The sequence below is a fragment of the Pinus tabuliformis genome, chromosome 5_2 (assembly GCF_031772625.1).
Source record: "Pinus tabuliformis cultivar Carrire ecotype Pingquan chromosome 5_2, CPIR1, whole genome shotgun sequence".
In the NCBI taxonomy this organism is placed as follows: domain Eukaryota; kingdom Viridiplantae; phylum Streptophyta; class Pinopsida; order Pinales; family Pinaceae; genus Pinus; species Pinus tabuliformis.
The window spans coordinates 95,484,251-95,556,339 of record NC_142306.1 but is presented as its reverse complement, the minus strand read 5'-3'; the positions used below and the strand labels follow the sequence as shown (position 1 = coordinate 95,556,339).

The 72,089-nt window shown below is 40.7% G+C and overlaps 2 protein-coding genes across 2 annotated transcripts; one reads left to right on the top strand and one right to left on the bottom strand.

Moving 5' to 3' along the window:
* The first annotated feature begins 45,411 nt into the window (after nucleotides 1-45,411).
* On the top strand, nucleotides 45,412-45,939 carry LOC149157686 (RING-H2 finger protein ATL11-like). Its single transcript, XM_089433763.1, has one exon. It carries the CDS (start codon nucleotides 45,412-45,414, stop codon nucleotides 45,937-45,939), a length of 528 nt encoding a protein of 175 aa, XP_089289889.1.
* A 2,390-nt stretch (nucleotides 45,940-48,329) lies between these two features.
* On the bottom strand, nucleotides 48,330-49,789 carry LOC149157685 (disease resistance protein Roq1-like). Its single transcript, XM_089433762.1, has 3 exons — nucleotides 49,665-49,789; nucleotides 49,009-49,248; nucleotides 48,330-48,891 (listed from the first exon to the last, which is right to left on the bottom strand). Exons 1-3 carry the CDS (start codon nucleotides 49,787-49,789, stop codon nucleotides 48,330-48,332), a joined length of 927 nt encoding a protein of 308 aa, XP_089289888.1.
* Between the last annotated feature and the right edge of the window lie 22,300 nt (nucleotides 49,790-72,089).

Genomic DNA, 72,089 nt, shown 5'->3' with positions numbered 1-72,089 from the left:
TTTCTTGGCCTGCTGGCTCAACTTCCGTTCTTCCTTATCCCACGGCAGACCCATTAGAAGTTCAGTGATTCGACTGATATATTGCGGGGTGAGCTTGAGGCTTAGGCCCCTGAAATTCACTGTGGCCAGTGTCTTGGATTTCGGCCTCAGAGCCTGCAAGAATTCTTCGGCCACTTCATCATCGTAACCCTGCAGCTTATCACAAAAAGACATCCATTGTGCTCGTGTGAAGAGCTCTACCACTTCCTAGTTTTCCCTTAATTTGGCTGAATCAGAGGGTTCTCGTCTAATAAACCCACCCGGCATGATAACACAGTTTTGTTAACCAGAGGTGGTGATTGTGGAATAGGTTTTGGTTTACTGAGACAGAGCGTAGGATATCATGCACATAACCCACAAACTTATCCCTGAGGAACTTTGACACAATTTAATTACTCGACATCCTGTAGAATGACAGTATAGGCACAGCAGACAACAATTTCACCGTTTTTCTATGACCGGATTGTGGACGACAATCTTGCCACCTTTAATAACCAGTTGCATGAAGAGTTCAGGGTTACCTCTTTAATTGGCCACCTTTTTACGTGAGGCACCCGCTTTCCTGTAGAAAACTGCGTTCCTGTAGGATGACAGCGTTCCTGTAGAATGCAGCGTTCCTGTAGAATGCAGCGCGCAGATTTTGCGAGAGATTGCAGTCGGTCTGCGCCTTGGCCGTGCTTCTCAATCGCTCTGATAGCCAAAGGCTCGGCGTATCACACTGCAGAAGGAGCAGGATAGCCGCTCGAGTTCAAACCGGCGGGTGATAAATGCATGAATGCGATCGAGCCGATTAGATTTCAAATTCGGCGGAATCCGTGGCGCGGGGGGTGAGCTGTCCCCGCCGGACCGTTGGGTGACGTCACCCCATCATTCAACTGTGTGTTCACTTGCTACCGCATCAATTCCCGCAGATCTGCCGCTGCCTCTCCTGTTGAACTCGTTTCCTCGACGGGATCGTTCTCACGTGCATGCTGCCCATTCTCTTTGTCATGGCCGCCACCGACACATCCAACTAGACCATTAACTGGCCGACGTGGCCGGCCAAATGGCCACACAGTCGCTCAACCAATTCACCTTTACACTTAGCAATCAATCAAAGTAACATTCATGCAGTCTGATGGAAGGAAGGGTCGAGACACTTACCTGCGTGGCTGTACACGTTGTTTCGGCTATTTGGACGCTGATGAGTCGATTTACCTGCTGCTGGCGAACATACATAGGCCCGGAGGTCTATGTTCACGAGCTGCCGTCGATGGATGGGATGCTTCAGTTGCATGCGCCCACGTTTCCCTTCAGATGGCCTGTGCGGTGAATGGTATCCACTCTAGCAGGTTTAATTGTTACAGGACTCCCGCGGGATGTCTTGGAACAGTTCTTCCTCCTTGGGTGCATGCTGCACGACTATGGATGGCCTCACGATCATGCTCTCGGAGCCTCGGGCTGACTGTGATGAATATGGTGTAAGATCTCTAGTGCTTTTTCCATTTACAGGTTGCTTTTTTTCCTCGAGACTCATCGATCTGCTTTGCTGGTGCAGGTACTTGGTTGCATGTTGACAAGGATGGTGGAGCAAGATAACAGCAATGTGCATGGTTGACAATCGTGGCATGCATGCGTCCAAACCGATCCTTAGCCGTTAGATCGCCTCATGAAATGAATTCTAGCCCGTTCTGAGCTTCTACAGGAAGATTCCTGTAGAAATACAGCGTTTCCTGTAGAAAGGATGCGTTCCTGTAGAGAGTCTGCACCTTCCTGTAGAAGATCTGCATCTTCCTGTAGAAACTCTGCATTTTCCTGTAGAAAATCTACGTCTTCCTGTAGAAGACTCAAGCTGGAATAAAATTGCACATACCTTGGAGAAAATGAGGATTCTTGGAGGAGGTGCTGGTAAGGTGTCCTTGCTGCATGATGAGTACCCTTGGCTTTGAGTTGAGAGGCTTCCTCTCCTCCATAGAACACCTGCATGCAATTTGACATAATGAATCTGCTAACTTTGTTTTTCTTTTGTTTTTTTTCTTTTTTCTCTTTTTTTTGAAAGATAACAGGGGCGCCTCATTGAGGTTTTCACCCTTGCCATCTGCCTTGAGCGCCTCAAAGAGGTTTTCACTCAAGGATCTTTTTCCAATCTCCTCTTTTTTTTTTTTTGAAAAGACAATAGGGGCGCCTCAATGAGGTTTTCACCCCTATTACCTGCCTTGGGCGCCTCAGAAAGGTTTTCACCCAAGGATCTTTATTATTATTATTATTATTATTATTATTTTTAGATTCTTCAGGGTATGCCCAAAGCAGAGGCAGAACCCTTCTCTATGACCAACACTGCCTTCTCCATAGTTTTGATGAACTCTTGTCTTGAGGGAGGCTTCCCGTAGATCTTCAATCGATGCCCATTGACAAGCATGGGGATGGCTTCCTCATCAATGGTCCTAATAAGCACAGATCCATTGTCATGACATTTTTCCACTGAATATGGCCCTAGCCATCTGGTTCTCAGCTTCCCTTTGAAATCTTTGTATCTGGATTCATACAACAAAGCCCAATCTCCCGGCTGAAATTGCTTGTCATGGAGATGTTGGTCATGCCACACCTTTCTCTGAAGTTGAACCACTTCTGAGTGAAGGAGGGCCTGCATTCGGTGCTCATCCAGGCCATTCAGCTGCAATAGCCTTTCTTGTTGTGCATGGTTGAGATCTAGGTCCAGCTGAGCTGCCATCCTCAAAGTGTTGTATTCAAACTCAATGGACAGCAAATCTTTCTTCCCATAGACCAGCTCATAAGGTGTGAAGCCGGTGGTGGTCTTCCAAGTGGTGTTGTAAGCCCATGTGGCTTCAACCAGGCGATCTGCCCAGTCCTTTCTGCTGCTGCTCAACACCTTAGTCAAGATCCCTTCTAATGCTCTATTGGTGACTTCCACCTGCCCATTTGCTTGAGGGTGATAGGGGGTGGAAGTCTTATGCTTGATCTTGTGATGAGCTAGTAGATCTTCAACCAGGTTGGATGTGAACCGGCTCCCTTGATCGGTGACCAGCTCTCTTGGATAGCCAAACTTATAGAAGATGTTTTCTCTTAGGAACTCGGCCACCTTTTCTTCTATTGCTGCTTTGATTGCTTTAGTCTCTGCCCACTTTGTCAAATATTCAGTACACACAATGATGTAAGACCTTTGCCTCGAAGAAGGGTTGATTGGGCCCACAAAGTCCATGCCCCACTTCTCAAATGGCTCAAGAGTCACTTGAGGTTGGAGAGGCATCTCATCCCTTTGGGTCGGTTTCCCCATTCTTTGGCATTGGTCACACTGGCTGACATATCTTCTGACATCTTGATGAAGTGTGGGCCAATAGTAGCCTGCCTGCAGGATTTTGAAGGCAGTTCTCTTTGCTGCAAAATGTCCTCCACAAGGCCCATCATGACAAGTGAGGAGGATATCAAAGACTTCCTCCTCCCTTACTAAACGCCTTAAGATCTGATCGGGGCCAAGCTTGAACAGATTGCCCCCGATCCAAGTAAATGAGGCACTTTTTCTGATGATTCTACTCTTCTCTCTGGAAGATAGGTGCGAAGGGAACTGTGCTGAAACAAGGTAGTTTGCTATATCAGCAAACCATGGAGAGAGTACTGAAATAGCAAACAGATGTTCATCGGGCATCTGGTCATCCACTGTTCCATCCTCATCTGCAGACAAATCCAATCTAGATAAAAAGTCAGCAACAACATTTTCTCTACCTGGTTTGTCAACAATGGTCAAATCAAACTGCTGCAATAAAAGTAACCATCTAATAATACGAGCATTCACATCTGGTTTATTCATTAAATATCTAATTGCAGCATGGTCTGTATGTACAAAGGTCTGGTAACCAGTAATATAATGTCGGAACTTGTTCAGTGCATGGACCACAGCCAAGAATTCTTTCTCGGTTACAGTGTAATTCAGCTCAGCTTTGGACAAGTTTTTGCTAACAAAGTAAATGGCATATGGAAGTTTTTGCTCAACCTGTCCTAAAGCTGCACCTATGGCTCTGTTCGAGGCATCAGTGTGGATGTGGAAAGGTAGGGCCCAGTTTGGACCTCTCAGGATTGGAGCTGACACCAACTTGTCCTTCAATTCATTTGAAGCCCTCTGACAATCATCAGTCCATTTAAACTCCACATCTTTTGCCAACAGGCCAAATAATGGTGAGGCTAGCTTGCTGAAATATTTAATGAATCTCCGGTAATATCCTGCTAATCCCAAGAAACTCCGGACATCCCTTACCTTTTGAGGACGTGGAACCTTCTTGATGAGAGCAATTTTGTTAGGATCCACTTGTAACCCTTGGCAAGAAATGGTATGGCCTAGAACGGTCCCTTCAGTCATTAGGAATTCACATTTTTCAAGACTAAGGGACAAGTTCATCTCGATGCATTTGGTTAGGACTTTTCCCAGATTGGACAATGCTTCCTGGAAGTTGGCCCCATAAGGAGTAAAGTCATCCATATAGATTTCCACTGCATCATGGACCAGCTCCGAGAAGATGCTCAAGACAGCTCTCTGGAAGGTAGCAGGAGCATTGCATAGCCCAAAGGGAAGAACTCGGTAGGCAAAGGTACCCCAAGGACAAGTGAAGGTGGTCTTATCTTGGTCTTCCGGGTTGATTTGGATTTGGTTGTACCCGCTAAACCCATCCAGGAAAGAGAAGAACTTCTTTCCTGCCAGTCCATCCAACACTTGATCTATGAAAGGTAGAGGGAAATGGTCTTTCTTGGTAGCTTTGTTCATTTCTCGGTAGTCCACACAGATTCTCCATTTTCCATTTTTCTTGGGAACCAACACCAGAGGGGACACCCATTCGCTATCTGAGATGGGGTAGATGAATCCTGCATCCAACAGTTTTTGCAATTCTTCCTTGACAATGTCCTTAAGAGCTGGATTCATTCTCCTCTGGGGTTGCCTAACCGGTTTACAATCCTCTTTGATGTATATATGATGGGTACAGACCGAAGGATGGACTCCTTTCATTTCCTTATAGCTCCAAGCAAAAGCATCTAGGTGGTTGGCCAACAGACTACATAGCTCCTTTTCCTGGGAAGGAGATAGGGAGGAGCTGATCTTCAATGCTTTCTCAGGGCCGAACTCCACATTCTTGATTCTGGAAGTAACAGGGTTGGTTGTACAAAGATCCACTAAGGTGCTAGCTTGGGCATCCTCCACCAATTTCTCTAAGGGTAGTGCACTGGAAGGTGGATTCTGGATCAAGGTCTCGATCAAGTCATCCTCGGTTGGGGGGTCTCTTCTAGTGGTATCTAAGGTGCACAGAGGTGCTGAGTACACCTCGTCTTCCTCTCCTTCTTCCAACCAGAGTGGTAAGTCATGCTCTAAGGAGGGTTGGGCAGGAGGGTAAAGGACTAGCTGCTTGGACATGGGACCATTTTTGATGGTCATGTTTCCTGCACGACAACTTACGTAAGCATCTGCAGTAGCTAACCAAGGCCTTCCCAAAATGAGAGGATATCCAGTAAGCTTTGCCTTTGGTTGCAGAACCAGGAAGTCTGCAGGGTATTCCCAAGAGTCAATAGAGACCAAGACATCCTCCACAATCCCTTCGGGAGTCATGGTGGAGCGATCTGCTAATTGCAGTACTGTCGAGGTCTTCCTCAAGGAACCCTGAAGATTGAGTTTGAGCATGGTATCCCTGGTCATCACATTAATGGCAGCCCCCAGATCAATCAAGGTGTGAGGTATGATGGTGCCATTGATGTGGACATCTACTACAGGACTTCCAGGATCTAGGTACTTTGGGCAGATGACTTGTCCTAGCATCAGGTCAGACAGTTGTCCTATGACATTAATGGTTGAAGCATCTTTCTTCCACCTGCCTGGGTGTTTGAAGCACTTTTCCTTAACCAGTTTGTTGTATATTGGCACATCCTTGATGGCTTGGAGAAGTGGTATTTTTACACACAACTGCTTGAGCTCACCCAGAAGCTCATCCTCCTCTGGGTTGGGTTGTGTGGTGGCTGTTAGTCTCTCAGGAAAGGGCGGAATAGCCTTTGGTTCACTTTCCTATTTATCTTCCTCATCCTCTGGGGGAGGAGGTTGGCGATCTGGTAGAGTCTTTCCAGATCGAAGATTGATCTCCTGGATCTCCACAGCATAGGTAGGGCATGAGGTTTCCCCAGTGTATACCTGCTGGGTCTGTCTATTGTTGGGGTTCGGGTTCGATTGAGCAGGCATTTGAGATTGCCTTGGAGGAGCAGGAGGTAATGGCTGAGGTTGAACTGGTGGTGGAGGCAAGATGGCAGGAGGAGTGTTGTATTGGGGCCTCCACCCCGACTGAGGTGCATTCCATTGAGGCTGTGGCTGGGCATGTGAATGATATGAATGAGAAGTAGGTTGAGTGGGGTACTGAGGTGGATAACACCATGGAGGAGGCATGGACCATGAAGGATGAGCAGGGGGACCCCAGGAAGGCATAGGAGTCGATTGGTTGGGGCTATAATAAGCTTGAGGTGCCCCTTGCATCCCCTGCTGATAAGGTCTAGATCCTTGTGGCCTCCTTTGGTTGAGGTAATAGAGAGGTTCAGTGGGAGCTTCTGTCCCTTGGTACATGGCTTTAAACCCAGGTAAGGTTGGACACTAATTTGTGGGATGTTCCTCCTCACAAACGAAACATACTTCAACCGAATGCAATGGGCATTCGTTCTTAGGGTGTCTCCTTGTGCACCTAGGGCAGAAGACAGCCAAGGCTCTCTCAGCTTCTTCTTTCTTCTGCTGGATTCTGAATGTGTCCAGCTGCATGGCAATGGTCTGTCTCACCTCACTCTTGAGATCTTCTAATTGATTTGCAAGCTCATGTTTGGAGAAAGGGACACTAGTTGAGGGGAGGTTTCCTCTACCTCGTTTCCGAGCTGCCCTGGAGTGGTTTCTAAACACAGTTTTGATGTCCTCATAAGGCAGTTGGTAAATGTCCCCCCCAGCTAACATGTGAAGGGTATCTAAGAGGTCTTTAGGGACTCCTCGGAGCAGGACCAACTTGAGGGATTCAGGGTCAAGTGTGCACCTGGCCCGCTTATAACTTAGTTGGAACCTCTCCTCATAATCCTCTAAGGACTCATCATTTCCCATGGTCATCCTAAAGATTTCTCCCTTGGTTTCCTTAGACCTACAATAATCCCTGTACTTGGTATTGAAAGCTTGCTGCATCTGAGCCCAAGTGGTGATACTATTCCCAGGCAAGCCCATGAACCAGCGTAATGCTGCATCCTTAAGAGTTGAAGGGAAGAGTTTTAGCTTTTGCTCATCTTCAGTATAGTCATAGGTTCTACAAAGGACAGCAAACTCAAACAGGAAGGTATCAGGATCTTCAGTAGTCAGTCCATGGAAGTGAGGTAAGGCGGAGGGGCTAATGTTCTTCATTTTCATTTCTCCATTGGTCTCTCGGATGGGGAAGGCACCTTCTATTCTCTCATCTTCTCTTCTATTGTCAGCCATAGCTTCAGATGGAGTGGTCTCTAACTCTTCTTCTGTTGGAAATAATACTGAGAGGGGGGGTGAATCAGTATTATCTAATTCTTTTAATAAATCTTCCTTATTTGTTCTTTGAATTATTTTTGCATGTCAGTACCATAAAATAATGAGCATGAACAAAAGAAAACAGATAGTCACACCAAAGAACACAAGATGTAAGGTGGAAACCCAATGTGGGTGAAAACCACCTGTTGCAATATGTCTCTATCTTCTTTCAAATTAGAAACTCCTTTTCCAATGCTTTTGTACTGGTGCAGTCCTTTACTAGCACGCAGGCTGCAACCTGCAAAGAGCTACAACTCTCTCTCTCGTTTTCCAGTCTCTCCTGGAAGGGAGCTACAACCCCCTACTTCTTTTCTTACAAGGACCACTTTTCATAAATTTTCAAACTGGATCCATAAGCATCAAATAATCATCAAGTATAAGAGAATCACCCAGTCAACTGTAGTAACCAGATCAACAATAATAGGACCAAACCCAGAACACAACAATGATAAACAAAGATTTTAAGAGAAGTAAGCACCCTGCTCAACTGCTCGCCTGCTTACGTAAGCACCTTGCTCAACTGCTAGCCTGCTTAGAGTACTCACCCTGCTCAACTACTTGCCTGCTTACAGTACGCACCCTGCTCAACTGCTAGCCTGCTTATGTATGCACCCTGCTCAACTGCTAGCCTGCGTACCTCACTCTGAGTCCATTGAACTGCCTGCGGACCTCCGCACCTGCAACCCTTCTGTGTCTGCGTACCGCACACCTGAAACCCTTCTGTGCCTGCGTACCGGCGCACCTGAAACCCTTCTGTGCCTGCGTACCGGCGCACCTGAAACCCTTCTGTGCCTGCGTACCGGCGCACCTGAAACCCTTCTGTGCCTGCGTACCGGCGCACCTGAAACGCTTCGTTCCTGCGTATGTACGCACTTTTCTCTCACTGTACCTGCGTACCTTCGGGCATAGATGATTTCAAGACTTCAGAAATAACCCAGACAGTCAGATCTACAGATCTGAACATGCGCCAAAGAGATCTCGGTCCATCAGTAGATTCGCCTTCTTTAGATCTAGACCAGATCTAGCTCTCATAAGATATTCAACCAAAAACATGCTCAAGCCAAATGATCTCCTTTGCTTTATATAGGAAAGCTCTTCCTTAAAACATGGATCAATACCACGAGCCGACACCATAATAACACAATACCGTCGGCTAAATACCAAGAGTAAAACATAAGAAAACCCCACATGTGAATTTCTTTGCCTTGAAATGTGTGCACTGGGGGTACGCACCTCCTGAACGGGATAACTGCGGGTATGTACGCACTTTTTGTAACACTGACCTGCGTGTACGTACCTTATGCAAGGTGTACCTGCGTACCCCTTATTTTCTTCAATATTTGATAGCTGATCATCAATCTCTGCTGCTGACTTGAAGTACTGTGATCTATCACCTGAATGGGTTGCCATCAAGGACAACACTTTAGCCATAATGCCAACAATCTCCCCCTTTGGACTTGATGGCAACCTCAAAGCTTCAGCTTCATCATTCTCCCCCTTTGACATCAAGGGCAAAGGGTTATGCTCCCCCTAAGAACATGCTCCCCCTGAATATGAACCAGATCTGCAGCGAAGAACCATAATCCACCATGAAAGAGATAGAGACATATTGCAGCCACTTCCAAGATCTCCTTCTGCACAACCTCCATAATGCAAACAATGCATTATATGCTCCCCCTGAACCTGTACCATCAATCAAAAGAGGTTCAGCAATAAGATGATGCATCAACAACCCCCAGCTTTTGCCTGAGGTATTCAAAAGTGTCCCTGGGCAATGGTTTGGTGACAATATCAGCAACTTGTTCCTTAGAAGGAACATACTCCAACTTGACCTTCTGTTCAAGCACTTGTTCCCGGAGAAAATGATACTTGATTGGTATGTGCTTGGTTTTTGAATGCATAACAGGATTCTTTGAGATGCTGATTGCACTTGTGTTATCACATAAGATGGGGATTGGTGGAGTACAAGTGATTTGAAAATCCTGCAAAGTCTGCATCATCCAAAGGAGTTGGGTGCAACAAGATGCAGCAGCAACATATTCCGCTTCAGCTGTAGACAAGGCAATCGAACTCTGTTTCTTGCTGAACCAAGATACCAGTCTGGAACCCATAAAGAACGCACCACCACTTGTGCTTTTCCTGTCATCCACGCTTCCGACCCAATCTGCATCTGTATTAGCATGAAGTGTAAGATCTGTATCTCTAGGATACCATAAGCCATAATTTTGAGTCCCTTGAAGATATTTGAAAATTCTCTTCACTGCCTGAAGATGAGTCTCCTTCGGATTTGCCTGAAATCTTCCAACTATTCCAACTGCATGCATGATGTCTGGTCGGGTACCTGTCAAATAAAGTAAACTTCCAATCATAGATCTGTAGGTTGATTGATGTACTGCTGCAGATTCATCATTTGCACTGAGGCTACATCCTGTGACCATGGGTGTACATACTGGTTTTGCATCTTCCATACCATATTTCTTCAAAATCTGTTTGAGATACTTGGTTTGAGATAAAAAGATTCCTCCTTCTTTTTGTTGGATTTTCAAACCAAGGAAATATGTCAGTTCTCCTAGCAAGGACATTTCAAATTCTTTATGCATGACCAAGGCAAAGTTTTGACTCATAGCTTCTTCATTGCTCCCAAAAATAATGTCATCTACATACACAACAAGTATTAGCAATTTGTCATTTTCAACTTTTATATAAAGATTGCTATCTGCCGATCCTTTTGAAAAGCCTTGTTGATGAAGATATTTGTCCAAACGGTAGTACCAAGCCCTTGGAGCTTGTTTGAGACCATAGAGAGCCTTTTTCAATCTGCATACAAGATTTGGATCATTTCCAAGAATGAACCCATCTGGCTGTTCAATGTACACTTCTTCTTCCAAGTCTCCATTCACAAAGGCTGATTTCACGTCCATTTGAAATACTTTGAAGTTTTGAAAACTTGAGAGAGCAAGGAACATTCGGATGGCCTCAAGTCTTGCAACAGGAGCAAAGGTTTCTTCAAAGTCTATTCCTTCTTGCTGCGCATACCCTTTACAAACAAGTCTGGCTTTGTTTCTAATTACTTCTCCATTTTCATTCAATTTGTTTTTGAAGACCCATTTTGTCCCGATAACATTCTTATCTTTTGGTCTAGGAACCAGCTCCCAAGTGTTGTTCTTTTCAATCTGCTCAAGTTCTTCATCCATTGCTTTCACCCAACATTCATCTTTGCATGCCTCTTTTGTTGGCATTATGAGACAAGTATTGTCCTTGATGGCAAATCACACTGATAACAAATCATAGTGCAAAAGGATAGCAGCAAGGAATTGATGATCAGCCTACAAGTATGAAGAAAAATATATACACGCTGGTTCACTATATACCAAGTCGCGTATACAAGCAGGTTCACTATATACCAAGTCGCGTATACGCAGGTTCGCTATATACCAAGTCGCGTGTACACGCTGGTTGGCTTCAGTAAAAGCGCGTGTATGTGGAAAACTTATCTTTGGTCCACGGTGGTTATTCCTTGGAAGTTGTGCCTATGGTTTTGGACCTTGGTGTCTCGACGGACGTGTTGATCCCTAGTTTTGAGGCTGATGGTATTGGATTTCTATGGTTTTGGCTCTTGGTATTGAACAAGGCCTAAGGCTATATAAGGAGAAGGAAATCATTAGGCAAGTGTATCTGAAATGTCTTGAATATCTGATGAAGTATTAGATCCAGTATGCAGGTTATTGGTTGATGATGTATTGCTTGATCTGAGCTAAGGAGAGATCTCATCGGTTGATGGAGAACAAGATCTAAGGAGAGATCGGGATCAAATGGTTTGAAATGAACTATCTTTATATGGTTGATTATGCGAATTTCTAGATCTGCATACTGACGCAATGTTATGTTCTGGGTATAACTAAAATCTGGTACAGCTGCAAGTTATGAAAAATTATTTTTAGATCTGTACGCAGGTTGTCTTCGGTAAAATCGCGTGTATACGCGGGTTTCCTTCATTGTAGTAGCGTATATCTTTTGGAGCTTGATTTTTGGGTTGCAGCTGGGTCTGACTGTTATTGCAGAGTTCTGTAGTCTGCTCTGTGTTCTGGTGACTGGGTTTGACAGGGTTTCAGTGGTTCAGTGATTCAAAGATTGATGATGCTAGTATTGGTTGTTTTATGCTTCAATGATTTGTGAATGAATCATGGTCTTCAGATTGTAATGTTGTGCTTCAGGAGTATCCAGTCTGAAAATGTATGAAAAGTGGTACCTGAAGGAAAGAAGATTGTAGGCTAGCACCTACGTACAAGAGCAAAGGGGGTTGGAGCTCCCTTCCAAGGAAGTTTGGAGAACGAGAGAAGGTTGAAGCCTTCTGCAGGTTGTAGCCTGCGTACTGGTATAAGGCTGCACCAGTACAAAAGATTGTAAACTGAAGTTCTTATTAAAGAAAGATAGAGACGGCTTGCAGCAGGTGGTTTTCACCCACATTGGGTTTCCACCTTATATCATGGTGTTCATGTGTGTGGCTTTTGTGTGATGATCTGTTCTGTTATACTGCATCTGTTTACTCTTAATATGGTGAATAATGACCTGATGCACTTAACTGAAGATAAACTAACTGAATTATAAGTTTTCTGGTTATACGCTGTTTTCTTTAGACACAGTAGCGTGTACACGCTGGTTGACTTAACTGAAGTAGCGTATATGTTTCTGAGCACTGAAAAAGGTTTATTGATCTGATAATACTGATTCACCCCCCCCCCCCCCCCTCTCAGTATTATTTCCAACAATTGGTATCAGAGCAGGTCCTTCAGAGAAGCTTGATCGCTTGAAGGTAGATCGTTCATCATGAGCAACTACGAGAGAGAAGCATGAATCAGGCCACCGGTTTTTGATGGGACAAACTTCAATTATTGGAAGGTAAGAGTTACTGCCTATCTTCAATCTCTTGGTAAAGAAGTTTGGGACATCGTAGAAACAGGCTACGCTTTTCCTTCAGCTACTCCTACAGATGCAGCTGAGAAAAAGAAGTATGAAACAAATGCGAAAGCAGTCAGTACCCTATTAGGATGTATATCCCAAACGAAATTCATGAAGGTAATGCACTACAAATCCGCAAAAGAAATATAGGGCAAAATTGTCACGAGCTATGAAGGAGATGAACAGGTAAAGCGTGCTAAACTTCAAACTCTCAGGATTCAGTATGAGACTCTCAAGATGTATAATGATGAAAGTGTGGCTAACTATTTTCTTCGGGTAGATGAGATTGTTAATTGTATGAAAAATTTGGGTGAAGAAATAAAAGAGGCTACAGTGGTTGAAAAGGTTCTAAGATCTTTGTCCCCCAAGTTTGAATCTAAAGTATCTGCAATAGAAGAAAAGGAAAATCTACGAATTCTTACTATGTCTCAGCTACATGGAATTCTAACTGCTTATGAAATGAGAAAGGGAGGTCCATCAGACAGAAGAGAAGCTGCTTTCAAGGCATCAGGCAAAGAAGATTATTATGAAGCAAGCCACGTCCCAGAAGAAGAGGAAGAAGAATCAAATTTTGTCAGAAATCTTCAAAGGGGTTCTGGAAGGTTCAGAGGTAAGTTACCTTTTAAATGCTTTTCTTGTGGAAGAGTAGGTCATTATGCTGCAAAATGTCCTTATAAGGATAAAGGAAAGGAACCTGCTAGATGGAACAAGAAACAGAGTGCAAATAAGAAAAGCTACTACACTCATGAAGATAGTGATGGTCTATCGAATAGTGATGAAGATGAACGAGGTAATGAATATAAGTTGTTAATGGCATTTGAAGATGATGATTATATGGATGCTATAGATGTGGATAACCTTTATGATTAAATTACTAGACTCAAGAGATGTATAGAAGAAAAGAATATGATCATTGATACTCTACAATTTCAAATTGATGAAAAGGAAAAACATCTTGAAAAACTAGAAGGTGAAATTGTTGGTCTTAGAAAAGAGATTGAGAAAACAAAAGCTATTAATCTTAAATTTGTTAAAGGATCTGAAACCTTGGATGAGATCATCAATGTGCAGCGATCTCCTCTGATCAAGACAGGTCTTGGATATAATGGAGAAACATCTCAAGCCTCTACCTCTAAAAGTTATCTTGATGCAGCAAGGAGAAGCGAGCAAAGGCCAAATAAAAGTAATCAGGTGAATCAGGGACAGTTTACCTCAAGAACAAATAAAGACCATCAAGAAATTTGGGGACAAACTGTCTTAAGGACAAACAGAAGCTACAATCAGCCACAGGTAAAATCTTCCCAATTTGCTCCAAGAATAAATAGAAGCTACAATCGGTTGGATGATAGATCTGATTATCGCAGAAGTTTCTTTAATGGCCAATGCTTTTCTTGCCATAACTTCGGTCACAAATCAGCTCAATGTGTTGCCTACAAGACAATCATGACTAGAGAAGCTCAAAAGCAAGGGAGAATGACTGAAACCATGAAAAGGACTTATAACAACTTTTCGGTTCTTGAAAATGAAGTTGAATGCTCTATTTGTAATAACTTTGGTCATGAAGACTCTGAATGCAGGAGCAGGTTCCGGAAGACAATTCAGAAGGAGCAAAACTCAAATGTCAGAACATGGAGAATAAAGGAACCACAACCAGAAAGATGTGGGATAGCCTTTTATGCAGAAGGTCAAGAAAGTCTATGGTACATTGACAGCGGATGTTCAAAGCATATGACAGGGGACAAAGAAAAGCTTGAGTCATATACCGCATTAGAAAAAGGGAAAAAAGTTTCTTTTGGAAACGATATCTCTGCAGCCATAAAAGGAAAAGGTGTTGCTCCATTAAAAGAGAAGGTCAAAGCTGGAAATGTTTTGTATGTTGATGGATTGAAGCATAATCTTCTGAGTGTCAGTCAGATGTGCGATCAAGGAACAGAGGTAATATTTAGATCAAATGGATGTTGTGTTCGTGATCTTGATACAGGAAAAACAGTGATCAAAGGAAGAAGGACTCCAAATAATCTATACATATTTGAAGAAAGACCACAACAATGCTATTTGAGCAAGGATGATGAACACTGGCTATGGCATAGGAGGTTGGGGCATCTAAGTTTTTCACAAATAAGGAAAGCATGCAAATATCAGGCAGTTCGCGGTCTTCCAGATATCAAAATTCCAGACAACACTATATGCAAATCTTGTCAGTTTGGAAAGCAAACCAGAACTAACTTTCCAGAGAAGGAAGGATCAGCTAGCATGCCTCTTGAACTAGTACATACAGATACATGTGGTCCATTCAGAAAAAGAACACCTCGAGGAGAAGAATACTTGATATTATTCATTGACGATTTCTCCAGGTTTGTCTGGTTAGGACTTATGAAGCACAAAGATGAAGCATTCGAAAAATTCAAATCCTTCAAAGCCTTGGTTGAAAATGAATCAGGACACAAAATTAAGTGCCTCAGATCTGACAGAGGTGGGGAGTTTACCTCAAACGAATTTTTCGATTTCTGTGAAGAACATGGGATAAGAAGAGAATTCTCTACAGCTAGAACTCCTCAGCAAAATGGGGTGGTGGAAAGAATGAACAGAGCAATCCAACAAATGGCTCGTGCTATGCTTGATGAATTAGGTACTCCCGCAACTTTCTGGGGTGAAGCTGCACATGCTGCGGTTATTATTCTTAACAAAACAAATGTCCGAGTAAACAGCACTCAAACACCTCATGAGCTCTGGAGTGGTGAGACTCCTTCGGTGAAGCACTTCAAAATATTTGGGAGCAAATGTTATATTAAGAATACTGATGAGCAACTTGGCAAACTTGAACCAAGAGCAGATGAAGGCATTCTTCTTGGTTATTCTCCATATAGCAAAGCACACAAGTGCTACAATAAAAGACTTGGCAGAATTGTTGACAGCATTGATGTAGTGGTTGATGAGAAGGGATATATTCCTAGGCAAGTTCATCATGAAGACATTGAAGAAGATGAAGGCTATTCTCAAAGGCAGAATGATGAAGAAGAAGAACCTCAAGAAGAACCAGAGGAGTAGACAAGAATAGAAGAAAAGACTCCATCCAGATATGTTCAAAAGAATCATCCAGAATCTCAGATTGTGGGGCAGAAAGAAGCAGGAATACAAACAAGAAGAAGAATTGCAGAAGCTTCAAGCTATTTGGCATTACTCTCTTCCACTGAACCACAAAATGTGAAAGAGGCATGCAAAGATGAATGTTGGGTCAAAGCAATGGATGAAGAACTTGAACAGATCGAAAAGAACAATACTTGGGAATTGGTTCCTAGACCAAAAGATAAAAATGTCATAGGGACTAAATGGGTCTTCAAAAATAAATTGAATGAAAATGGAGAAGTAATTAGAAACAAGGCCAGACTTGTTTGTAAAGGGTATGCGCAGCAAGAAGGAATAGATTTTGAAGAGACCTTTGCTCCTGTTGCAAGACTTGAGGCCATCCGAATGTTCCTTGCTCTCTCAAGCTTTCAAAACTTCAAGGTATTCCAAATGGACGTAAAATCAGCCTTTCTGAATGGAGACTTAGAAGAAGAAGTATATATTGAGCAGCCAGATGGTTTCATTCTTGGGAATGATCCAAACCTTGTATGCAGATTGAAAAAGGCTCTCTATGGTCTCAAACAAGCTCCAAGGGCTTGGTACTATCGATTGGACAAATATCTTCACCAACAAGGTTTTTCAAAAGGATCAACAGATAGCAATCTCTATATGAAAGTTGAAAATAACAAATTGCTAATACTTGTTGTGTATGTAGATGATATTATCTTTGGCAGCAATGAAGAGGCTATGAGTCAGAACTTTGCCTTGGTTATGCAGAAAGAATTTGAAATGTCATTGCTTGGAGAATTGACATACTTTCTTGGATTGCAAATTCAACAAAATGAAGGAGGTATTTTCTTGTCTCAAACCAAGTACCTCAAGCAGATCTTGAAGAAGTATGGCATGGAAGATTCAAAGCCAGTATGTACACCCATGGTTACAGGATGTAGCCTCAGTGCAAATGATGAATCAGCAGCAGTTCATCAACCAACTTATAGATCCATGATTGGGAGTTTGCTTTATTTGACAGGTACCCGACTAGATATTATGCATGCAGTAGGAATTGTTGGAAGATTTCAAGCCAACCCAAAGGAAACTCATCTTCAGGCAGTCAAAAGAATCTTCAAGTATCTTCAAGGGACCCAAAACTATGGCTTATGGTATCCTAGAGATACAGATCTCACACTTCATGCTTATACAGATGCAGATTGGGCCGGAAGCGTGGATGACAGGAAGAGCACAAGTGGTGGTGCATTCTTTATGGGCTCCAGATTAGTATCTTGGTTCAGCAAGAAACAGAGCTCGATTGCCTTATCTACAGTTGAAGCAGAATATGTGGCTGCGGCATTTTGTTGCACACAACTTCTTTGGATGATGCAGACCTTGCAGGATTTTCAAATCACTTGCACTCCACCAGTCTCTATCTTATGTGATAATACAAGTGCAATCAACATTTCAAAGAATCCAGTCATGCATTCAAAGACCAAGCACATACCAATCAAGTACCATTTTCTTCGGGAACAAGTGCTTGAGCAGAAGGTCAAGTTGGAGTATGTTCCTTCTAAGGAACAAGTTGCTGATATTCTCACAAAACCACTGCCCAGGGAAACTTTTGAATATCTCAGACAAAAGCTGGGAGTAATTGATGCTTCATCCTGCTGTTGAATCTTGTCTGTTCTACAGAAAAGTTGGTATACGCGAGTTGCGTAAGGGATATCCGCGTATATACGCCGATTTATGCAGGGAAAGTCGCGTGTATGGTGTACGCGTGTTGCAGAAATTATATCCGCGTACATACGCCGTTTTATGCAGGAGAAGTCGCGTATATGGAGTTCTGAACAACAAGGGCAGACTCTGGTTGGAGAAGGTCTGAGATGGGTATGCCAGAATTCTTCAGGCATAGTTTCAGGGGGTGCAGCAGGCACAGGTTCAGGGGGAGCAGCTTAAAGTCTCATAAAGCATTGTTGGCATTTAGATGCTTTTGGTCCTGTTTCACAACTGTTGTTAGTTTCAGGAGAAGGAGCTCAGAAGGAAATCTTGGTTGCCGATCTAAAAGATGTGTATCATATGTTGCTTGTGACTTTCATAAGTCTTGGTCTAGATCTATTGTCTCTATGTGATGTATCTCTTCTGTGATATCTCTTTTATGGTGTCAAGGTCATGTAACGGCCTATGTTGGTTTCCCCACTATGCCTGGGATGAATGATGTAATATAATTGGTTGGTTCTGATGTATCCCCTCTTGGTTGGGAGTATGGATGTATGTATTGTGTCTTTTGGTGATAGGAAGGTCCCTTATGGTGTATAAGTCTTGGTTCTTTTGAAGAACATCTTTTGCAGATCTTGCCTACATTCAGAGGGAGCATGTTTCAGCACAGCCAAGCAAAGATATCAGCATGTTCTCAGGGGGAGCACAGCCCTTTGCCCTTGATGACAAAGGGGGAGAGTGATTTGATTTGGTGTTGTTGCCATCAAGTCCAAAGGGGGAGATTGTTGGCATTATGAGACAAGTATTGTCCTTGATGGCAAATCACACTGATAACAAATCATAGTGCAGAAGGATAGCAGCAAGGAATTGATGATCAGCCTACAAGTATGAAGAAAAATATATACACGCTGGTTCACTATATACCAAGTCGCGTATACAAGCAGGTTCACTATATCCCAAGTCGCGTATACGCAGGTTTGCTATATACCAAGTCGCGTGTACACGCTGGTTGGCTTCAGTAAAAGCGCGTGTATGTGGAAAAATTATCTTTGGTCCACGACGGTTATTCCTTGGAAGTTGTGTCTATGGTTTTGGACCTTGGTGTCTCGACAGACGTGTTGATCCCTAGTTTTGAGGCTGATGGTATTGGATTTCTATGGTTTTGGCTCTTGGTATTGAACAAGGCCTAAGGTTATATAAGGAGAAGGAAATCATTAGGCAAGTGTATCTGAAATGTCTTGAATATCTGATGAAGTATTAGATCCAGTATGCAGGTTATTGGTTGATGATGTATTGCTTGATCTGAGCTAAGGAGAGATCTCATCGGTTGATGGAGAACAAGATCTAAGGAGAGATCAGGATCAAATGGTTTGAAATGAACTATCTTTATATGGTTGATTATGTGAATTTCTAGATCTGCATATTGACGCAATGTTATGTTCTGGGTATAACTAAAATCTGGTACAGCTGCAAGTTATGAAAAATTATTTTTAGATCTGTACGCAGGTTGTCTTCGGTAAAATCGCGTGTATACGCGGGTTGCCTTCATTGTAGTAGCGTATATATTTTGGAGCTTGATTTTTGGGTTGCAGCTGGGTCTGACTGTTATTGCAGAGTTCTGTAGTCTGCTCTGTGTTCTGGTGACTGGGTTTGACAGGGTTTCAGTGGTTCAGTGATTCAAAGATTGATGATGCTAGTATTGGTTGTTTTATGCTTCAATGATTTGTGAATGAATCATGGTCTTCAGATTGTAATGTTGTGCTTCAGGAGTATCCAGTCTGAAAATGTATGAAAAGTGGTACCTGAAGGAAAGAAGATTGTAGGCCAGCACCTACGTACTAGTATCTTAGCTAGTACAAGAGCAAAGGGGGTTGGAGCTCCCTTCCAAGGAAGTTTGGAGAACGAGAGAAGGTTGAAGCCTTCTGCAGGTTGTAGCCTGCGTACTGGTATAAGGCTGCACCACTCCAGAGCTCATGAGGAGTTTGAGTGCTATTCACCCGGACATTTGTTTTGTTGAGAATAACAACTGCAGCATGTGCAGCTTCACCCCAGAAAGTTGCGGGAGTTCCTGACTCATCAAGCATAGCACGAGCCATTTGTTAAACTGTTCTATTCATTCTTTCCACAACTTCATTGTGCTGAGGAGTTCTTGCTGTAGAGAATTCTCTTCTTATCCCATGTTCTTCACAGAAATCAAAAAATTCATTTGAAGTAAATTCCCCGCCTCTGTCGGATCTGAGGCACTTAATTTTGTGACCTGATTCATTTTCAACCAAGGCTTTGAAGGATTTGAATTTTTCGAATGCTTCATCTTTGTGCTTCATAAGTCCTAACCAGACAAACCTGGAGAAATCGTCAATGAATAATATCAAGTATTCTTCTCCTCGAGGTGTTCTTTTCCTGAAAGGACCACATGTATCTGTATGAACTAGCTCAAGAGGCATGCTAGCTGATCCTTCTTTCTCTGGAAAGTTAGTTCTGGTTTGTTTTCCAAACTGACATGATTTGCATATGGTGTTGTCAGGAATTTTGATGTCTAGAAGATCGCGAACTGCTTGATATTTGCATGCTTTCCTTATTTGTGAAAAGCTTAGATGTCCCAACCTCCGATGCCATAACCAGTGCTCATCATCCTTGCTCAGATAGCATTGTTGTTGTCCTTCTTCAAATATGTACAGATTATTTGGAGTTCTTTTGCCTTTGATCACTGTTTTACTTGTATCAAGATCACGAACAAGACATCCATTTGATCTGAATATAACCTCGGTTCTTTGATCACACATCTGGCTGACACTTAGAAGATTATGCTTCAATCCATCAACATACAAAACATTTCCAGCCTTGACCTTTTCTTTTAACTGAGCAATGCCTTTTCCTTTTATAGTTGCAGGAGTATCATTTCCAAAAGAGACTTTCTTTCCCTTTTCTAGAGTAGAATAAGACTCAAGTTTTTCTTTATCACCTGTCATATGCTTCGAACATCCACTGTCAATGTACCATAGATTTTCCTGTCCCTCTGCATAAAATGTTATCCCACATCTTTCTGTTTGAGGTTCCTTTATTCTCCATGTTTTGGTGCTTGAGGCTTGTTCCTTTTTCTGCTGAAACCTGCTCCTGCATTCAGAGTCTTCATGACCAAAGTTATTGCAAATAGAACATTCAACTTCATTTTCAAGAACCGAAAAGTTGTTATAGGTCCTTTTTGTAATCCCCGTCATACTTCTTTGTTTTTGAGCTTCCCTAGTCATGATCGTTTTATATGCAACACATTGAGCTGCTTTGTGACCAAAGTTGTGGCAAGAAAAGCATTGTCCATTGAAGAAACTTCTGCGGTTATCAAATCTACCACCCAATTGATTGTAATTTCTATTGTCATCTATTCTTGAACCAAATTGAGAAGATTTTACCTGTGGCTGGTTGTAGCTTTTGTTCACCCTTAAGATGGATTGCCCCTGATAGTTTGTAATTCGTCCCTGCTTTAACTGATGATCTTCATTGTGCTTTTGCTCATTTCTTCTTGCTACATCAAGATAACTTTTTGAGGTGGATGCTTGAGAAGTTTCTCCATTATAGCCCAGACCTGTCTTGTTTAGTGGAAACCGCTGCACACTGATAATCTCATCCAAAGTTTCAGATCCTTTGACAAACTTGAGATTAATAGCTTTTGTTTTCTCAATCTCTTTTCTAAGACCAACAATTTCACCTTCTAATTTTTCAAGATGTTTTTCCTTTTCATCAATTTGAAATTGTAGAGTATCAATGATCATGTTCTTTTCTTCTATACATCTCTTGAATCTAGTAATTTCATCATAAAGGTTATCCACATCTATAGCATCCATATAATCATCATCTTCAAATGCCATTAACAACTTATATTCATTACCTTGTTCATCTTCATCACTGTTTGATAGACCATCACTATCTTCATGAGTGTAGTAGCTTTTCTTATTTGCATTCTGTTTCTTGTTCCATCTAGCAGGTTCCTTTCCTTTATCCTTATAAGGACATTTTGCAGCATAATGACCTACTCTTCCACAAGCAAAACATTTAAAAGGTAACTTACCTCTGAACCTTCCAGAACCCCTTTGAAGATTTCTGACAAAATTTGATTCTTCTTCCTCTTCTTCTGGGACGTGGCTTGCTTCATAATAATCTCCTTTGCCTGATGCCTTCAAAGCAGCTTCTCTTCTGTCTGATGGACCTCCCTTTCTCATTTCATAAGCAGTTAGAATTCCATGTAGCTGAGACATAGTAAGAATTCGTAGATTTTCCTTTTCTTCTATTGCAGATACTTTAGATTCAAACTTGGGGGACAATGATCTTAGAAGCTTTTCAACCACAATAGCCTCTTTAATTTCTTCACCCAAATTTTTCATACAGTTAACAACCTCATCTACCCGAAGAAAATAGTTAGCCACACTTTCATCATTATACATTTTGAGAGTCTCATACTGAATTCTCAGAGTTTGAAGTTTAGCACGCTTTACCTGTTCATCTCCTTCATAGCTCGTGACAATTTTGTCCCATATCTCTTTTGCGGATTTATAGTGCATTACCTTCATGAATTCTGATTGAGATATACATCCTAATAGAGTACTGACTGCTTTCGCATTTGTTTCATACTTCTTTTTCTCGGCTGCATCTGTAGGAGTAGCTGAAGGAAAAGCGTAGCCTGTTTCTACGATGTCCCAAACTTCTGTACCAAGAGATTGAAGATAGGCAGTAACTCTTACCTTCCAATAATTGAAGTTTGTCCCATCAAAAACCGGTGGCCTGATTGATGCTTCTCTCTCGTAGTTGCTCATGATGAACGATCTACCTTCAAGCGATCAAGCTTCTCTGAAGGACCTGCTCTGATACCAATTGTTGGAAATAATACTGAGAGGGGGGTGAATCAGTATTATCTAATTCTTTTAATAAATCTTCTTTATTTGTTCTTTGAATTATTTTGGCATGTCAGTACCATAAAATAATGAGCATGAACAAAAGAAAACAGATAGTCACACCAAAGAACACAAGATGTAAGGTGGAAACCCAATGTGGGTGAAAACCACCTGTTGCAATATGTCTCTATCTTCTTTCAAATTAGAAACTCCTTTTACAATGGTTTTGTACTGGTGCAGTCCTTTACCAGCACGCAGGCTGCAACCTGCAGAGAGCTACAACTCTCTCTCTCGTTTTCCAGTCTCTCCTGGAAGGGAGCTACAACCCCCTACTTCTTTTCTTACAAGGACCACTTTTCATAAATTTTCAAACTGGATCCATAAGCATCAAATAATCATCAAGTATAAGAGAATCACCCACTCAACTGTAGTAACCAGATCAACAATAATAGGACCAAACCCAGAACACAACAATGATAAACAAAGATTTTAAGAGAAGTAAGCACCCTGCTCAACTGCTCGCCTGCTTACGTAAGCACCCTGCTCAACTGCTCGCCTGCTTACAGTACTCACCCTGCTCAACTGCTTGCCTGCTTACAATACGCACCCTGCTCAACTGCTAGCCTGCTTATGTACGCACCCTGCTCAACTGCTAGCCTGCGTACCTCGCTCTGAGTCCATTGAACTGCCTGCGGACCTCCGCACCTGCAACCCTTCTGTGCCTGCGTACCGGCGCACCTGCAACCCTTCTGTGCCTGCGTACCGGCGCACCTGAAACCCTTCTGTGCCTGCATACTGGCGCACCTACAACCCTTCTGTGCCTGCGTACCGGCGCACCTGTTGTAGGGAAAAGTATCCGACTCGGATGACCCTATCCCACTCTAAGGGTGACAGTTCCTTAGCAACAACTGTAAAACAAACTACTTAAGGTTTACTTCTTTATGAAAGCAAAAGAGAATGGAGAAAGCACTAACCATTGCCTTGCGCTTAATGTCGAATCCAAACTCTTCTCTTTGACCGCTTGCTCCTAGCTCTTTGTCCTTCTGCTCGCCCAGCTACGATGAGATCCTGCAAAATAACAAAGAAGGAAACTACAAGAGGCATGCGATCATAACTGGTTCATGGATTAGTGTAAACCAAACATGCAATCATCACAATATATAATTGAAACAAGAGCACATAGAAGAACCTCAATAGCTTTTATTAATGAAGAAATAAAGGTTCTGAGAGTATTACAACCATTGAAGGCTCCAACCCAGCAACACCTCCCAGCAGAAAGAATTACTCTTCTTCACCTCTCTCAAACAATCACCCAATAACTCAATAGTGAAACCAACAGCATATCATTACTTTGCACAAAATTCCAGCCCCCTGAGCTCATAGGAGAGAGCTCAATATATAGATGAATTGAGAAAGGATGAGTCAGCTTGCAACTGATGTGTAGCTGCCTTGTGTCCTCTCTCTCTTCAGTTAATCTTTAGTTGATCTTCAGTTCTTGAGTCCACTTGGAGAACTTTGCTTCCACTTGGAGAAACAGAGCCTCTGACTCATCACAAGGCGAAATACCTGACCCAAGTGTCATTTTTGGAAGATTCCAAAGCAATGACTCACTGTGCCACTTGTCCCTTCTCGCTCAGCGCAGGTGGCCTTTGTCCCACTTGCTTTGCAACGCAGGTACACCATGGAGCAACTGAGTTTCAGCGCAGAAACCTAGTGGAGCACCTGCTTTGATTTCAGGATTGCTTGTTTTTGAGTGTTTTCAGGTGGAGAACTGATCTGAGAGCTGTTGGTTTGCTGTCCTTGTTCCTCTAGGGGTAGGAACATCATGTTTAGGGAACTTTGGATCCCTTGGATTATTGACAATTCATGCTTGTTGCTGTAAGGCACAAAATTGTCTATAACAGATGCCCCCTAAAGTATGAGGTCGTTTATCGGGTGAAATGCTTTATTGAGAGGATCCGAAGTTCATTCAATCTGCTGAGAAGTGTCCTGTAATAAGATACAATACAATACATTATTTTTCATACATTTTCCATGATCTAGCTGAGGCGGGCATTCCCATGCTCAGCTTTATAAATACATTTTGGTACATAGAACAGACGATTGTCTTGATTGTAGACTGATAATTCTCTGCTGAAATTATCATCCTTTGAGAAGGATGATCATCTGCTGTAATGGTGTACATATCAAATGTCTTTATGTCCTGAATATATATCGCAGCCCGGATGGATGAAACAAGATCCGGGGTCTTCAATCTCTTCCGATCTTCACTCGATGTACAAGTCGATCCATGTGAGAATTTCTTGAAGTCGAACATGGAAAGACATCGCTTGATTACCGGTCAATGATGTAAACTGTTAACAAGCGCGAGAGGAGTCACCGATAAGGATGATGACCCTCAAGGTACGGCAGTACAATCCACATGGTGGGAATAAAAGACTTGGCGTCGACCACCATGCAAAATCTTCTGGTCGAAGGTCATTGATGTATACCTGTCGCCGGAAGTGAGAAACTTGCCATTGAGGCATGCAAGCTTCAAAGTACTGAGGGGGGTGTTCCTAGATCAACTCCTTGGATAATGAGCTGATGTCGACAAGGAGCGATCCGTCAAAGGAGGGCCTTAATGAATCCCACATCAGTGACATGGAACGGAGCTAGTGATTGTGATGAGGTGAAAACAAACTGTGATGTATGATTCAGGGTGGCGGTCATGAAGTGGATGAAGGATAATGTATGGCAGTGGGTGGAACACGGTTGACTCTTTACAGAACCACATCTCTTGAACATATAACGACACTGATGTGATGGATTGGTAGCATTACCCCAATTGTGGATGGTGTGGCGAGGACCATGGTTATGAGACCGGTGAATGAAACAACCCAACCCGATGTGATACGGAGGATAAAGTGTCATGTTCAAGAGCGACTTGCTACCATTAATGCTGTGAGGTTCTCCCAATTTTTCCCCAGTCATTGCTGACCAGTACCTCTTTATTTTTGTCAAGCTTGAGGAGGATAACATATGCTTGTTCTATAACCTACCCTTCGGGCAAGCCCATCGCTATGTTTTAACGAGCCTAGCGATAGGGAAACTCGTTCTCGTCTAAAGACAAGTTTGTCGCTATTTAATCATTTTAACGAGTCTAACGACAAAGAAAACTCGGTCCTTTTCATTTTTAGAGAGTCTGAAAAAGGTACGAAAAGTTAACTCCAAAATTCCTTTTTCGTCTTCTAATCCCTTAAGTCCGAAAAAGTATAAAACAATACAGAAGGGATGAATTTTCGATTTCTTTAACGAGCCGAACAAAACAAGCGCTCGATCTTTTTGTGTAATAATCCCTCAGGTCCAAAAAGATTAAAATCTAGAGGAGGGATAGCTCTTCCGGTCGCTTTAACGAGCTGGAAGGCCAGAACTCGGCAAACTTTTCATATTTTACGAGTCAGTGAAAAGAGCTCAAAGAAGACTCGTCTTTTGAGGAACGAGTGATAAACAGGGATAGAAGCAGATTCCAGGTACAGGTTGGAATTTTCCAATCACGGCAGTGTCACAAGGATGGCTAAGTGAAATCACTCTTCGCAGCTGTTCCTCAAAATGGGTAAACAAACATATGGAGATGAACGATTGGCCAAATGAACGGATGGAGGTGATGGCATATAAACACGACCAAGGGCTTTTAATATGGCTGTCAAAGGTTACACTTCTCAAGGTTATTTACCGGTTCATTTTTTCTGGGTGAGCTTGAACTGTAGGGGAAGATTGCTCACAACTTATGTTTATTTTTTAACGAGCATGAACTATGTATTAAAACTGCTCGGTTCTTGCGTTTATTTTTTAACGAGCATGAACATTGCTAAAACTGCTCGAAACTTTGTGTGCCCCCAGCATCATAATAACGCATGTCAAAGGAGGGTGCCCCCCAAGCTTCATTGCATTCAACTTGGTGGTTGGAATGAAGGTTTACCTTTGAATTTTGAAAAGGGGATTTGTTTCATTTTTTAATGAGGTTGACATAGTAAAAGAACTATCCTCATGACTCCTTGTTTCATTTTTTAACGAGGTTGACACGAGATAAGAACCGTCCTCGGAGCCGACAAAATATCTAGGAATCTTCCGAATCCAACCAGAAGATTGGATTAGATTTCATTTTGTAGGTTTCCACCGTGGTCACTTCCGCCAGATTACTTGGAGGCGGTAGGGCGAAAGTACCCATTAAGGCAGGGTCTTTTAGGAGACCTACTCCGATATTTTGAAGCAAATGATTCCTTCCATGGATCATTGGAATGCTTCCTGTAACTTGTGAACTGTTGGGGAGAAAAGTTTGTTGGTCGACGATTGTAATTCCTTCTTGGAAGGGAAATGCAATCTTCCTGAAGTAGGTCGACACAACCGCGGCCATGGCATAGATCCAGGGCCTTCCTAGTAGGATGTTGTAATCGAGGTTTCCATCAATTACTTCAACATCAATTCCTACTGTTTTGCCCCCCAGTTCAACTTGCAAGTTACTTAAAATCCCGTATGGAGTGTATGATCGTCCATCAAATGCTTTTAACGTCGTTGACGATTTCGACAAGGGTGGTGAGCCTAAATCTTTCCAGCAACTCATCGACATAAGACATGTAGATGCCCCCTCATCAATAATTGTTCGATGAACAGTTTTGTTGAGGGCTTTCACTTGAATAAGGAAAGCTAGTTGAGCTGGTAACTGAGGGACATATCCTTTATGATCAAAGGCCACAAGATTGGAATCCATTGGGCCAATCCCACCTATTGCTGATAATAAAGCTTGCTCTTGGGAGGGGAAATTTTGTGGTACTTCAAGTGTCGACATAGTGGACGGCGATTGGGCCAAGTCCTTTACTATATTATAATTCTGTGCTCCTTTGGCACGAGGATTAAATGTCGATTTGTGTACTACTCCCTTTGGATACTTTATCATTGGCTCAGGAACGATGGGTGGCACAACTTCGGTCAAAGTTGTTGTTGAACTACTAGGTCGTTCATTAACCTTGTTGTTCGACAGCTTTGGATTCCCGTAATCTTTATTCCTTGTCAAAGCATTATTTTGTTGCTTTGAGGTAGACAACATAAGCACTTGGGATCCGGAAGCATTTTGATTAGCAACCATATTTTGACCTGGATTAGGAAACGGATTAGTCAATACTGCTGGGGTTTTTGAACTCTTGAAGAGTTTCTTAACTTCAGCTATATGTGGACAATATTTCGTCCAATGATCCTCATCGCATATATGACACCCTGCCGGGGGTTTCCTTTTTCTCCCTGTCTTTTTCTTCTTGCCCCCTGGTTGCTTCAGTTTTTTGCCCTTGTCGGTCGACATGGAATTTACTTCCGAGGCAAGAAGTTCTTCATTTGCATTTTGACTAGAAATTTTGTGCTTTCCAATCACGCCATTACCGGCGCGAGTGTCATTGTTTGATTTAGGAGGAGGAGGAATTGAGAATTCCGGTCTAGGGGCGTCAGGTATTTTTTCGTAGAGCGTGCCAGACTGAGTATAAACCAAGTCTAGATATTGCGCACGAGCGATAACTTGCTCTTCCGTTACGACTCCTCCCTTTGCCACATCTTCCGTTATAGCGGGAAGTAACGACTTGATAAACCATTCAGCTAATAGCTGATCAGGAACGTACATTTTTACCATCCTACGACGACGTCGCCACTCATGTATATGATCAGATATGTGGGTGGCAGTCGTCTGTTTGAAATTGGTAAGGAGTTCTGTTCCCATTTCATACCTTATCGGTAATTGAAAATGGGTTAAAAAGGTTGTGGCTAAGGTACTGAAGTTGTCGAACGAAGCTCTAGGCAATTCAATGTACCATTTTGCCGCTGGACCCGTTAACGTCCTCTGAAAGAGGCGAAGTCTTATCGAATCATCATTCAGGGTGTTCGATGAACACCATAGATGGAATGTCATCACATGATTTGACGGATCTTCACCCGGATTTCCATTAAATTTAGGAATGTCTGATGGAAGTTTATGCGGAATCGCTGGCCACCAAGGGGCATAAGCAATTGGATCATTCGTCAGCCGGTTTAGATCTGGTAATTCTAGAGTTGCTACAAAGGGCAACTGTTGATTCAGGTTAGGCAAAGCATATCCAGGATAAGATGGGATTGCCTGAGCAATGGGTCTTTGCAGACCAGCATAATGCTGGCAACTTTGACAAGGTTGATGGGCGTAACCATTATAGTATGGTTGCCCATTACTTACAAAGACTTGTTGCTCAGGTCCTTGATATGATTGCTGGAATGGCGGTTGTTGACCAATACTGGATGATTGACCAGGATGAGGAGTCACAGTAGTTGTTTGAGCCTGAGTCGCTCCAGATAAGGAGGCACTACCCTGAGATTGCGATTGAGTCATTGAGACAAGTGGTTGTTGTATTGCAACCTGAGATTGGGGTTGACATACAACAGGTGGAGCTTGTACTTGCGACACATTCACTATAGCAGGTATGGTGGGAATATTCGACACAGGGGGTACTGGTTGCATCGAATATACAACTCCTGGTTGTTGAGGCAGTATTGGTAACCAACCGCTGGATGTAATTCCAGTTTGACCTGAACTTTGTTGTGAACTCATGTATGGGCATCCTCCCGGAGGAGGTAGTGAAAGGGCATACTGCCCCCCATATGGTATCAATCCGGAACTCAAGGGGATTGATTGCCCAGATTGACCTCCAAATGGATCAATTTGGCGAGTTTCAACATAAGAAATACCAGATGATAATCCGGATGAAGAAATAGGAACTAACCATGTCGTTGTCCCTGATTGGACTCCGGCTTGTTGTTGACAATTTGCCGTGATAGATGGTATACCAGCGAACATCGTTGGAGTAGTAGCAGGAGGCTCTGCTGCAGCTGTGTCAGACGACACAGTCCTAGATGTCGACGGTTGTTCAGACATATCTAGTCTATCCAAAAGATTTCTTAGCGATTCTACAGGAACTTCCACTTGTGGTAGACTACCTTCGAAGATCAACGAGGGAAAGGTGATGATTATTCCGCTTAAAATAAAGTTTATAACGACGCTTTAGACACAACTTGCTTTTTCAGTTTTAAAGAGTCGAGAAAAAGCTAAAAATGACTCTAGTCTCCTTCGATGTTTTAACGAGCCCGAAGTGACAAATGCTCGGATGGACTTTTTCAGTTATAGAGTTTGAAAAAGGCCAAAAGAAACTTCTCTGGAGTTCTAGGCAGAGGGTGTGCCAAACTTTTCGCGAAACCACAGAATACGTTTTACGGTACGGGTGGTCGATCTTCGTGAATGCTGTGTTCACTGCATCGCGATCAGTAGGGCGGTCGACACGGCTTCCTATGGATAAAGGATAATTGCCTATAGGGGTCTCCCAATATATACGCGACGGTACGTGGGAGCACAAGTCCGTATTAGTGCCACCGACTCTTAGGAGGAATCACCCACCTTCGTAGAGATCGACAGTCACTATGTTTAACGACGCCGGAACACGTCTCTACCTAGACCTCTATGTGTTTGCGTTATGTTACAAAGAGTTGTTATGTAAATTGGATTTATTTTAATGTTGATCTTGCTTATCAGTTTGCCTTTAAGGATCACCACGAGATGTATGTAACAAATTCCTGAATGCAGTCTAAGATGAGAAGCAAACTTTTCAATCTTTCAACTTTGAAAACCTTAACTACTGAGGGAAAAGAAAGGCAAATCTTTTCACACAGATCATAGAGCACACACTAAGATGCCAATCTTTCCTAAATCGTCAAGCACACAGTCAAATGCAAAATGTACCATGCATGTATTTTCTTTTCCCTTTCTTAATGTGGATGGATTACAAAAAGAAAGTGGTTATATAACTTTGATTTCGATTTAAAGCGAAAGTAAACAAGTTTGTCCAAAATCAAAAGACACCTTAAGATTCACTTGCTTAATCACTGGAAATACATGAAATCAAACCATACTAACGAAAGTAAAATGACTAATCAGCTATGGACAGCAAACAAGCTAACTCTTTAGACCAACAAAATGCCTAACACAGGTTCAGATCTAAGAGGCCAAAAGCATGACTAGTTTACTTTTCGTTATGGGAAATTGTAAATGAGTAAGAAATACAAAGAACAAGTACAATTTCGTTATATAACAGAGGCAGAATGATGGCAAGTAATATTGGTTTCAAAACAGGCACAAGACTGACACCTAGCAGCAAAACTAAGTGAAAACAGGAAAGAGAAAGGAGGAAACCCCAAATGCACTAGGCAAATTTGGGCCAACGCAGGCTCTGCACAGCCAAACTGGCTCTCAGCGCAGGTAGCCCCTTCGGGACCTGCGTTGCAAAGCAGGTAGCCTGTGTACTACCTGCTTTGGAAAACGAGAATTGCGTTTTCACAGTTTCCGGGTCATAATTTTCTAAAAAATGCACGGTTTTTGCTCAAATCAGAAGCAATCAGTCAAGCACACTCAAAGGGATGATTAAGAAGGTGCAAAGCTATCACTAAGAGCTTACAAGGATCCTTGTAGATCAGCTCTTCAAATCATGAATTTGCTCAGAAAATGAGCAAGAGTAGCTGCCCTCTACTTCGCTTTTGATATAGTCAAAAGCTTTTCGATTTGGTACTCTTTTGTTCAGGAAATGAATAGCAAAATACTACAAACACAATCAAATGGATACGATCCCCAGCGGAGTCGCCAGTTTGTTGTAGGGAAAAGTATCCGACTCGGATGACCCTATCCCACTTTAAGGGTGACAGTTCCTTAGCAACAATTGTAAAACAAACTACTTAAGGTTTACTTCTTTATGAAAGCAAAAGAGAATGGAGAAAGCACTAACCGTTGCCTTGCGCTTAATGTCGAATCCAAACTCTTCTCTTTGACCGCTTGCTCCTAGCTCTTTGTCCTTCTGCTCACCCAACTACGATGAGATCCTGCAAAATAACAAAGAAGGAAACTACAAGAGGCATGCGATCATAACTGGTTCATGGATTAGTGTAAACCAAACATGCAATCATCACAATATATAATTGAAACAAGAGCACATAGAAGAACCTCAATAGCTTTTATTAATGAAGAAATAAAGGTTCTGAGAGTATTACAACCATTGAAGGCTCCAACCCAGCAACACCTCCCAGCAGAAAGAATTGCTCTTCTTCACCTCTCTCAAACAATCACCCAATAACTCAATAGTGAAACCAACAGCATATCATTAATTTGCACAAAATTCCAGCCCCCTCAGCTCATAGGAGAGAGCTCAATATATAGATGAATTGAGAAAGGATGAGTCAGCTTGCAACTGATGTGTAGCTGCCTTGTGTCCTCTCTCTCTTCAGTTAATCTTTAGTTGATCTTCAGTTCTTGAGTCCACTTGGAGAACTTTGCTTCCACTTGGAGAAACAGAGCCTCTGACTCATCACAAGGCGAAATACCTGACCCAAGTGTCATTTTTGGAAGATTCCAAAGCAATGACTCATTGTGCCACTTGTCCCTTCTCACTCAGCGCAGGTGGCCTTTGTCCCACTTGCTTTGCAACGCAGGTACACCATGGAGCAACTGAGTTTCAGCGCAGAAACCTAGTGGAGCACCTGCTTTGATTTCAGGATTGCTTGTTTTTGAGTGTTTTCAGGTGGAGAACTGATCTGAGAGCTGTTGGTTTGCTGTCCTTATTCCTCTAGGGGTAGGAACATCATGTTTAGGGAACTTTGGATCCCTTGGATTATTGAAAATTCATGCTTGTTGCTGTAAGGCACAAAATTGTCTATAACAGCACCTGAAACCCTTCTGTGCCTGCGTACCGGCGCACCTGAAACCCTTATGTGCCTGCGTACCGGCGCACCTGAAACGCTTTGTTCTTGTGTATGTACGCACTTCTCTCTCACTGTACCTGCGTACCTTCGGGCATAGATGATTTCAAGACTTCGGAAATAACCCAGACAGTCAGATCTACAGATCTAAACATGCGCCAAAGAGATCTCGGTTCATCAGTAGATTCGCCTTCTTTAGATCTAGACCAGATCTAGCTCTCATAAGATGTTCAACCAAAAACTTGCTCAAGCCAAATGATCTCCTTTGCTTTATATAGGAAAGCTCTTCCTTAAAACATGGATCAATACCACGAGCCGACACCATAATAACACAATACCGTCGGCTAAATACCAAGAGTAAAACATAAGAAAACCCCACATGTGAATTTCTTTGCCTTGAAATGTGTGCACTGGGGGTATGCACCTCCTGAACGGGATAACTGCGGGTATGTACACACTTTTTGTAACACTGACCTGCGTGTACGCACCTTATGCAAGGTGTACCTGCGTACCCCTTATTTTCTTCAATATTTGATAGCTGATCATCAATCTCTGCTGCTGACTTGAAGTACTGTGATCTATCACCTGAATGGGTTGCCATCAAGGACAACACTTTAGCCATAATGCCAACATCTTCTACTATAGGATCTTTGTATATCTCTGGATGTTCACCTATAGGTTCTTCTGGGTCACTGTCACCAAAGAAGAGAGAAGGGTGACTCAGTGATGTGGTGGGGGTGTTTGGTAGGAATTTTCCTGATCTATCTCGGTTCCTACGAGGCATGAAAGGGAAAAGACTTTCTTTTTGGTTGTTTTTACTTTTTCTTTTGTACCTTCAAAACTGAAACAGATTGATCTACAGCTAACTATAAAGATGCAGAATTAAACTGAAAGCAGGAAAGAACTAATCTACTCTGCTCAAATGAAATTGCAGAAATGAAACACTAGTCTACGCTTGCAGAAATGAAAGGCTAATCTATGAAAGTAGGAAATGCTAATCTATGAAAGCAGGAAATGCTAATCTATGAAAGCAGGAAATGCTAATCTATGAAAGCAAGAAATGTCTATGCTACTTTTGCAGAATGGAAATGAAATAAACTACTTAGCAGAAGATTGTAGTGGAAAATAGAAGAAAAGCGACAATCACCAATACTCTGACGCTTCCCCGGCAACGGCGCCAAAAAGATGGTGGGCTCCAGTATTGTAGCAATAATGCTACAACTCCTGGGGCTCCCTATCTCTAATTTTATCAACCCGGTAGTTCGTACAAACTTGGAAGCGACGGTGCTGTATGCACAAGTACTAGCTCTTGTCGCAGCTGTCACTTGGTCAGCTGGCACAAGTCCGCTAGGGCTCAAGCCAACTTCTATATGCTCTCAGAAGAAGCTTTCTAAATGATGGACGAAGGCTATCTCAAGGGAAATTGATCTACTTTGCAACAATGAACTGAAAGCCAACCAAAGCATGGAAACCCTAGTAAACCCTAATCTGACTAGTTTAACCTCTATGATGCAATGGTGAAAGTGCAAATGTCTAAAAAGGATGCCATTACTTCTAGTGATGTGAAATGCATGAACTCAAACTACTTCCATTGAAAAGAACATTGTTTTTGTATTTTTTCTTAAGTGGATGGAGTGATTATGAATTTGTCTCTTATTAGGGTTTGGCTGTGCAGAGGTGGTGCGAAGGGAGAGAAAGCTTGGGAAAGGTCAGGATGGCTAGGAGAGGTCCCAGAGGGTCCCTAGCATTAGTCCACAGAGGTCTACAACATTCGGATGCTCGGCAACCAAGTTTGCAGGCTTCTACAGGATGTCTGCAGGGGATCCTACAGGAAACTAAGGAATTCTACAGGAAGTCTGCTAACTTCTACAGGATGTGCTGTAAGTGGAAGTTTTGGGTGATGGTGAAGGGATGGAATGGTTTGGGTGGATAGGTGAGGTGGAGATGGAACTTGTGATGACTCAGGGGTAGAGAAATAGGACAGAGAATGAGTGCACGAAGTTGGTTGGTGGATAGAAGGATGGCAGCAACGAAAGGTCAAAAAGATGAAGCTACGTGGCAATGGATGAGTTGGAGGGTAAACGAGCTGGACAGAGGCCGAGTAGGTGGCTTGAGGAGGGGTCAAGAAGAAGAAGAAGGAAGTGGAATGATATGGAGCAGTGTAAATGAAACAAATGACTTATGTCTTGCACCAAAAACGAGAATTCATTAACCTATGATACCTGTGCCATTAAACCTATGAACAGCAATGTAAAACCGAGAAAAGAAGCCGTGCATGGAATGAAAAATGTAGAAGTATGGTTCAATATCAAAAGTGCATGAATGGATCTTCAACGAAAATGACTATGTTGCAGCTTGCATGGAAGTGAAAGACTGCGTTTCTTTTTGGTGGTTGATATGGACTGCACCCCAATCCCTAAACAGAGATGGCAGTGATCTCTAACAACCTTTTTCTTGGAGCTCCTGTGTATTACAAACCTCCTATCAAATCTAAGCAGCTGAAAGCAAAGTAACCATAAGCTAATCCTACTCAATCACACAAAAACTAAATCAGCAGACTGTAAATTCGAATTGCATGTCAAAGTAAAGAAACAAAGTACTGGAACGAAAGGCAAATAACACTACAAAACAGAGGAGGTCTATTGCTCTCAGGTTGGGCCCTAACCTGAGAGCTATAGCTCCCTTAAAAACTCGGAATTAGATCCAAATCTGCTTGCCTTTATTCATAATCAAAAGTCTAATGTCATGCCAAAACTGGCTTACAAAATAACAAAAACCGAGCTGTAACTCGTGCTCAGAGACTACAATAGTAATTCCAAAAGTCAAAAAGCTTCTAACAAAGGCTACGGCCTCCATATTTATACAAAATGAGGATCAAGCTGGCTGCCTTCATTCGTGGAGCTTGGCTATCTAACTGAAAGTCAAACTGCTGTAAAACTGCTGATCCTGTAGAACGTGTTGGTTGCCTTTGAGCTCGGTGGGGAGAGCTGTTAGAGCTCGGAGTTAAGGTGAAAAGCACGAGGGAAGTCATTTAAAGCTGTAGACAACCTCCCTATAAACATGCAATGCCACCTTTGTTGTCTCCTTGTCTCCTTTTGTGTGGTCTTTTGCTCTCTTTAATGCCAAGAACCTGAAATCATCATGTATTAGTCACATAGATATAATGCTTGCCCTTCTTCCTACAAACAACACGAATATACTAAGAAATGAATGCATAAGTGGTAAAATATGAATGGTTGAACAAGGTAAGTAGGCCAATATGAGCCCAAATTGTACCAAAAATTGGGGCTCATCAGATATCATCCAAAAAAAGATTAAGGGATTATTCTCTTAGGGTTGGTGGATGTAAGAGTTACCAAAATATTTTGTATATTTTGTTATTATTCAAATTTTACTATAAGTGGTTCTTAGCATAGTTAATCCATAATATGGCATTGGTAAGGCTATACACCAATGTTATTGGTTAATTTTTCCCTAAAATTGTATGGCTTTTTAGCTTTTCTTCTTGGATTTTTATGGCTCGGTGTTACTATTCAAATTTGGGCAATTTGAATCGATTAGCTAAAATTACCTAGTTCAGAGAGTGTATGCTTGTTATGAAACCAGCTCACAAAAATATAGAAAAGATAGATCAATGCCTTAGAATTCAGCCTCTTTGAGGGGGCAACCTCCTTTACATTACACAAATGAACAATTCTTTGATGCTACAAATGAAAAAACCTCCTTTCTATATATAGGAGTCTAAGGGGTCACAATGTAACCAAGCTGACCTAATATTTATAATATAAAGGCACAAAAATAACAATAGAGAGATTCTATGGGGCACAGTAATAACAATATGGGGACAATAGGGGCACAACAATATTAATAAGGGATACAACTACAATAGTAATGGGGGAATCACTAGTATTATAGGGACCCAACATACTCCTCTCCTTCAAAAAAGTGTTTTCCTTAACGCTTGAGTAGTTCTGGATGCTTCTGTATACAATTCCCATCCTCCCATGTGGAATCTTCAGGGGATAAGTTCTTCCACTTGATGAGATACTCCGAAATTGATCGATTTCATAGTTGTCGAGTTCTTATTTCTGTGACTGCTTTCGGTTCCAATATAATTTTACCTTCCTCATCAAGTTTTGGCAATATTGTTTGAACTGGGAGCTTGTCACCTATAACCTTCTTTAACATGAAACATGGAAAACTGGGTATACCTGAGAAGTTGCAGAAAGCTCCAATTTGTCTACCATAGTACCAATCTTTTGCAACACCTTATACGGACCATAATACTTTGGTGATAATTTATTATCCTTCTTAGCTTGCTTGAGGGACATTTGTTTATATGGCTGTAGGTGTAGGAATACCCAGACACCTACATCAAAACTTCTTTCCTGTGATGTTTATCTTCCAGTTGTTTCATTCTATTCTGTGCCAACACGAGGTTATCCTCTAAGAGTTGGAGAAGTTGTTGTCGATGATCAATTTGATGTTCCACTGCTTGAGCCTTAGAATTTTCTCTTAAATATGATATGATGGATGGTGGATGATATCCATAAAGTGCCATAAATGGAGTCATTTTTGCTGCAGTATGGAAGGAAGTGTTATACCACCATTCAGCCAGAGACAACCATTTGACCCATTCTATCTGTTTATCAGATATAAAGCAATGAAGATATCCTTCCAAACATTTGTTTACTATCTTAGTTTTCCCATCAGATTGAGAATGATAAGATGAGCTATGAGCCAATTGAGTACCAAGACAAGAAAATAATTCTCTAAAAATTTCCAGTGAAAAATGGATCGCTATTACTTACAATAATCTTTGGGTTTCCATGTAGCTTTTGAATTGTTTCCATAAATGTAGTAGAAACTTTACTGGCTTTAAATGGATGTGATAATGCACAAAAGTGTGCATACTTGGTAAGTCTGTCAACTACCACCATGATGACACTCTTTCCTTTGGACTTGGGTAAACCTGTGATAAAATCCATTGAAACCTCCTCCCATCATTAGCTGGAATGGATAAAGTTTGTAATAGACCTAGGGTCTTAATTGTTTCAACTTTATTTTTTTGGCAAACCAAACATTTTGCCACAAACTTTTGAATATCCGATTTAAGGTAATCCTAAAAAAAATTCTTCTTAACCCTATGGTAAGTTTTTTAAAATCCTGAGTGCCCTCCTAAAGGAGAACTGTGCAATTCCATAAGAATCTTTTGTTTGAGTTGGGAATTCTTACACACGTATAAGCAATATTTATACCATAATCAATAATTTTTCCAGCTAAATGTATCAGATGTACTAGAATCTTGTTGTAACTTTCGAATAAGTGCCCACACTTCATCGTCATTCTTTCGTTCCTCGCTTGCTTCGTTTATCCAAACTAGTTGGATAATAGAAATGGCACACAACAATGCTTCCACATCCCCATCCTTTCTTGGAAGTGCATCTTCCACAACATTTTGCTTCTCTTTTTTGTAGATGATTTCAAAGTCATAACCCAACACCTTTGTGACCCATTTTTGTTGCTCTTCAGAGGATAATCTTTGTTCTAAAAAGTATTTAAGGCTATCATGATTTGTTTTTACCTTGAAGTCTCTTCCCATTAGGTAGGATTGCCATTTATTAAGTGCATGTAGTATTGCCAAAATTTCCTTCTCATAAACAGCTTTGTGTAAATACTTTCCCTTGATTGGACGACTTTCAAAAGAAATGGGTCTTTCATCTTGAATTAAAACAACACCAATTCCATTTCTTGAAGCATCACATTCCACAATAAAGGTTTTTGTGAAGTCCAGTGCAGCTAAGACCGATGCTTGGCACATTTCCTCTTTAAGAAGTTCGAAGGCCTTTGTTTCTTCTTGAGTCCATGAAAATGCATCTTTCTTCAATAATGTTGTTAGAGGTGTTGCTATTCTCCCATAATTCTTAACAAACTTGCGATAATACCCTGTCAACCTGAGAAATCCTCAAAGATGCTTTATGGATGTGGGGATTTTCCATTCCTTAATGGCTTTAATTTTGCTAGGGTCTACCTTAACACCTTCAGAAGATACAATATGACCTAGATATTCCACCTCTTGTACTCCAAAGAAACATTTGGAGCTTTTTTCATATAATTGTTTCTCCTCCAATAGTTGTAGTAGCTTGTCAACATGTTCAACATGATCATTCCAAGACTTGTTGTAGATTAGTATATCATCAAGAAATACTAACACAAATTTTCTAAGGAAGGGTTTGAAAATAGAATTCATCAAACCTTGAAATGTAGAAGGTGCATTGGTAAGGCCAAAAGGCATGACCAAAAATTGATAATGACCCTTATGAGCTGTAAATGTTGCTTTCAGAATGTCTTCAGTCTTCATTCTGATTGGATGATATCCTGAACAAAGATCCAACGTGGTGACATAAATTGATCCATGCAATTCATCCAATAATTCATCAATGACATGAATGGGAAATTTATCTTTAATAGTGAGCTTGTTGAGCTCCCTATAATCCGAACACATGTGCCATGATCCATCCTTCTTATGCACCAACACTATTGGAGTAGAGAAAGAATTTTGACTAGGTTGAATTATACCATCCTCTAGCATTTCTGCAAACATACGTTCAATTTCACTCTTTTGGGCATAGGGATATCTGTACGGCTTGATGTTTGGAGGAACACTTCCTAGAATCAAATGAATAGCATGATCTTGATCATGAATAGGTGGGAGGCCTTTGGGAGTCTCAAATACCTTGGAATGATTGTCTAAGACTTTTTGGAGATATGGAGAAATAGGTGATTTCGATTTGGAAACATCTAGCGAACATAATTGTGCAATTACACCTCATTGTTCCTTTTTTAGAAGCTTTGTAATATTGTTAGAGCTGATTATCTTTCCCGGTTTCCCTGCAATACCCCTTAATTCAACTGTCTCTCCTTCTGCAGAACATTTCATGAAAATTTCTTGAAAATTAAAAGTTATTGTACCCAAGGATTGTAGACATTGGACTCCTAGTACAACATCAGCACCTCCCATTGGAATAGAAAGCATTGGGCTATTCAATACATAATCTCCCATGGATAGCTTGACATTATGACACTTTCTAGAGGAATTTATGGTTCCTCCACTTGAAACCATCACTTGACACTCTATTGTTGGATATAGGAAGCAATTCAATTCTTTTGCTATCTTACAATAAATAAAATTGTGGGTACTTCCTGAATCAATCAACACTATTACCTTTCCCTTCTTGATATGTCCTTCTATCTTGATAGTTTATGGAGTGGTAATTCCAGCCAATGCACTAAAAAATATGGTCAGATTCATTTCTTCTTTATCTAGGGTTTGTTTCTAGAGTATATCCTCTTCTTTTGACATTTCTTGTTCCTTTTCTTCCTCCTCTTCACAGTCTATGTAGAATAATTTCTTCTCAGTGCACTGATGACCTTTAGTGTATTTTCTATTACAACTGTAACAAAGCCCTTTTGCTCTTTTTTTCTTCCAGTTGTTGTGGTGTCAACCTTATAGGTTGTGGAAGGCTAGGGGCAACAACACTTCCATCTTTATAGTTGTCAGTGGTAGGCTTCCTAGTTGCCATAATTTTGCTTTCCATTTTTCTTGCTAACCTGAATGCCTTCTCCAATGAATCAGGTTCCCAAAGGAAAACCTCATGTTGGATATTATCCTTTAAAGTCCCTATGAACACAACAATCCTATGCTCCTCTAGAACATCTTTTACCCTTATGTTCAATTTTTGGAAGTCCTCAATGTCCTCCATCATTGAACCCTTTTGTTAAAGACTTATCAATTAGCTAAAAAGGATGTTTCTTTTTGTATCCTCATAATGTATTGTCATTTCTTCCGTAAAAATTTCCCAAGTGACAATTTGTTTATGAGAGAAAATCCATTGATACCATACAAACTGATTTGGTTCCAAATATAATGTTGCAATACGTACCTTTTGTGTTTTGCACATTATGGAGATCAAAAAATTGCTCCATCTGTAGTATCCATGTTGCGGGATCCTTTCCATCAAACTTCCTCATTTCAATTTTTGGAATATGGTGGGTCTTCAATCCAACATTAGAGTCTATGAAATCATGACTAACATTTCTTTTGTTCTCATCATGAGTTTCCTTTACTACCCTTTCACCATTAGTGACCATTTATTGTATCAACTCATTCAAATTTATCTTCAATTCTTCCATCTTATCGTCCATGTCATTCATCTTAGCTTCCATCTTAGCATCCATGCCATTCGTATTAGCTTCCATGCCATTCATCTTAGCTTTCACGCCATTCATCATGGCTTCATTTACCTTCAGTGAGAGTGAAATTTGTTGTACTTGGTCTTGTAATTTTGATATATCATGTTGCATATCTTCCTCTTCTTCACGATTCATGCTAGAGCTTTCAAGTTGCTTACTAGGTGTTTCCATTTTCTTTCTTCGGGGGATTAATTAATGCTAATAATTCTTCACTATTCCCTTTGAATTCCTTAAAAATAATTTTTCAAACCAATCTTATGCAAAATTTAAAAAATTACACACCTTTTTTCACTTTGTAGGAGCTTGATATTGAATCTGATGTATCTTTGTAATTTCAGATCATCTAGATGTGAAATTGTGACCTGCAGTAGCCCTCTGTGTCCTCTTTCCAATTCCATGAGACTAATCAAATTTAGATTCTCCAAGAAGGAGTTATGAACAATCTCCCAAGATGACCTGATTATATACCTTTTTAGAAGATCGAACTTGTATGAAGTTCCATGTGTCACTATTTTGACCTTTGGGTCTAAAACCTATACACATGAAGCTATTGTCCATCCTCTTTCTGTAACTTCTTACGAAATTTCAATCGGATGCTCAAAACAAAAGTTATGATAATTTTCCTCAGGTCACCTGTTTGAAATGTCATTCAGGTGTCTGCAAAAAGGCCAACTTCCTCAAATCATATCTCCGCAAATATAGTGCGAAAAGCTCAAAAAATTGGACTCGAGGTTCAGAACACTTTTGGCCCAGATGGGTTTTTTTCTTAGTGTCTGAAACGTCGTAGAAAACAAGTTATAGCACAATTCCACGATCACCTGCTTGGAGTAGTGAAACCCTAGAATCCAAAGCTTTTATACCAAATGTTATGAAACTAACTCACAAAAAGATAGAAAAGATAGATAAATGCCTTAGAATTCAGCCTCTTTGAGTGGGAAACCTCCTTTACATTACACAAATGAACAATTCTTGGATGCTTCAAATGACAAAACCTCCTTTCTATATATAGGAGCCTAAGGGGTCAGAATATAATGAAGCCGACCTAACAATAATAATATAAAGGCACAAAAATAACAATAGAGGGATTCTATGGGCCATAGTAATAACAATATGGGGACAATAGGGGCACAAAATATTAATAAGGGATACAACTACAATAGTAATGTGGGAATCACTAGTATTATAGGGACCCAACAATGCTTTCACAACATTCTCGAGGGTTTAAGTGTACTAACCCTTCTAGTTTATATTCTACAGGTTCTGTGGAGAAAACCATGGCGTAGGCATCTCACGTATATCTATTTAATTAAAATTCCTACTTAAGTGCCACTTCTTATAAACAGATTTAATTTGTCCAATCCTTAATCAGTGACCCTTGGTTGCTCCCTTGTTACCAAAAACCATTGCTTACAGTGGAGTCTATTCATTTTCCTTTCCCCTTCAGTATTGCAGTAATTGATGCCTCCTCTATATTTATTTCCTAGGTGGCATGATATATGGCAATATATTGTCATTCCAATGATTCATCCAAGTTATTTTATTACAGGACCCAAGTAGTAGTGAGAACTAGATTTGAGAAACTTGATTTATGTATAATACATTTTTCTTGATACTATTCACTTATAATTGTCGGATTCCAATTATGGTGCTTGTCTGTATAATAAATGTGTACAAACAAAGGCTTTGGGGTCCTAATGGTTTCTTTGATTATACATATAACATTTTTCAAATTGTATTAGTTAGTTAAAGGAGGGATGTCTAATTATGTGCTATTTCTATTGTGTTACAAAGGTGCTTTGCATTGGTAATTGAATCATAATGGTCAGATTATATGTTTGTCACACTTTACACCTTATGTTTTATCAACGTAGTTTATGATTTTTGAATAGTTTCAATGTTCCACCATGTTATACTTGTCTAATCATTTATAATCCACATATTTCTTTTTTTTCCTCTAATTTTTCACGGGGATCGCACCCTAATGATTTTTGTTCCTAATACAACTCGGTATTCTTTGTATTAAGGTGAATATCACCTTCTGGTTTCATTTATTCTCATAATATTAACTAGACATATTAGTTATAGGTTCATGTAGAAATATAGGCCATATGCTTGTTCTTATAACATTTCACTCATGTATACTAACAAATTGCTAATGATTTCAGTACTGTAAAATTTAATACTACATTTCATCACAGGTCTCTTAAGATTTGTCTCATCAATATTTATGTAACCCACCAGCCTTAGTTATAATTAGATACTCAACACACCCACGATCATGGTTTCTTTTCCTTACATTACCTACGATTACCTATACATCACTCCTTGTTGCATGCACCAAATTTCTAATATTTTCTCTCACTTGTGAGCATGGTTCAGATTCTTAGTTTTCTTAGTTGTAAACTCGAATAAAATCTATAAGAGTTTCTTATGGAATATATTGTCTAGAATTGTAGTGTATGATACAATCATATATTCACAGTTTCTATAGCAGGAAAAATGGTTCACATTTCATTCTTCCTAGCCCTATTTACCTACAACCCCTCCATATATCGATTGCATCTGTAGCACTCATTTGATTTTTTCATAAATTTCTTTCCCATCCACTACACCTTAGTTATGGTGTATTGTTTACTTAACTAGTACATACACAAAACATATTGTTGATCAATAAAAGAGTTTTATACTAGTATACCGCTACTTGGCTTCTATTACCACTACAATACAAAAAAAAATGTCCTTCATCATTTGAATTGTATAGAAGTAAATAAAGGCTTCTATTATCATTATAGGGAAAAGCAAAAGCCCTTAATAATTCAAATTGAATAGAAGTAAATACAACCATACTAATCTTAATTTTCATCACGCACTAAACAATACAAAGAAACGTTACATCCAGACTCATGATAGGAAAATTACTCAAGGATGGAGCATATTCCTCTCAACCAAGAAGTATCTACACCCATTCCCTTGAGCTAAGATCTTCTTGCTACTGGAATCAACAACTTCATTGATTCCTGGATGGTGTATTTTATAAGTTTTTCCTTCTCCAATAGACTTTAGCAGCATTCCGCTTTGGGCCTACCAACCCACTTATGTGGGCCTATTTATTTATTTTTTCCTCTTTTTGTAAAAAGGTTATTTCCTTTTTCCTTAAAGCTTTTCTTTTTACTTAATATATTTCTCCAACTAAGTCATTTAATAGGATCTTTCTCTCCCTTCATATTAAATCCTTTATATTTCCTCCTAGGGATTTTTAGGAGATATATGGAATGTGTTTTCCACTGGGAAAGAATCTTCTAACTCTAGTGAGTAATTTCCAACATTATTATTTATTAATATTAATTAATTAATTACATCATTGATCACATCATTTCACAAGTCTAACATGGCTTCCCAACTATCCAATCTAGAAATAGTCCATACTAAAAATACACAATCATTAACATAGAAAACGAATGTGTGTTAAACATTGATTCCTATAAAAGGAACATGAGTGTAGGCCTAATTAAGGAAGAGGGTGGGTTAGCAAAGGCAAAGAGGACTTATGTTATCACATTTTTTCCTTGTAATATTTTGTACCATATGTTGAAAAGCAATAAGTAAACCTTGTGCACTCTTGTCAAGGTAAGAGAACTTATTGAACGACCTTCCTATCTATGAAGTGTAATTGATTTTTATATTATTATCATTGTGACGTATAATGAAGTATCTCTTTCTTCACTCTTTCTATTCCACATAGGTATGAATTGAATTTTTGTTGTTGTTAATATAAATTTTTACTTGTTTAAAAGTAATAAAGCTATCTTTCATAGTTGGTAAGAATTTAGGATTCATTGAATCAATAAATATGAATATGCATGTTAATATTATCAACAACACTTAATTAATTACTAATACTTAGTTGCTTTAAATGTTAAATTAATTGTTGTTTAATTATTGTCTTAACTATGTGAACTATTTCTGTATTTCAAATATATATTTTTTTTTTCATGTTTTTTTTTGGGTTAATGCTCCATTTTCAACCAGTATATACAATTATACTTTCCTCCATAATTTTTTAGAGAATCAAGTGAAGGCTAATATGTATTTGATTTGTTTTAATGTGATAAACTATTTTTATAACATAATATAATTTTTTTCCATGTTCAATTTCTTGTTTTCCATTTGCTATTTATTAGTATACTATGAACTACTTCCCCTTATAATAGAAATTTAAATAATAAATTAAACTAGAAGCAGAATTTAGTTAAACTCTAATAAAAATCTAAATCTATCTTTTTTTTATAGAACCAATCTATTCAATGACAACAGAACCCATCGCATACTAGATGACACCATAGCTCAAAACAAATAATGATTTGATCAGAACTTTAATCGGTAATGAAGACGCATGAAATACTCTCATCGAACCAAAGAAAATTAAGCCATGATGGGAATTTAACTTGATGATGTATGGAGTGAGCATGTAAGGTTTGTGTTGAATGGAATATGGGTGTTCCTCTCTTCCCTGTCGCGTTACAACTTATGTTTGATAAATTTGAACATTCCTCCTATCTTCCTTTATACTTAATAATACTAAAGGTGGGTACGTAATGTATAGGCTCCATGTTTTAAGCTAGACGTTAATACCACGAGTTTAGTAAATTGTGTTTCATCGAAGCTTCATTCTCAGATTACGAATCATGAATTTCATTGTGAAGCCTACGTGCCTTCCGTGCTTAGAAACACATGCAGAAAGGTTGCACTGTTTATAACATTGGTGATAAGCTCCCATTACTTAGATAATCCCACACGATTGTGCCGGGGCCTTTCGTCAGGTCCACGTCAATTGAGATGACACCTAAGCAGAAAGGTTGCACCATTTATAACATTGGTGATAAGCTCCAATTACTTAGATAATGCCACACTATTGTGCCGGGGCCTTTCGCCAGGTCCATGGTCCATGTCAATTGAGGTGACACACGGGTGGGACTACTGCAAAGATAAAACGCGAATATTCCTCCCAGTTTATCGCTGAAGTTACAGACATTTATCTTAATTTATGGCCCCAGAATTAGTCGGAGACAACCGCCAAGCTTTAAGAAGAAATAGGAGATATGGTTGTAATTGCCGATCGTGGAGTCAGCTAGAAGTTGAATAATCTGCGGTTAGTTGTTTGATATCAGCCGAATGAGCAGCTATGGATCCGTCAACAGTATGGAACACTCTAATCCTCAGGCCAAGTGGCTGATACTATTAGCGATTGCAGCCACGGTTATAGTGAGCATAGGCATGCTAACCCTATTCGTCTGCTCCAGCTGTGAAATATGTCTGCCTGAAACTATAGGTGGAGACGGCGTCGGGGATGGTAATGATCCGGAAAATCCCACCGGCGAAGGTGGTGCGAGAGGAATCGATGAGGAGACGCTGGATTCATATCCGAGGATGGTGTACTCGGAAAAAGTTTTCCGACCTTCAAAATCTGAGGGAGAAGATGAATTAGTAGCGGAGGACAAGAGTTGCTGTTCGATTTGTCTAAGCGATTACAAGGAATCGGAGGTTGTGAGAGTTATCCCTGGTTGCGGTCACATGTTCCACGTGGTTTGTATCGATGAATGGCTTCGCCGCCACGCCACATGCCCCCTCTGCAGGATTTCCCCACTCCTGCAATCCCCTCTAGGCGCAGAACCCCGTCTGACCATTGTTTTACAACCCTAGACTCAGAAGTTAGGGTGGTATTGACATGCCCATGTGCGAAGGTCCGGAAGATTGACAGCATTCCGTTCGTATGTGCGAGGTCCGCGATATCGACGGCCATCCGTTCGTATATGCAATTTCTTATAATGGGAATCGCTCGTCCTTCTTGTTTTGCGTCTCCTTTGTGTAGTCTTTGACATAAAAACACGGCGGATTTTGTATTACTGAATGTATAGATTTGTACGTTAAATTTAATGTAACCATTCTGTTCGGTACGTATCAGATTTGACTAGGGGTTGCCACTTTGCACCTTCGTTTCCATTCTCCCGTTTATGGTTAACCTAAAAAAACTGCTACCTAGCCTTCAACGATTTATTTGTTTTACATTTCTCATCATTATGGGCTGTTTGCTTGTTTTACTTTGTTCCTCATGTTTGGTTTTTACATTGTGACTATTGAAGATGCCATTTATTATAAAAAAAAAAAAAAAAAAAAATGGAATCCTTCCAATTTGTTTTATTTTATATGAAATTTGAAATAAAGCTATTTACACATATTATAGGTGGAATTTAATTAATTTTTAAATAAATTATTAAATTGAAAAATAATCCATATATATAATACTATAATGAAAAATAATAAATAAAATTAATTGAATATAATTAATTGAATATAATATAAACTAGCATTTGCACCTAATGTTGTAAAGGAAACGTCGTAAGGCATATAGTGTGGATGAATATTGAAATGTGAATGAGCAAGGGTCGGTGATAATGAGTTTCAATTGAGGAAGCCATGCCTAAAACCCTATCCAGGGGTTAAAGTGGCTATAAAATGGAATAAAAATAGTCATAAATAGCCATTGAAGTTGTTTAAACACCTTTGTATCTGGATAAAGATTGCCTAGTTGAAGGTGAAGGTAAACAAATGAATCCAGGTGAATAGGTCGATGATAATGAGTTTCAATTGAGGAAGCCATGCCTAAAACCCTATTCTGGGGTTAAAGTGGCTATAAAATGGAATAAAAATAGTCATAAACAACCATTGAAGTTGTTTAAACACCTTTGTATCTGGATAAAGATTGCCTAGTTGAAGGTGAAGGTAAACAAATGAATCAAGGTGAACAACCACTGGGTATCCATATCGATTTGGATAGGGTTATTTAAGAAATCATTATTTAAACGAAAAATTTAATTAATATCAAGATATATTTAAAACATGTATCATATTCATTAAAATAAATTGATTTTTTTTAAATATGTTAACACCCATTGATAATGAATTGGTTGTAAAGACATAAACTATCAAAATGGTATTTCATCTTGAAACATCCTTTTTCAAGTTTCAGTTGGAAAATACAAGTAGTAAATTGTAACGGAAGAGGTTAGAGAAGAAATATAATATTCTGAAGAACATTGTGGTTGTCATTCCATATTTGAAGTTGCATCGAAATTTGTTGGAGGCATCGAAGGCTTGAAGAAGCAGTAATGAACCTGCAAAATGTATATTTTGTTAGGATTTGTAATATGTAAATTAAGTGTGGAAATTTATTTGTAATATTTTGCTTGTGAGTTGTGTTAAAATGAAATTGGAATGAATGGAAATGAATATTCGTTACAGTATTCAGCCCAGTGTCTACCGTGTGCTCAGTGATTTTATCATCTATAGTTCTGGGAGACACACTGCGTCTGGGAAGGTGGGTGGTTTGTTATATTCTCAAATATTCAATTTGGTGGTTTGTTATATACTCCAATATTCAATTTGTGTTAGAGTGGTTCAGGTAAACTTAAACTTGATTAGATAAAGTTATTAGTTGTTTTTGGGCTAATGAGAATCTATGGTTTTGTCCATGGTATTCATATGGAATATAGTATATTCTTAAGTCTTCAATTTCTGTTAGAGTGGTTCAAGTAAATTTGATTAGGTAAAGTTATCAGCTATTTTGGGGTTCATGAGAACCCATAATTTTGTCTATGGTATTCATGTGGAATATAGCCTGTTTAAAAACAGAAAGACTCCATAAGTGAAAGAAATTAACATGGAGGCTTTTGGCTTTTAAATAGGTTATATTCCACAGGAATATCATGGGCCAAACCATAGGTTGGAGCTAGAAAACTACTTATAGGTTGGAGAGAGTTGTAACTAATTTTAAGGCTCCTTTCTATCTCTGTAGGTAATGTTTGGTGAAGTCCATTCAGTTGCTCTTCCCAGTAAAGTTTGTCCTGTTCACAAACAAGCGCCCCAAAAACTTTCAATGATAAAGGCAAACCATGGCATGCCTTTAAAAACCCATCTACAAGATTTTCAAATCCTGGTAGTGGATATGGCTGGAAAAAGGCATGCAAGCAAAACAGCTCTTGGGAGTGTGCTATATTGAGGCCTGGTAACTGATAAATTGACGACTCTACAATTCATGCACTTCTAAGGATATGCTTGCCCCTAGACGTAACCAAAATCAAGCTCTTGGGGTGAAGGACATGCTTAATTGGCAAGAAAGGATCTAGTTGATCCACATGACCTACATCATTTAATATTATGAGTGCCTCACAAGCTGAGAGATTCTTTTTAAGTATCTCCACGCCTTCTTCCCACCTTTCAATTTTGATATCTCTATCCTTCAAGTCCTTAATGAGTTTGCTTTGTAAATTATTTAGAGACATTCTATTTGCATTTTCCCTCACATCAAATAGAAAGCAGGATCTATCATAATCTGACCTCTTACGATTGAAAAGTTCTCTGGCCAGCGTTGTCTTTCCAATTCCAGCGATGCCCACAATCCCCACAACCTTGACCTCCACATGCTCGTCATGATGCAGTCGTAGTGTCCCTTCAAAATCTTGTAACTTTTCTGCCAAACCAGTTGGATATTTTGCCACATCCAATGGCATTGCAACATTTTTCAACAGGGCTTGCACGACCTTCTCCAACAGCTCCTCTTCGTGCTCCTCCAAAAGTCTCTCTTCGCCCTCGTCCCTGAATATTAATTAAGACAATAAAGTAAGTAATGACAAAAGCATACTTGAGATGTGATATATGCTTCAATGCAACAGATTTAGAACTAATATGGATCGAGACGGTGGATATCCTTACCCATCACCCTCCTGCAGTTCAAAGCCACTTATATTCGCGACATGATGAAGGGCGTTTCGCCAAGTCTGGATAGTCTGCAAGTCGTACTGCTGCTTCTCTTCGTGGATACGTAGGGCTTTAGCATATGGTCCATCTTTATCTTTGCCCGTCCACCTGACCTCCGAGGGATTCACTTTATAGAAGACCGAAAGAATAATAGCTTTGGACTCCACCATGAGGACCAGCTCATCCAGGCACCACCTGGATTCGGCATAGGTCGCAAATGAAATGGCTATATGGACAGAGGCTACTCGAACAACAACTTCTATCTGAGATGTAATATTGTGTCCAGCCTGCAGTTCGGGCTTGTCGAGGAAGACTTGCAATCCATTGGAAATGAGGTGACGGTATTTGTAACCATTAGACCAGTGCGCAAACCATTTCAGCAACTAATTTTTTGTAACCATTCTAATCTAATGGCTGTAATCTTTGCAATCGTCTTACATATAATCCTATGGCATATAAAGATGACAGGTAGGCAGAGAGGGGAGTTGATTTCAGAGGGAAACGCCTTACGGCGTAATTAATTAATCGTCAATGGTAAAGGTGACATACAAGGTGGGAGTAGTCTACCCAGGCGAAGGAATGGCCCGGTTTCCGTCGCCGCCCGGAAAAACCTCCGGCTTCGGGCGCTGGCAATTCCTCTGCCCTCTGCCACCCTCTGCGAGCTCCGCCCAGCTGCGCCACCCTCCGCATTAATGTCCACGACTGACAGATATCTGACAGACATTCCGATTTCCATCGCGTCTTGCCGCCGGGGAGTTAATTCACCATGGAATTTGAATTCCTCCGCCTGGGATTAACTTCAACTTCTCGGGTTAAGGTTCTTCAGAGATTCAAATGGAGAAACCATGTTGCAGGTCCTCTGTCTTGTGTCTTCTTACTGTGTTTTTGATGCTATGTTCCGGGTTCGAATCCCGCTGCGCTCAGGAGATAGCAGCTCCTGCTCCAATGCTTGAATCAGAAAAAGAAGCCATGTTTTCAGTATTGGGTTCTCTGGTAGGAAGTGACTCGAATGTGAGTGGGATTTATCCAGATCCTTGTGGTACCACACCTATTCAGGGATCTTCATGCGATCGATTCGGCGATTTCTGGTTCGTTACAGTATTAAACCTTGGCGCCATTTATGATAACTCGTTGAAATGCAGTGAGACCGCCAGCATTCATCCTGCACTTTTCAGCCTCGGGCACTTGAAAACTCTCTCATTCTACATGTGCTTCAATTGGGCTCCACAAATAATGCCTTCTCAATGGTGGAAAAATCTGAGCAACTCTATCTAGAGCCTCACATTTCGTAGCAATGAGGTCGTGGTTGGAGTGCTCCCGTCTGAGCTATGTGAGCTGGGAAACTTAGAAAATCTAGTTGTGAAAGAAAATAACATGAAGGGTCCATTTCCAGAGGAGATGGGGAGATTGTATAAACTGAAAAAGCTCCTCGTCAGTCGGAATCAGTTCTGTGGCCAAATTCCAACTTCGATTGGCAACTTGGAGAATCTGCTAATCCTGGACCTGAGTTTCAATAAGTTGAATGGTACTTTGCCTTCTGAAATTGCGGGCTTAAAATCTCTCATGAAGATGGATTTCAGCGATAATTTTATCAGAGGGAAGATTCCACCGGAGTTGCACGATTTGAAAAATGTGACGTTGTTGGATCTTCGCACGGATCTTGAATACATTATATCTCAATGGAGATAATTTATCAGGCACGGTGGTTTTTCCTGAGATCTTCTGTAGGAGATTGGGAAGGTGCCTGGCCCTGTGGAATAATGGCCCGGGGCTTTACTATGAAGGCTCTGGTATAATAATTCCTCATGGTGTCAGTTCCTGCAGCTCCGAATCATCAAAGGCAGCAAGCCACCCATCTTCTCCAACTAGTTTTGTAAGCCCAGGCATAAAGAGATATGATGTTGAATATGTTTCTGTACTGCTGTTATTACTGTATGTAGGCACTCTAATGGCTCAACAGCCATAGATAAAAAATAGACAGCCCTTATTTTGAAGGACAGATATATAATTTTATGTGTATACTACATCAAGATACCTGTGTTCCTTTTTGTTATCGTTCGTTATATTAAGAAATATGAAAAAAAAGTTCGGGGATACAAAATCTGTTTCATCTTTTTGTGTTTCTCTAAGTAATATTTGACCCAATCAGTCATTTAGTGATGATTTGACTCAGTTACTGCGAGTACATGTTACCTATCTGACTTTATTTTGCATATCTTTTCAGTGAAAGACTTGCTAATATATGAATTGACCATGGCTTTAAATTCCAAACTGGCCATGGCATTTTGGTGGAAAAGTGAGGACAGTGTTTGATATAAATGTGAAGAATCAGCCATATTTTAAGAGATTGTCAGTCTGTAACAGTAAACCCTAATCCTACTGTAAAACGGGAATTGACCATTGCTTTAAATTCCAAATTGGCTATGTCATTGAAACAGAGTTGGGGGAGAATCAAGCAACTTGGAATTCTGAGAAACAGAGTTGAGGGATGTCAAGTTCCCTATGGCCATAACCCATCCGGGCAAAGTGCATTTTCTCTGAGTGTACAGAACTGCAAAATTTGAGGTGAACAACAGTAATTGAAACATTGTATTCCTCGGATAAAAGGTTTATAAGTTTATCTAGAGGACTTTTTTTGCTTAGATTACATCAATTTGTTTTAGCAGGGTTTCATTAGAGTATGGCCACTTTGTTTAAGATAGTACAAGTATCCAGATCATAGAATTGAAGTTGTTTGAATGGCCATGGATAATTTTTAGTTCAGTTTGTTAGACAGTTTTTGCCCCATAAACTTGTTCACTGGCAATAAGGGCATTCCTGTGCACACTATTGAAGCAGACTTCGACTCTTTCTAGAACTCAAATGATGCTGCATCGCTGCATCCCTTTTTTCAAAGCAGGGTTTTATTGAAGTACAGTCACCTTATTTAAGTGAGTGTAAGTATCTATATCATAGAATTCAAGTAGGTAGGTAGATAATCCAAACGTTTTTGGGCCAGAGAAGCACTTGTTGTGTATGATATTAGGGATTCATTCTCTGATTGTCCTTGTATATAGTCTTAGCAATTTAATAAGAGCTCTTGTCAGATTCTGTTTGGGGCCAATACATTACCAAATAGCACATGCAAAAGCCTCACAATTTCATATAAATTGACCCTGCAATTTGTAACATTAAAGAAGTCAGAATTTCTTCAGTGTAATTTCTATTGTTCTAAACTTTAACTATCCTTCGTATACAACTTCTAATTTGTATTCCTTTTCAAGGAATTCAATACTATCCATGGGCACATGGCATTTTAAGCTTTATCCTTGTCTTTAGGTATAGCCCCTTTTAAAATTTATCCTTTGTCTTCCGGCTTATGTACAAACTTTTCCAAATGTTAATGGTAAAGGAGTTGGAATTTCTTCAGTGTATTTTCTATTGTTTTAAATGGCAAAGGAGTTGGAATTTCTTCAGTATATTTTCTAGTGTTCTAGGTCGATGGTGGCATGGTTTGAAGGCATCTTTCTTGTCATGCTGAAAGAGTCAATTTTGCGGACAAAACCGACCTCCCTAGAAGCTAAGGATTTCTAGTGACAAACAAGACAAATAAACACTACCTTTCTCTAAATATGCATTTTAGAATACAAGTAATCAAATGTTCATAACATACCTTTAGTCCAACGCTTTGTAGTAGTCCAGCCTCGCCGATCCGGATGAGATCCTCCTTCTCTTCGAAACATGCATTCACTAACAAGCCAAAAGATTAAATAGCACCTGATAAACTTATAAAATAACACATATTCATCATACAGACCAAGGAGTATATGAAACAAATCATGAATAACAATCTGTTGAGAAAAATGAGTTTATTTGCATTAAGTGGAAACAAAAGAAACCATTACAACCTAAGCCTTGGTGTTGTGCAGGTCCCTCCTAGGGTCCAGCAAGAGTTTTCCTTTACTTTGATCAGTTCACCCACTTCCAAATAAGGCTAGGAAAGGATAGGAATCTCTCCTCTCAAGCTCTATAAGGGAGTCATCTACCCTTAGGAATGTTCAGCTTTCAACCTCCCCTCCTTCTGGCCCAATGCCTATATTTATAGTGCTCTAGAGGAAGTTAATCAGGTCCACCATCAATGGGATAAGCCCCTCTTTGGATGGGTAGCTCCCCTCTTGATGGGATAAGTTCCTCTTTCATAGGGATACATGAACCATCTGGAGGCACTCAATACACGTCAAACAAGCTTCTAGAATGCTCTAGAAATGACCACAAGTAACTTTTTTGGAGTGAAACTTGCGCCTTTTGACCTTTACAGGAGTACGCACCCAACCCTTTACAGACAGAGCGTACAAGTATGCAGGTATTGTGAACTTGAGGTGCGTACACGCAGGTAAGGCTAAGAGAAACTACGTACCCAGAGATATATAGATTTTTAAAGACTTTCTCTCTTTCTTGGAGTTTGACATGAAGAGCAGAGGTATGAGACTTGCCAAGGAGGATAGTATGACAGTTGATAGAGCCATACTAACTGCAAATAGTCATGGTGACAAATTTTAGTGTAACAGATTGCCCCCTAAAGTGCGAAGCCTGTAGTAGATTAGGGTTTCATATCATCTAGGAAGGGTGAAGTACTTTATCATTTCAAGGATTATCTTGTGGAGAGCCCAGTCAGAACCTGCAAATATTCAACACAAAATACATATATAAGATCATATCATCGCTGAGGTAGGCATTCCCATACTCAGATCAAACTTTAACTAACAAACTAACTACTGCTCTGATACAGGAATGATTTCGCAGTACATCATAATCATAGACTTGTGTAGACACAGTATGGACGCAACCATCTGTTTATAGTTATTCTATTATACAATGAATACAAAACTCCTCGCAGCCTGGATGGTGGAAACTAGATCCAGGGTCTTCGTTTCTACTTCCTGAAATGGTACGATTCTATCCATGCGAATAAATGAGTTGATGTCGAACATGGTAGAAACCACTTGATTACCAGTCGATGATGTAAACTGTTAACAAGTGTGAGAGAGACCACCAGTGATGTCAATGGTTCTCAAAGTACCCAGTACAATCCATGAGATGTGAATGAATGAGTTGATGTCGAACATTTCACAGAATCCTTCGATCGAAAGTCAATGATGTAAACCGTCGTCAAAGGCGAGAAACCTGCCATTGATGCATGCAGATTTCAAGGTACTGATGATTTCTAGGTCATCTCTCTAGATAATGTGCTGATGTCGATAGAAAGCGACCCGTTGCAGGCAAGTCCACAACACGAAATCATAGATCAAGTTGAAGAAATGTAGCCGTAAGGACTGACTCAGGGATGGTCGAGATGGATGACGGGTATTTTGCAGATGAATGGTTTACTTGCAGTGACCTCTTGAACACATAACAACACAACAGATGGCTTGGTGACATTTGACCCAAAGTTAATACCCAGCTGAAGACTTTCAATGTGGTTTAATCAACTGTGAGGCAAAGGATTTCCCAACCCAGGTGAATGAAAAGTGTCGTGTTCAAGAGTGGTGATAAGGCTTCTTCTGAGACAAAGGATAACAAATAGCCTCATTTTTCTCTCTTTTCCCCCACCATTGCTGGCAAGTACCTCTTTACTTTTTACAAGCTTGAGGAGGATAACATATGCTTGATTATAAGCTCATCCTTCGGATGAGTCCAACTTAGTTTTGATTCGAACCCTAAGAAGGAGTGGCCTGTTCCTGTTTGTAATCGAACAGGTCCTTTACTGTGAAATTTTAACGAGTCCAGTATAGGAGAAACTCGGCGTTTTTCAATTTTAGAGAGTCTGAAAAAACTTAAGAAGACTCCATGGTTGAACTGTTTCGTAAATTTGTGTCTCCCAAGCCCGAAAAAGTATAAAATAATACCTAAGAGAACCGCTTGATCTTGCGACCAAGGAGTACTTTCATAGTTAGTGTCTTTGACCTGAAAAGTAAAAAGCGATCAAGGACACGTCGTTTTATTTCCAGTATCGAATTTGAAATGACAAAAATCCGACAATCTTTTCCTGTTTTTATGGTCAGAAAAGGGCTATAAGGGGACCGTCTTTTAATTCCGTTTTAACAAGTGTAAAAGAAACGCCCGGCAATCTTTTCATGTTTTAGGAGTCAGAAAAGGGCTTAAAAGATGACTCTGCGGTTTCACTTTTTCGTAAGTTTTAACGAGTTCGAAAAAATGATAAAAAAGTACTCATGGCCGACTTTCAATTTAATTTACGAGCAGGAAAAGACGGAAAGAACTCGGCATTTTCATTTGTTTTACGAGAATGAAAGATAGCAAAATAATCTCGGGATTTTCATGAGTTTAACGAGTCTTGAAAATAACTGAAATTGACTCGAGATAGGTTTCATTTTTACAAAATCTTGAAACAGAGAAAAACTATGCTTTAAAGTAGTTTCATTTTCACACAAGCTTGAAACAGAGAGAAAACTGTGCTTGATGCCCCCTAAGCATAACTGCTAGAGCGCATGCCCCCCAGCTTAATTTCATTCAACCAATTGGATGAAATGAAGGTTTTGTGACGAGATCATTTGAAAGACTCAACCTAAAACTGTAAGAAAATTATGCAAAAAAATTAAATAGCTAACCTAAATATACCACTTAACATTTATGAGATCTAGTCAAACTCTCGACTCAATTAGAGGAGGATTTGTTTCATTTTTTAACGAGCTTGACACAGGAAAAGAACTATGCTCGGATTCGGTTTCATGTTTACGCAAGCTTGAAACGAAAAACTATGCTTGTTTATAAGTTCGCATGCCCCCAGCATAATGACACAAATCAAGGTACATGCCCCCCAAGCTTCATTGCATTCAACCAGCTGGATGAAATGAAGGTTTACTTTCGAAATGTCGGAAAGACTCATGGGAGTTGTTTCATTTTTTAGTGAGGTTGACACAGGAAAAGAACTATCCTTAAAACCCTTGTTTCATTTTTTAAACGAGCTTGACACAAGATAACGAACTATGCTCATAACTACTCTCTACAATCTACCTAACAAAAACTCTACTCTAAAAACCTTGATCTACCCTTGTTTCATTTTTTAACGAGCTTGACACAAGACAAGGAACTATGCTCAAGACTCCTTGTTTCATTTTTTAACGAGCTTGACACAAGACAAGGAACTATGCTCAAGAAGTTCGCATGCCCCCAGGATAATGATGCAAAGCGAGGTACATGCCCCCCAGGCTTCATTGCATTCAACCAGATGGATGGAATGAAGGTTTACTTTCAATATTTAACTTGAAAAGGGAGTTGTTTCATTTTTAAGGAGGTTGACACAAGAAAAGAACTATCCTCATACCTGATTCATTTTTTAACGAGGTTGACTCAGTAACAGGAACTATCCTCATACCTGATTCATTTTTTAACGAGGTTGACTCAGTAACAGGAACTATCCTCAAAATCCTACTTTCTACAATCTACCTACATATCCTAAAATCTAGCTGATTCATTTTTTAATGAGGTTGACTCAGTAATAGGAACTATCCTCGCAAAATCCTACTTTCTACAATCTACATATATAACCTACAATCTACCTGATTCATTTTTTAATGAGGTTGACTCAGTAACAGGAACTATCCTCTTACCTGATTCATTTTTTAACGAGGTTGACTCAGTAACAGGAACTATCCTCGCACACACTGATTCATTTTTTAACGAGGTTGACACAGTAAAAGGAACTTTCCTCACCACATCCTATTTCATTTTTTAACGAGGTTGATACAGGAAAAAACTATCCTCGCTCTCACTGATCATGGCTTCCAACTGGAAGAAAGACATGTCAATGGACACACCTTGATCATGGCTTCCAAGAGGCCTTCATCATAAGGAAGAATACTTCTCTGGAAGGAACACATGTCAAGGGACTCAAAAGGGATAAGAACATCATGTTCAAGTAATCCCATAGAGTTTTCCATGTCAATTACCGGATCTAAATCAAAGGAAGATGAGCAAACAGTGAGAGGCTCACTTACATCGGTAACTGAAAACATGGGACCAGTTGCCACATAATTAACCCATGGCAGGGTAGGTACCACTTTAGAATCAGGAACATTTAGGGGTGTCATATTATTGGTAGTTGAAACAAGACTAGGGAACGAAAGCTGGTCTACAGTCACAATACTGCCATTGTGAGGGAAAGACATCACGCGAAAGAGTGTCGATACGACAGCTTTCATTGCATAAACATAGTCTCGCCCAAGGAGTAAATTGAAATCCAAGGGACCTCGAACTACCATAAGATCAATACAGACAGTTTTACCTTCCAAGGTAATAGAAAACTTAGGAAGGATCCCTAAAGGTTCACTAATGGTTCTGTTAAAAGCCTTCAGATTCTGCGTAATAGGCGCAAGCTGAGGGGAACCTAAAGCTTTCCAAACAGTTGAGGATAAAATACTAACAGAAGCACCTTCATCTACCTGAGTACGATGTATGTCCCTACCACCAGCCTTGACAATGATTTGGAAAGGGATGGAGGAAGGAAGACGAGGTTCTGTCAGTCTATTCCAATCAAAGGAAAAGACCTCAGTACTTGGAGGGGGTTCTGTAGAAACAGGTGAAATGCCCCCCGGCATAGAAGAATCTGATGTAACAAGAAGAACCTGAGCGATATGAAGTTCACTCTCTAAAGGGAAAGTGGGATCGACCGAATGTGAAATTGAATCGACCACTTGATCAACTAATGGATCATCAACCTGAGTGACATGAGTTTCACTCTCCAATGGAAGAGTGTGATCGACTGTACTTGAAATTAGATCAATCACTCCGTCATTTGAAGGTAGGTTGGGAGAAAGTTTACGGTAACCAGTTGGAAATTCTTACTGTGGAACAGTAAGGTTTTCCAACAATGTTGAGGCTTCATCCATGTGAGGGAAAATGTGAGTTTGATGACTCCCTTTGCATAACTTACAAGGAAACCTAACTTTACCCTTTTTCCCAGGAACCTGACTATCACTGGTTGATGGATCAATGGAAAGTTGATGAGATTTGTCTGACCATACTTCCAAGACCTTTGGAATACCAGGACAATTGACAAGGAAGTGGTCACCCTTACAAAGCCTGCAAGGGTATTTGGGTTTACGATGCATGTCGGAGTTTTCCTCAACACAACTAACACTTACAGCCACGGTTGGTTGGTTGACTTCTTTCTTATCTTGCTTCTTCTTCTTCTTTCTTCTTCTTCTTCTTCCTTTCTTCTTCTTCTTAGACACCTGGTTACTAGCATCAAGGATTTTACCAGGTGAAGAGGAAGAAATGGAGGAAGAAAAATTAGGCGAAGAAGGTAAAGGGTCAACAGAAGGTTGGTGATGTTGAGATGGTGAACTCTGTTGAGGTGAAGCATTCGGTTGAGGTGGAACAATTGGAGTATTTTGGGCCAACGAAGTTGAAAATAACCATATCGGTAAACCTATTGTAAATCCTGGTAATGACAAAGTAGCCATATAAGGAGGACCAACATTTCCAAAGTAAGGAAAAGTACTAGGATTCTCGTTAGGAGGGGTTCCTAGGTTGGTAAATTCCGGAACATTTGCCATTATATTCAACTTCTGTGAATTTTATTAACAATTTTAAAACTAAAATTAACAATTCAAAATTCACACCTAACAATTAAAATTCACAATTCACACCTATGGTCTCTAAAAGTAAAAACAAACAAATTAACACGCGCTATCAAATCTAGGAGTCAAACCACACACAAACAGTAGCCTTCCGGACCGAAAACACTAGTTGGTGATGAAGCCCAACATCGTCGAATTCAGTACAGAAGTGGCGGGTGGAACAGTTACCCCGGCAACCTGCTTAATGAATAGACTGGACCAAGTTCCTCCACTTTAACCGTCTCGAGTGAAGTGAACCCCCCAGAAAATCCAAGTGAGTCTAGCCGACGTCTGCTCCAGGTACAGTGGGATCTTCCCTCCACCGTCACCTTGGGTAGAACCCTAAAGATAATGGTCACTAAGGTCACCAACAACAACAAATACACCTGGGGGAACAGTCTACGACCCGATAGCACGCAAGGGCAGAGTAACAAGCTCAATCCCCTTGCCGGCTCCTTGACAATAATCCAAGGTTTACCGACAAGTGACCCCAGGCTCCTCGACAATAATCTGAGGTTTACCATTTGTAGTACGTGCATATCTGGCGTCTTTCCCAATGAAGGAGGATTGATCCCCTCACTGGTTCGGACACGGTCTCGTGCTTCTCCTTTAAGAGGAGCTTTCCCAGAGTATAAATGTAACAGTTGGATTTATCCTACCGCAAGATAAGCTACTTGTTTGGTTTTACCGTCTTGGAGAGTTAATTACTCTCCTACTCCAAGGCACTAGCCTGAGCTATGTTGGTGTATCAGAGCCCTAGAAATGTAAAAATTACTAGATAAATTTTAATTAAGCGTTGTGTTATTAAGGCTGTTATTACTCAAATGGGTAAATGGATATGAAACCAATGGTGTTATGACCCGACTCAACTGAATGCAATCGAATATGATAATGTAATCTTTTCAATTCGATGAAGCATAACTAAAGTAAGGAGAGAGTTTCCATTCACTTCCAACAATGCAAAAAATTGATCACTAAGAGAAAATATAACAAATTCTCTAATGCACTAATTTTATCAAGAAAAACTAATGCAAATCAATTCCAAAATAGTTTTTTTTATTTTTTTATTTTTGTGTAAATTCAAATCAAAGAAAACTGATCTAAATCTACGATTGATTTTTCAGAATGTAAACTATGCAATTGTAATCTATGCACAATTCACTTGAAAAGTGTGCAAATGTAATCTATGCACATTTTTCAATAATATTCTGAAAATGAGAATTCTAATTAATATTTTTCAATAATTTCAATGTGATCTATGCAAGAGAATTCTCAAAGACAAGATGATTCTAATGTAATATAAGAACCAATCAAGTGCATGTCGAGAAAATTGGGTGAGAGTTCCAAAGATCAAAAAATAAAAACACTCAAAGGCGATTAACACTCATACACAATTTAGCAAAAACAAAAGCAAAAAGATGCAAAATTGTGAAAAGACTGAGAGAAACCTCCAAGTAATGACCAAAGGAAAACAAATCAAGAATTTCTCAAGAAAGAGACTCAAAACACCCAAATGATGAAAGCTTAGAGCAGGAATGCCAATGAAACAAGCCTAGATGAAAACTTCTGACAGGTAACCAGTGGATCTGGGCAGCAACAAATAAGCTATAAACAAAATCAAAGAGGTAAAAAAGAAAAAATGGAATTTTCTTAACTTTTGACAGGGTACGCAGGCAGCCTGTTTCCACAGGTGCGGCCACACTCTGTGTACAAAGCTGCAGTGCGTACAGGTACGCACTGTGCTTAAGGCAGAGGGTGCGTACTGCTAACAAAACCAAGAAAAATAAAAACTAACTTAACCCTAAGCTATTCCACCCAAATTCACAGTCAATCAGCCAAAAACCAGAAAGAAATCGACTTTTCTCAAATCAAAGTATCAGTCAAAAGAGAAATCAATCAAATCCATGGAATCCCCAGTATGGTCGCCATTTTGTCATGCGGAAAGAGTCAATTTTGCGGAAAAAAACGACCTCCCTAGAAGCTAAGTCTTTCTAGTGACAAACAAGACAAATAAACACTACCTTTCTCTAAATATGCATTTTAGAATACAAGTAATCAGATGTTCATAACATACCTTTAGTCCAACGCTTTGTAGTAGTTCAGCCTTGCCGATCCGAATGAGCTCCTCCTTCTCTTCGAAACCTGCATTCACTAACAAGCCAAAAGAGTAAATAGCACCTGATAAACTTATAAAATAACACATATTCATCATACAGACCAAGGAGTATATGAAACAAATCATGAATAACAATCTGTTGAGAAAAATGAGTTTATTTGCATTAAGTGGAAACAAAAGAAACCATTACAACCTGAGCCTTGGTGTTGTGCAGGTCCCTCCTAGGGTCCAGCAAGAGTTTTCCTTTACTTTGATCAGCTCACCCACTTCCAAATAAGGCTAGGAAAGGATAGGAATCTCTCCTCTCAAGCTCTATAAGGGAGTCCTAATTCCAGCAGCATCTACCCTTAGGAATGTTCAGCTTTCAACCTCCCCTCCTTCTGGCCCAATGCCTGTATTTATAGTGCTCTAGAGGAAGTTAATCAGGTCCACCATCAATGGGATAAGCCCCTCTTTGGATGGGATAGCTCCCCTCTTGATGGGATAAGTTCCTCTTTCATAGGGATACATGAACCATCTGTAGGCGCTCAATACACGTCAAACAAGCTTCTAGAATGCTCTAGAAATGACCACAACTAACTTTTTTGGAGTGAAACTTGTGCCTTTTGACCTTTACAGGAGTACGCACCCAGCCCTTTACAGACAGAGCATACAAGTACGCAGGTAAGGCTAAGAGAAACTGCGTACCCAAAGCTATATAGATTTTTAAAGACTTTCTCTCTTTCTTGGAGTTTGACATGAAGAGCAGAGGTATGAGACTTGCCAACGAGGATAGTATGATAGTTGATAGAGCCATACTAACTGAAAATAGTCATGGTGACAAATTTTAGTGTAACATTTCTGGTTCATCAATGTAAATGTTTTTAACACACAAAAAGTGTTTGGAAGCATCATTGCAGAAGTTTTTGCAGATTAAAAGTATAGAACCATAGATCACTACAGCTCTAGCATTGTCACTTCCCAGAATTTTATACAAGACCCCAAGTCATAGTAATCATTATAATAATTAATTGGTTCAAAGTCATACTAATCATTATAATAATTAACTATAAATGAAGTGTGAACAATTCCAAATGAATAATACCATGTATTTAGAAATAAAATTACATAGTATTCTAACTACATACCATGTACTCAACAACTGAGTGTAATTATGGATAGTATATTATGAAGCTGGCGATTCATTTTGCATTTTATACAATCTCTTATCATGCTGATCTGGAAGCGTTATAGAACTATTCTACTTATCATAGACTTGATAGATGGGAGACCATAGAAACTCAACAACGCTGGTAGAAAAGTGTGTTCATAGCAACACAAGGGCAAGGTACATTCGAAAGCAGTAGACCTCGAATATTGCTGACCGTGCAAAGCAAAGTACAAGCACAACAAATTATTTTATAAGTAGCACTCAATCCATTGAAGAGAGAAGTCACCATGATTGTAATTTTTTTTTTTTTGAGAATGGTGCCTTGTTGCCTTCACTCACAGAGAATGTATGCAGTATGGGGTGATGTGGACACACAACTTGACTGCCAGAGCAACGACATTAGAGTTTCACATTTAATTGAATACCTAGGAGGGCCATCAAATCCATGATATTCAGTACAATCGTTGCTCAATATAAGCAAAACTGTTATTGGTTAAATCCATAAACTCCAAGTAATGAAAACGCGAATAATAAACATGGCACCGAGCCCAACTGTACAAGTATTGCTCAAAGAATATATAGAACACAGAATATGAGAAATCTGAAACCTTTGAAGAGTCTCAAGCTCCAGAGCCAACTCCATTGCAGCTTTCATTGCGTTTAGGAAAATATTAAAATCTCTGTTTTTTTAAGGTGTGTCTAGTATGTACTCAGTTGTGGTGTTTGAATTACTCCATTCTCGTATCCTTTGAGGTCAACACTCTTGGTGTGGTGCTTGAATTACTCCATTCCCATATCCTTTGAGGTCAACACTCTTGGTGTGTAATCACCATGACCCACTTTTCAACAAACTGAAGATTACACATTGCATTAAGAAACCATGGTAGTTCCTCTCTGACTGTCTGTAGATGGACATTCCAAATCAGATCTGAATGTGGATGACACGTTGTGTAGTGCTGGCAAGTCTCACTTACTCCACAGTAGCCATTGTCAGATATACACCAAGGTCCCTGATCATCAGGGGGTGGTATGCCTCACTGGGAAAAAATTTCAGCAGCACTCTGATGCTTCTGGGTGTGCTGATAACCAAAAAGATTGGTATCCAGCCAAGATGCAGCTGGAATTACAATGTCCCTGAACTTTGGTGTGAAAGCAGCCCTTGATATTTCATTCAGTAAAGAGTTTGATTCAGGTTGACTAGTACAACACAATGAATTTTTGTTGTTGATTCTAAATTTTGATTGTAGATGTCTACAACAATGTAAAGTGGAGTTCCAACAAGGTAATCAGATATAAATTTTTGTTGTTTGATTCTAAATTTTGATTGTAGATGTCTACAACAATGTGAAGTGGTGGTCCAACAAGGTACTTGGATATAAAATTTTGTTGTTTGATCCTAAATTTTGATTGTAGATGTCTACAACAATGTGAAGTGGAGGTCCAACAAGGTAATTTTTGTTTTTGATTCTAAATCTTGATTGTAGATGTCTACAACAATGTAAAATGGAGGTCCAACAAGCTACTGAGATATGTTACTGCAATAACTTTGGACATGAGAGGACAATACAATAAATTTTGATTGTAGATGTCTACAACAATGTAAAGTGGAGGTCCAACAAGGTACTCAGATACAAATTTTTGTTGTTTGATTCTAAATCCCTAGTACAGGCAAGAAACTGATGAATCACAATTGTTTCTTTCAAATTCTAACAATTTCAAATCCCATTGTGGCCGTTGGAAAGGTGACTGTATCATGAGGACACCATTACTCCCCCCTAGTTCAATCAAGAAATAATCAATGCCCCAACTGTTGATTGGCAGATACTCCTCCCTCAACTTAATTCCCAGCTTTTGGACTCAATTGAACTATTCTACTTATCATAGACTTGATAGATGGGAGACCATAGAAACTCAACAACCTTGGTAGAAAAGTGTGTTCATAGCAACACAAGGGCAAGGTACATTCGAAAGTAGTAGACCTCGAATATTGCTGACCGTGCAAAGCACAATACAAGCACAACAAATTATTTTATAAGTAGCACTCAATCCATTGAAGAGAGAAGTCACCATGATTGTAATTTTTTTTTTGAGAATGGTGCCTTGTTGCCTTCACTCACAGAGAATGTATGCAGTATGGGGTGAGGTGGACACACAACTTGACTACCAGAGCAACGACATTAGAGTTTCACATTTAATTGAATACCTAGCAGGGCCATCGAATCCATGATATTCAGTACAATCATTGCTCAGTATAAGCAAAATTCTTATTGGTTAAATCCATAAACTCCAAGTAATGACAACGCGAATAATAAACATGGCACCGAGCCCAATTGTACAAGTATTGCTCAACGAATATATAGAACACATAATATGAGAAATATGAAACCTTTAAAGAGTCTCAAGCTCCAGAGCCAACTCCATTGCAGCTTTCATTGCGTTTAGGAAAATATTAAAATCTCTGTTTGTTTAAGGTGTGTCTCGTATGTACTCAGTTGTGGTGCTTGAATTACTCGATTCTCATATCCTTTGAGGTCAACACTCTTGGTGTGGTGCTTGAATTACTCCATTCCCATATCCTTTGAGGTCAACACTCTTGTTGTGTAATCACCATGACCCACTTTTCAACAAACTGAAGATTACACATTGCATTAAGAAACCATGGTAGTTCCTCTCTGACTGTCTGTAGATGGACATTCCAAATCAGATCTGAATGTGGATGACACGTTGTGTAGTGCTGGCAAGTCTCACTTACTCCATAGTAGCCATCGTCAGATATACACCGAGGTCCCTGATCATTAGGGGGTGGTATGCCTCACTGGGAAAAAATTTCAGCAGCACTCTGATGCTTCTGGGTGTGCTCATAACTTAAAAGATTGGTATCCAGCCAGGATGCAGCTGGAATTACAATGTCCCTGAACTTTGGTGTGAAAGCAGCCTTTGATATTTCATTCAGTAAAGAGTTTGATTCAGGTTGACTAGTACAACACAATGAATTTTTGTTGTTGATTCTAAATTTTGATTGTAGATGTCTACAACAATGTAAAGTGGAGTTCCAACAAGGTAATCAGATATAATTTTTTGTTGTTTGATTCTAAATTTTGATTGTAGATGTCTACAACAATGTGAAGTGGTGGTCCAGCAAGGTACTTGGATATAAAATTTTGTTGTTTGATCCTAAATTTTGATTGTAGATGTCTACAACAATGTGAAGTGGAGGTCCAACATGGTAATTTTTGTTTTTGATTCTAAATCTTGATTGTAGATGTCTACAACAATGTAAAATGGAGGTCCAACAAGCTACTGAGATATGTTACTGCAATAACTTTGCACATGAGAGGACATACAATAAATTTTGATTGTAGATGTCTTCAACAATGTAAAGTGGAGGTCCAACAAGGTACTCAGATACAATGTTTTGTTGTTTGATTCTAAATCCCTAGTACAGGCAAGAAACTAATGAATCACAATTGTTTCTTTCAAATTCTAACAATTTCAAATCCCATTGTGGCCGTTGGAAAGGTGACTGTATTATGAGGACACCATTACTTCCCCCTAGTTCAATCAAGAAATAATCAATGCCCCAACTGTTGATTTGATCCAGGTGGATATTGGTGGCCACCTGCCAAGTCCACCTGGACCCCCACCATTGTCTTTCTCAGCATTTTCAGTTTCCTTAATTGTAGCACAACTTACTATTTTTAGCAGTTTTTCGGGTCCTGAACTTCCGGAGCCGTTTTGAGGCCCTAAACGACGTTTTTTGGGGAATCCGGGGGCAACATGGGTCCATGGAATGGAATGGACCAATGTCGCCCATTCCAACAATGATAGTGCTCGGATAGATCTTTCTAATGAGCTATTGTACGCGTCAAACGGAGATCATATGCCAAAGTTACGACCCCGGGAAGTTGATGTACCAACTTACCCCCAAACGGGGCCCACAGTTTGGCGTTTCATCTCCTAGGGTTAGGTTTTGGAATGTTAAGGATTTTCCATTGTTTCTCAACAATAAATAGGCCTTCGAGCCTCATTGTAACACAGTTCAGAGGCATGTAGCCATCACATCTCTTCTCATAGATAAGCTACCATCGCCCTAGCTGGTTTATTTCCATTTCTGGTTGTAAGCATATTTCAGTATTTTCCATTAATGAAATGAAATATTATTTCCGCTGCATCTTTGTGTATATGGTTATCTCTGTAATTTGTTGCGTTCCTGTTTAAATCCGGATCAGTGGTATCAGAGCGGTCTGCTTTTTCTCTGTTTTTCTTTGCATGTCCCCAACAAGGTCGGGATATAAGGAGTTAGGGCTTGAACTGGTTGAACCTTTGCAAGACCAGCCTCGCAAATCCTGACGGCCTCCCATGGCGGACGAGAAGAAAGACGAGGGGGCAGGAGATCCCATCAAAATCTTGCTCGAAGAAGCTCTCGAGCGACAACGGAACGCGATGATGGACAACTTTGCCCAGATCCTTCAGCGGCTACCCAGAAGCAACGCATCGGCTTCCAGCAGCTACTCTGGAAACGCCACACCCTTTAAGGTACAAGTGAATTTTGAAATCCCCATATTCGAGGGTCAGATAGACGCAGATGTCGTAGATAAATGGTTAAATCTGCTAGAGGGTTATTTTTCTGTTCATGAATTTTCGAGTCGGGAAAAGATTGTTTTTGCTCTCCTCAAAGCAGCCCCCCACGTCAAGGACTGGTGGGAAACCTACTGCGAGCAGAAGGATGAAAGTACTGGCTCACTATTTTCAGCCGCACCGACCTGGGATTCGTTCCGGGATGCCATCAAGGAGCAGTACTACCCTGTCGGGAGCTATGAGGATGAATACATAAAGTGGACCACGCTGCGGCAGGGAAGGGACCAAGACGTGCCGGAGTTCACCAATCTTTTCCATGCCCTTCGCACAAAGTTGGGTATCAAGGATTCGGAGCAACATTTGATACTCAAATACCGTGGCTGCCTGCACAAGTACATCCAGGAAGAAATACAATTCCTAAACATCCCCTCGCTCGGTGCAGCATACCGGTATGCCGTCAAGGTCGAGCAGAAGTTTAAACAAAAGAAGCGAGACTTTGGATCTGCAAATCCAAAGCAGGGGAAAGGTGCCCCTAAACCACAGAACAAAGGACAAAGCCAAGGCGGGATAGCCCAAGACAACCAGCCGAAGCTGCAAGTAAAGAACAACGCCGCGAAGCCGAGAAAGGACACTGGAAAATGGTGCGAGTTCCATAAGAGCTCCACTCACAACACAAGTGAGTGTCGGGCCAAGCAGTCACTGGTGGCTGAGCTAAAGGTTTCAGAATCAGATGCATGTTCCAACTCTGAGTCAGAACCCGATAAGGGGTATGAAAAAGGGAAGCAGATCATTGATGCGGACCCCAGCGCCACTGTTGCTACCGCAAAGATCCAGAAAAATGAACCCGAAGATCCAGAGGAGGAGGAGCGTCTCTTCCACTCCCAGATGTGGGTAAAGGGCTCCCCGATACAGTTCATTGTTGATAGCGGGAGTCAAAAGAACCTCATTTCGGCAGAGGTCGTGAAGCGGTTGGGCTTACCGACCACAACACATCCACAACCATACACCATTGGGTGGCTTCACCAAGGACGAGATCTTTGCGTGAGCCAGCAGTGTCGCCTTCCATACAACATCAAGCCATTCACGGATGAGGTATTGTGTGACATTGCTCCCCTTGAAGTTTGTGATGTATTACTAGGACAACCATATTTGTGGAAGCGACATGCTGTGTATGAATCAAGGCCCCGTGCTGTTATTATTACATTGGGAAATAAGTTGTTCAGGATACCAGAGGTAGCACCACCTGCCGCCCTCTCTTTGATTACTGCAAAACAATGCAGTAAGATCATTTCCAAAACCAGGAAATTTGTTTTCCTGATGATACGCCCTCAAGGAAAGAAGAAGACAGTGGCCGCGGCCTCCAAACGGGGCCCCTCTACACGACGACTACAGATGGACAAGATTGTGGAGGAGTACGAGGACATCTTCAGCTCCCCGGCAGGGGTTCCTCTGCACTGTCAGGTCAAGCACTCCATCGATCTGACCCCAGGTGCGCTGCTACCCAATGGACCAATTTATCGGCACTCCGTTCTGGAGAACGATGAAATCAAGAGGCAGATTCAGGAGCTCCTGCAGAAAGGTCACATCCGTCCGAGTTCATCGCCCTGTGGGAGCCCGATCGTGTTGGTACAGAAGAAGGATGGGACTTGGAGACTCTGTATTGACTATCGGGCGCTGAACAAGATCATTGTTTGTAATAGGTACCCGATCCCGCGGATTGATGACCTCCTAGACCAACTAAAGGGGGCAAAATATTTCAGCAAGATCGACCTGAAGTCAGGATATCACCAGGTACCAATCGAACCCTCCGATGTGTGGAAGACTGCCTTCAAATCCAAGGAGGGCCTCTTCGAATGGTTGGTCATGCCTTTCGGATTGGCGAATGCTCCTGCAACCTTTAGGAGGCTAATGGATGACATCTTGCGGCCATTCACCAACTCCTTTGTAGTAGTATACTTGGATGACATTCTGATCTTCAGCCAGAGTTGGGAAGAGCACCTCCACCACATCCGATAGGTTCTCCAAACATTGCGGCAACACAAGCTATGTGCCAATTTGGAGAAATGCACTTTTGGCATGACCCAGGTTCAGTATCTGGGATACATCATTGATGAACAGGGGGTGCATGTCGATCCAGCCAAGATCCAAGTCATTCAGGATTGGCCCTCTCCAACCACTCTAACAGAGCTCCGTAGCTTTCTAGGTCTTGCCAACTTCTACCGAAGGTTTGTGTTGGGGTTTTCTCATATTTCTTGGCCCTTGAGTCAAGTCACCAAGGGCGGGGCGAAAGCAAAATTCTTTTGGTCTGAATCTCAACAGAAGGCATTCAGGGAGTTGAAGGATCGCCTCTGCACGGCACCAGTGCTCGCGTTACCAGATTTACAACAACCATTTGAGGTCGAGACAGATGCCTCTGACTATGCTATTGGGGCAGTCCTTACTCAACATGGACATCTAGTGGCATATCACAGTGAAACACTTTCAGACACAGTCCGGAAGTACCCCACTTATGATAAAGAGATGTATTCCATTGTACAGGCCTGCCGACAATGGAAGCATTACATTTTGGGGAAGGAAACGGTCATCCACACAGACCACCGACCTCTACAGTTCATACAGACCCAAGGGAAATTGCAGAATGATCGCCATCAGAAGTGGACTACATACCTGCAACAGTTTCACTTGAATATCAAGTATAAAAAGGGCAGCACCAATAATGTTGCAGATTGCCTCAGTCGACCACCGATCATGGCGCTAACCACCGTGCTCAACTCTTGTGGGCACGAGACTTCTGATTGGCCACTTCTCTACAAAAGCGACCCAGAATTCGGCCACACATACCAGACACTCTTGGAGGGTCGGCAGGTTGCAGATTTTCACCTCCAGGATGCCCTATTATGCCACCTCGGTCACCTTTGTGTTCCTTCAAGCGAGCGTGCCAAGATGATTTGGGAAGCACACTACAGTCGGGCTGCTGGGCATTTCGGGGTCGAGAAAACAGTGGCAGTACTGCAAAATTATTTCTATTGGCCAAATCTTCGACAGGATGTTGGGAAGTACATCCGATCATGTACTGCCTGTGCCATTGCCAAACCGGCCATTAAGAAGCACGGCCTCTATACCCCGTTGCCTACCCCTAGTCGACCTTGGGAATCCATCTCCATGGATTACATGTCAGGCCTTCCTTCCACTAAGCATGGAAATGACTGTGTTTTTGTGGTCGTCGACAGGTTCTCGAAGATGGCCATTATGGTGGCCTGCAAGAAGAATATCACAACAGAAGCCACTGCTAAACTCTTCTTTGAACGAGTGTGGGTGCACTTTGGGATCCCACAGTCTATCATCTCAGATCGGGACAGTCAGTTTCTCAGCACATTTTGGTCCAGTCTCTGGTCAATGCTGGACACCAAACTCACAAAGTCCACAGCCTTCCATCCTCAAACTGATGGCCAGACAGAGGTTGTCAATAGGATGATTGTGCACATTCTGCACATGTATAACTCAAAGCATCCACGCACATGGGACGAGAGCCTCCCCTATGTTCAGCATAGCTACAACCGAGCTCTTCACAGCTCCACTGGCCATAGCCCTTTTCAGGTGGGTTTGGGATTCCAGCCACTATGCCCCATTGATGTGGCAATGCCACTTGCAGCTACTCACATGAATTCAGCTCATGTCCAGTCTGAAACAGATAAGGCCACCAGCTTCATTGAGCGCATCCAACATATTCGCCAGCAGGTCCATGACATTCTTGAGAAATCAAATGCCAAGTACAAACAGCGACATGATCAACATCAGGTGCCACACAAGTTTCAGGTGGGCGAAAAAGTCTGGTTGCATTTGCAAAAGGAACGCCTTACTAGAGCCTATCGGAAATTGAGACCACTCCGATATGGTCCTTACACCATTACTAAGGCTATGGGAGACAATGCATTTGAGCTCAGCATTCCCCCATTCCTTGGCCTGCACCCAGTGTTCAATGTGGACCGCCTTCGGCCATACTTTCCACCATTGCTAGACACATCCGACATTGCAGAACAGCTCAAACCCACAGAATTAAATCCAGATTGCATGGAACAACCTGCAACTGATTGGATCATGGACACACAGATCAAGAACACCCGCCAACAGAATATCCAACTGTATCAAGTTGTCAAAGCAGGCCAACTCCTTCAGCAGGGCAAGTGGCTCACCAGGGAACAAGTTCAGTAGAAGTTTCCTCATCTCATGGAGGAGCTCAACGCAATGGGGACCATTGCTTCCTAAGGGGGGAGGAATGATCCAGGTGGATATTGGTGGCCACCTGCCAAGTCCACCTGGACCCCCACCATTGTCTTTCTCAGCATTTTCAGTTTCCTTAATTGTAGCACAACTTACTATTTTTAGCAGTTTTTCGGGTCCTGAACTTCTGGAGCCGTTTTGAGGCCCTAAACGACGTTTTTTGGGGAATCCGGGGGCAACATGGGTCCATGGAATGGAATGGACCAATGTTGCCCGTTCCAACAATGATAGTGCTCGGATAGATCTTTCTAATGAGCTATTGTACGCGTCAAACGGAGATCATATGCCAAAGTTACGACCCCGGGAAGTTGATGTACCAACTTACCCCCAAACGGGGCCCACAGTTTGGCGTTTCATCTGCTAGGGTTAGGTTTTGGAATGTTAAGGGTTTTCCATTGTTTCTCAACAATAAATAGGCCTTCGAGCCTCATTGTAACATAGTTCAGAGGCATGTAGCCATCACATCTCTTCTCAGAGATAAGCTACCATCGCCCTAGCTGGTTTATTTCCATTTCTGGTTGTAAGCATATTTCAGTATTTTCCATTAATGAAATGAAATATTATTTCCGTTGCATCTTTGTGTATATGGTTATCTCTGTAATTTGTTGCGTTCCTGTTTAAATCCGGATCATGATTGGCAGATACTCCTCCCTCAACTTAATTCCCAGCTTTTGGACTCAATTAAAAGTTTCTTTAGATGTCATAACTTTCACCTGCTCTCAAACAGTTCAGACCTAATACTAGAAGTCTTCAATCTCTCTACTTTGTCTGTTTTCCTGTTTTTCTTTATGCATTACTAATTGAAAAGGAAGACATTAAAATTGAAAAGGAAGGCACCTGGCCTCATTCCTTTTGACATGTCATTAGAATGGGCAGACCACAGAAACAATGGAGCTCGGTGGATGGCTCAATATTGTCAACCACACTAGTGAACCAAGGCCCTGCTAGAGTTTCTTTGACTTAGATTCCAAAATCTAGTCTGCCAAAGTCACCTAGGAACTGCACCAGGCCTCATATTATAAGAAGTCAATGCATATAATCCACTTTGAGGGTAGAAACTCCTTTTACAAAAAATACAATACAAGACAAGATATGATGGCCCTGAGACTAGGTACCCTTGGTATATATATTGGAGACAAAGGGTAGAGTAATAGCACTCCACCAATCTAGGGTAGACTCTGCAGCTATCTTTGGGTGATAAATGATAAATGTTTATGAAAGACATGAGGATCTTTGTATATGTCAGAATTACTGAGGTTCAAGAATTTTTCTTTTATGTGATAGCTGAACATAG

Bases quoted from the DNA above. Each gene is read 5' to 3' on its own strand.
- LOC149157686 (XM_089433763.1), top strand. From the start codon at position 45,412: ATGAGCAGCTATGGATCCGTCAACAGTATGGAACACTCTAATCCTCAG.
- LOC149157685 (XM_089433762.1), bottom strand. From the start codon at position 49,789: ATGGAAATCGGAATGTCTGTCAGATATCTGTCAGTCGTGGACATTAAT. The intron at 49,249-49,664 runs GTTTTTCCGGGC...TGCCGAATCCAG, and splicing joins GCCAGCGCCCGAAGCCGGAG to GTGGTGCCTGGATGAGCTGG. The intron at 48,892-49,008 runs GTAAGGATATCC...ATTAATATTCAG, and splicing joins GAACTGCAGGAGGGTGATGG to GGACGAGGGCGAAGAGAGAC.